This window comes from Mytilus californianus, unplaced genomic scaffold (assembly GCF_021869535.1).
Source record: "Mytilus californianus isolate M0D057914Y unplaced genomic scaffold, xbMytCali1.0.p SCAF_23, whole genome shotgun sequence".
NCBI lineage: Eukaryota > Metazoa > Mollusca > Bivalvia > Mytilida > Mytilidae > Mytilus > Mytilus californianus.
The window spans coordinates 3611011-3683099 of record NW_026262672.1 but is presented as its reverse complement, the minus strand read 5'-3'; positions in this window follow the sequence as shown (position 1 = coordinate 3683099).

Sequence of the window (72089 nt, the reverse complement as noted above, 5' to 3'; positions counted from 1 at the left end):
TAACTTAAAAGATGTTGTACCCCAGGATAAATTTCTGTTTGGACAAAGTTTATCACTACAATATTTTTTACTCCCAATCCAAACTACCTGTGTTTTAGAAAAGTTTATATTTAGCCCTGAAAGTTTTGCATACCAATCTAATTCATTTAAAGTTTCATTTAAGGACTGTTCACTTCCATCTAAAATAAGTGAAGTATCATCTGCAAACTGTGATAACTTATGTTCTATCCTAGTCACAGTTATACCAGTAATATTTCTATTCCCCCGTATTCGAATTGCCAAAATTTCTGCACAAAAAATAAAAAGGTAGGGTGATAAGGGATCCCCTTGTCTACAGCCACGTCCTATTTGAAAAAAAGTCTGAAAGATTTCCCCCCTGAATGACTGCAGATGAGATATTATTATAAAATACTTTAACCCAGTTAATAATAGATCCACCAAAATTGAAAAATTGCAAAACTGACACCAAAAAGTCTCAAGATAGAGAATCAAATGCTTTTTCAAAATCAATTAAAAGCAATAAACCTGGAATGTTATGTTCTTTTGTATACTGTAAAAGATCATAAATCAATCTAATGTTATCCCCAATAAAACGTCCACTGATAAAGCCAGTTTGATCTAAATCAATCAGTTTGTCTAAAACTTTTTTAAATCTACTAGCAATAACCCCTGAACCTATTTTGTATACAGTATTCAGCAAGGAGATAGGTCTCCAATTTTTGAGTAAATGTCTTGGTTTATTGTCTTTTGGTAAGCATGTAATGATTCCCTGCCTTTGAGTCACTGATAAGTGTCCTAAATTTGACCCATAATTTAAAGATTTAACAACAAAAGATTTCAAATCTTTCCAGAAAAACTTATAAAATTCGGTTGAAAAACCATCTGACCCTGGTGATTTATTATTATTCATTTTCTGTAAAGTAATGCTGGCTTCATTTATAGTTATCTCCCCTTCTTAATTTAACTGTTCATCCACTGATAATTTATTAAAATTTAATTCTTTCAAATCTCTTTCTAAATCACTCAGTTTACACCCATTGCCATATTTGTCTCTAGTTTTGTATAAATTTTCATTAAAGTCTTTTGTCTCCTTTAAAATATCAAACTGGTTTGTAATAATTTTACCATCATCCTTTTCTACTTTGGGAATTATTTTGCTTGTAAAATTTTTTGATTCAAGACCACAAAAATACTTTGTAGGTTTTTCACCTTCTTCAATCCACTGAACTCTAGAGCGTATAAATTTACCCCTAATCTTTTCTTTTCTTATACTTTCTAATTCTTGTTTTTTTAATTTCTAAGCTATGTACTAAATTGTCTTCTAGTATAGATTCTAATACTTCAATATCACATAATAAATCTTTTTCTTTTTTATCCCTTTGTTTTTTCTTATAGCTTGAATAAGAGATGGTTTTACCTCTAATTTCTAACAACAAAGTTTAAAGAAACAACTGACTATTTACAGTAAAATGGAGATCATCATTACAAATCTCATGTATATTTTCGAAATTATAAACCAATGCACCATACTGTTTTTTAACATCTAAAATCTTATCTTTAACAATATTTATGTATTCAATATCATAAAGTAATGAATTATTGAATTTCCATAGACCTTTGCCTCGAACAAAAGGATTAAATTCAAATTCTAAAACTACCATCGAATGATCTTAACCATAACTAAGTTCGATTTTACAATTTCTTAAATTTGTCAACATAGTCTGGAATAAGAAAAAAATCAAGACGTGCTTGTTTGAATGGTGATTTTTTTCTCCAAGTGTATCTGTGTAGATCAGGAAACAGTTCTCTGAAAGGGTCCACAAGGGACCAGTGCTCTATAATTTCAAGAACTTTATCTCTGGCATTGGGATTATTAACATGTAAATAATTACAATAACCAATGCATGGATCTAATACTAAATTAAAGTCACCACAAAGTATGTAACTTTCATTTCCAAAATCTTCAATAACATTCATAATCTGATCATAAAAACCAGGACTATCCATATTAGGTCCATATAATGACAAAAGTGTAAGTTTCTGTTTATCTATTATAACATCTAATGCTAAGTAATTGCCATTCAAGTCTTTTTTCTCTTTTAGCACTTTAAATTCAAAATTATTATTAAACATGATTGATACGCCTCTTGAATTAGAGGAAAAAGAAGAGAAAAAAAACACTCAAAACCCCACATGGATCTGACAGAATTCTCAATTTCAGTAGTAAAATGCGTATCTTGTAAGCAGTAAATATTATAATTTTTTGTTTTCAGTAAATTAAACACATCTTTTCTTTTTGCACTATCCCGCAAACCCTGGCAATTTACTGTTAAAAGTTTCAGAGACCCCATAATGAGGTAAATACATTTACACTATACATGTACATACATGTACAAATATTCACAAAATATTGATAACACAAATTCATCAGGCAAACAAACAAATGTTTTTGAAAACTGTTGTCTTTAAATAAATGTTGATAATTTTTTTACATTTTACAAGATTCAACCAATTTTCTTTAGATAATGTTTGATGTAACCTTAAATCGACAATTTTTTTTATAGATAGTTGTATTAGATGTAACCTTCACTCGGCCACTTTCTTTATTGATAATTATTTTTTCATTGTACAAGATTCAACCACTTTTTATAGATGATTGTATTTGATGTAACTTTAAATTGACCATTTTTTAAAATAGATAATTGTATTAGATGTAACTTTAATCGGCCACATTCTTTATGGATAATTTTATCACATGTTACAGTAAATTTGATCACTTTTTATAAATATTTGTATTAGATGAAGCCTTAAATCGACCACATCTTATAGATAAATGTAATAGATGTAGCCTTAAACCGGCCACTGCTTTATTGCTAATTTTACTACATTTCACAGTAAATTCGACCTCTTTTTTGATAATTGTATTAGATTTAACCTTAAATCGGCCACTTTCTTTATTGATATTTTACTACATTTTATAATAAATTTAACCACTTTTTATAGATAGTTGTATTTTATCTATCCTTTAATCGACCGCATATTTTAGATAATTGTATTAGATGTTACCTTAAACCGGAAACTGCTTTATTGATAACTTTACTACACTTTACAGTAAGTTTGACCACTTTTTTAGATTATTGTATAAGATGTAACCTTAAATCAGTCACTTTTTGTAGATAGTTGTATAAGATGTCACCTTAAATCGACCACTTTTTATAGATAATTGTAATAGATGTAACCTTAAACCGGCCACTGCCTTAATGATAATTTTACTACATTTCACAGTAAATTTGACCACTTTTATGATAATTGTATTAGATGTAACCCTAAATCGGTAACTTATTCTAGATAATTGTATTAGATGTAACCTTAAATCGACCACTTTTTAATTGATAATTCTACTACAGTTTACAAGAGTCGACCACCTTTTATACATTATTGTATTCGATGTAACCAAAAATTAACCATCTTTGCATTGATACATTTATTATGATTTAAATTGAATTGGCCACCTTTTATAGATAATTGTATTAGATGTAACCTTAAATCGACCATTTTTCATAGAAAATTGTATAAGATGAAACTTTAAATCGGTCATTATCTTAATTATTTTACTAAATTCGACACTTTTCTTAATTATTGTATAAGATGTTACCTTAAATCGGTAACTGTTTCTTGATAATTGTTTTAGATGTAACCCTCAATCGGTCATTTTCTTAACTCATTATTTTACAATAAATTCGACCACTTTTTCTAGATAAATGTATTAGATGTAACCGTAACGCGGTCATTTTCTTTATTGGTTATATTTTACTATATGTTCTAAAAAATTAGACCACTTTTTATAGATAGTTGTATTATATGTAACTTTAAACCGGCCATTGCTTTATTGATAATTTGACTACATTTTACAGTAAATCTGACCACTTTTTTTTAGATAATTGTATAAGATGTAACCTTAAATCGGCCACTTTCTTGATAATTCTACTACATTTTACAAGATTCGACCACTTCTTATAGATAATGTATTAGATGTTACCTTAAATCGACCACTTTTTATAGATAATTGTATTAGATGTAACCTTAAACTGGCCACTGCTCTATTGATAATTTTACTACATTTTGCAGTAAATTTGACCACTTTTTTTTGATAATTGTATTAGATGTAACCTTAAATCGGTAACTTTCTTGATAATTGTATTAGATGTAACCCTAAATCGGTCACTTTCTTTACTGATTATTTTACAATAAATTCGACCACTTTTTATAGATAGTTGTATCATATGTATTCTAAATCTACTACATATTTTAGATAATTGTATTAGATGTAACCGTAAACGGGCCACTGCTTTATTGATAATTTTACTACATTTTACAGTAAATTTGACCACTTTTTTAGATAATTGTACAATATACAAGAAATCACATTTATGTACAATTAACCTCTGCTATGACCTGCTTTTGAAGCTGTGGAATATCTACAACAATGTGTATGTACACATCTTGATTTCAAGGGTTGCTTGGGAATAGAAATATGGTCACGTCCGTTTTGCTGTTCTGGAGGTAAAAGTATGCAACCATGTCCGAGCAGAATAGGGACATTACATCCAATGCCTCATGTGGAGAGAGTACCATGCTCTCTGCACGCGAAGAACTCTTGTAAAGACTCTTTGGTGAATCCGTAAGGGGGGAAAGGGGGGGGGGGTGGTGTTTTTGCAAAACAAAATATCTGACCCTATCCAATATACTCTCATTTTATAGTGACAGTGCAAATTTCCCCAGACCATTTTCCCGGACGACCTCTTTTACAGGACAAACATGCAATAGTTGTCACTGGACATTAAGGGAACATCAATCTATCAACCATATCATCAAAATATTAGTCGTATCACATTTCAATAAAAAAAAATACCACTGTACGGGACAGACACTGGATGTTGGTACTAGCCAAATCGTAGCGCGGTTGCCAACACTAGTAAGATTTCCAATTTTTATGTATTTGTGATTATTGCACGTGTAGTATATGTTGTGAATTAACCGGTTATCTAAATCGCTTAGGAATTTTAGACAGCGTAAATTAAATCTGAAGATAAAATAAACTACCATCTAGTACCCAAATAAAGCGCATTGATCACTTCAAACCAAGAAAAGTAGCTGGTGTAATACTTTGATGACTCCCTACAAATACATAAGACCATACTTATTATATATAGGGTCTTAAAAGCTTGTGTTAACTCGATGACTGTGTAAAGCAACATACCTTGTCGTGATTTGACTTCGGCATACTGAAATGAAACGGCAACTTGTATTTGTTGATAGCTGAACATGAATTATAAGAGCTTTTACATCCCTTTACTATAATGGTTGTCTTTGACCTGAAGGCTGAAGTAACTGTCATTATAAAATGACTTTTGAAATGACACATCTTAAAGGCAGGCGGCGGAGGAATCCTGAAACTGGTTACATTGAAGGACGAATAACCTACAAACAACTGACAAAGATTGCTAACAATTGGTTGAGGAAAAATGGACATAAAGAAATTAAATCACAAGAACGTTAGATCATGGGCGAAAGCAATGAACAAGAGAACACGTCAAGCAGCACAGCACAGAGGAAGTAATATATCGGCACATTGTCTCATTGGCACTCATACCACATCTTATGTCTACGACAAAAACCTAAGAAAATATTTTTGAGGCACATTTGAACATATATTTTAATAGAGCACATATTAAATATTACACCAGGATGATTTTTGGAATAATGATGAATTCCTAAATGAAAAACTTCAAAAACCACTATAACGGGGTTGTCGTTCAACATTGCTTGACTCCTTGTTTAGACATTTTATCAACTTTAGCGCTAACAATGGGATGTCAAAGACAGCACTGAGCATTTGCCTAAATAAAGACGGTTTTGTCAATTGCCTCCCAGTATCATATACAGATGCATATCAGCTGATTAAACCAATGATAATTGAAACCAGAAGATATGATGCCTGTGTAAATGACTGCTTGTTCTTTTGTAAAACAAGTGACAATGACTGTTCATTCAGATAGTGTATGCAATATGGTAAGACACGATATAAAAAATCAAGTGCACGCAAAACTTTCACATACATGTCAACTGAACCAAGAATTTTTGGCAGGGATATCTGCAAGATACTGTATTCCAGACAAGATATATGTAATGAAAAGTTCACAGACATTGTTGACGGAAGGATAAACAAATCTCGGTTTGAAGATGGAGGTGTTATCATAACATGGAGAAAAGCAGTACAGTTCCTTTGCCATTTTAGATGGGCTTATTCAATGTGTTTTATTAATCCTTACCTTGCTCAATTTGACCGTGAATATAAGATACATTTTAGGACCAATGATAATTGGCATTGTACCTGGCACAAACACTGAATAGCAAAAAAAACCTAGATCCTTACTTGGACATTTTAGAAGATGAATTGTTAGAAATATGCAAAACGTTTAATGCCTACAGTGGAGCTCCTACATCAGTCAGAATCGCACTCATATACCAACATTCAGCAAGATTTTGCATGTTTCAAGCCAGTCTACACTCCGTGATAAAGTATTGCAAAGTATTTCGAACTGAAAAAAGGTGCAAGTTATATACAATGTATGAAAAACTGAGCAAAATAATTCAATTGATTGATTGATTGTTGGTTGCTAAACGTCCAATGGCAAATATTTCATGCATATTCAGGACGAGAACAAATTAATAAATACAATAGGTAGGTTCTGTAATAGGGGTGTCCGGGATTAAGGTCGGCGAAATTTAGACTGCCACGGGAAATGAGGGAATATTGGATAAGGACAGAAATTTAGCTCCTCAAAGAGTTGTTGCAAGGGTTCTTAACGTGCAAAGAGCGTGGTACTCTCTTTACACGAGGCATCGGATTTAACGTCCCCATTCTGACCGGACGTGGCTGCAAATTTGTACATCCCGCACAGCCAAACGGACGCCCCACTTTAGCAAGGGTTTTACTGCCGGTCGGAGGTAGACCAATGGTGACCATACTTCTATTCCCCAGTAACCCTTGGGGGACAAAATAATTCAATATGAGAAGAATATGCCAATGAACGCTGAAAACATTCAAAGCAGGAAGATTATCCGTATGGGAAAAACGACGAGCAGAAAAAAATTTCTTATCGCAAATAAATAAAATCAATTCTTTTAAATTAAACAATATGGTTTGTGACTTTTTCAAACATAGTCCTTGGTTTTTGAAGTGCAGTCGGTCCAAGTTAATAGCATGAGGTTTTAATACAAGGTGGTTTACATTTAACACATGATGCATTGTGATGAATATGGATACACGTTATTGCATTATTGTTCTCATCCACTCTGGTCATATCATATCTGGTCAATTTATGCCTTATCATATATACCATTCTATGTGCAGCCTCCCTTTTTCGTCCCACTGTCGCCATTTCAAAACTTGTATGCCACAACCAGATTTTCCATTTTTTTGTGCCATTCCACTCAATACACTCCTTCCTATTGCCTCTTCCCTGGGTTTTTTTGTTGTTGAATTTGTTTGCAAGTTTCCCCAGAAGTATTCCATACTGATTAAAAATCAATTGAATGTTTGATTCAGAGTTCTAAGAAAATCAACTACCTCGGAAAGAGAAGAGTTCATACTTCTTTATCATGATGGTTTGGTTGACTTGTTGGAGGAGTGTTTATTTTAATTGCACTGAGATTTTGGGGGAAAAAAATTGATATTCCACGAATGGGCCATCCAGTAGCTATTACTACAGAGGAAAAAATCAAGTAACCAAGTGTGCAGAGTATGACTGTTGATGAATTGAAAAAGGAAAAAATGTTCTTGTAGCAGTTGATTACAGATCCACTTCAACATGATTTTCACAATCACTAGTATAAAACTTAAGTTAAAATTCAAGAATAAAGCCTAGCATATTCAATTTCTGCAGCACTGAGATATTTTTGTGTTTCGTGGTTTCCATTATGGTAATTTTGTATGTTCGACAAATTGCCAGAACCTAAGATTGAAGTGTAAGGCTAGGTAAAATCACAATGTTTTTAGTACTTCAGGAAGTTGATTGTTGTTTAAAACAGTTTTTCACGGCTTTGATACGAATATGCAACTGTCAGTTCTGAATGATGATCTGTAATAATGTAGTAAATTTATTGTTAAGAAAGTAAATATAAAATCCTTTGTAAATGAAGCAAGCTAAGAGTATCAGATAATTTTTTTTTCAAATAATATATTTTGTGACTTGCAAATGGAAATGAAACTTGAAAAATTAACACATGTTTCAAGTCCCCCTTTTTTAGCAACCACCATACTCATAAGAACGGAAGATATAAAATTATATAATTGTAAAAAGTAATATTACAAAAATACTATTAACAAATTTAAAAAGTATATAGGTAGATCTTGATTTAGGAAGAATCAATTTTTAAATCACTGAAAAAGATTAAAAATGTACTGCTGAACTGCAATCAATTGGCATTCATTGTATCTAGCATAGTGGAGTATTTAGTGTAGTGGAGGACTGAAGGTTATGATAGTGTATCTATTTATGCCACATTTGCATGATTTTATGTAGATCTAATAGAATCGTTTTGCGCATGTCAAAGCCTGTCTTATAGTTTGTTATCATTTGTTATGTTTGTTATACAATAGCAATCTTTGACTTTGTTTGCCTTTATCTTGTTTATAAGTACTTTGTGACTTCTGATGTAAATATCCATAACGTTTCTGTAATAATACTAAACCAAAATATAGTTTGATTGAATGGTGGTTGCTTCACGCACTTTAGCACAAAGAGGCTATATCACAGAAAAAAAGAGAAAAAAATGATTTTTTTGTTTCTGTGAAAGTGATGAATGTAAATGTTTTAAAAATTCCACGTGACTCAGCCAATAGTATTTTTAAAACATTTAAGTCTTTCATTAGGCAACCATTCATTTTAAGTATGTGCACATGTGGACTGTGGATTTATTTATTTTCGTGGGTACAATTTTTTTTGTGGATTGCGGAAAACTTGTCTTTTCATTGATATGTGATTTCATGGTTTTGTAAAAGTCTGCATACAACCTGATAGAAAATGTGTAATTCCTTTAACTTTTAAATTGTGGTTCACTAGTACCCACAATAACTACGAAAATTGGTTTCCAACGAATAATAATGAATCCACACTATATGGACTTGGATGGAGAGTTGTCTCATTGGCACTCATACCACATCTTCCTATATCTATTAATTGGACGTATTAAAAACTTATATATTAGAGATTTTAATTTGTTGCTATTTTCGCAGTTTCAGATACAACAAACACCGAGGAGGTGCCTAAAGATAATATAGAAGAAGAAAAAATCAGACAACAAAAGTTGATAAAATTATGAAATTGAAACCAGGAGTGACAAAAAACGTGATAACTAAAAGAGAAGCAACTAAATTAACGATTAAAGCTTTACGTAGTTCGAAAAGCAGAATTATCAATAAAATTAAAAAGTCAATGAAAAACTCCATTAAGAGCAAGTGTATGAACCCGTGGAGGGGCTTATTGTCATATGATTCGAAAAAGGACAGCCATTGAACATTGAATATACATGAAATGAAAACATTAAAAAGCATGTAAAACAACATAACATATGCATCTTTACCTTACAATGCCAATCCGAGTAAAAGCATCACATTAACTTTATTGGCCGTATATGTATACTGAGATAGCAGACTACTGCGATACTTGCGAGCGATGCAAAGTTGGAAATTTAGTTACTTCTTTTCAAAACCGTACTTCAAAAGAGACCACTTGAAATAGTAGCCATTGATTTTACCGTATTGGAACGAGGAGTTGGTGGATTAAAAAATGTATTGGTTATAAACGACGTATTCACAAAGTTTACTCAACCGATTCCGACTAGAAATCAGAAGGCAAAAACAGTTGCAAGGATCTTATTGCAGGAAAGAATATTGTGCATTCATAGTTATTCGTTGGATACCAATTTCCGTGGGTACAGGTTAACCACGAATTCAAATGTTCAACGAATTACAAATTTTCTATAGGCTTTGTAAGCAGATATTGGCAAAACCACGAAATCAAATATCGACGAAAATGCAAGTTTTCCTCAATCCACGAAAATTGATACCCACGAAAATAAATGAATCCACAGTAATCCGATTTGGGACTTCACACCGCTCGCATAGTGACCAGGGCAAAAGTTTCGAAAACGAGATTATACACAAACTTTGCAAAATTTATGGTGTGAAGGAAACCAAAACATTGCCGTATATTTTCCAGAGGGAAACGGCGTCTGTGAACGTTTTAATCGAACCATGCATAATTTACTACGAACCACCGACAAGAAAAGCAGATGGTCAGAATTACTTCCAGAGTTAGTGTATGCATATAATTGTACACCCCATTCTACAACTGGTTATTCACCATATTTTTAATTCTTCGGAAGAGAGCCAACAATTCTGTTAGATCAACTTCTAGGAACCGAGCAAGAAGTAAATTTGGAGAAGGAAGAATGGATAACTGAACATTTTAACAACATAAAACAAGCATTTGAATTGGCAGCTGACAGAACTGAGAAGCAGGCATTATCGAGGCAGACAACTTTGAATAAAAATGTCGATAATAAAGAATGTCCGGTTCGAAGCAGAGTTTTCCTCAGAAATAATCCGAAGGGAAGGACCAAAATTCAGGATGCGTGGAACATCAAGCCTTTCCGTATAATTGAGAAACACGAAAACATATTCGAAGTTGAACCTTTAATTGGGCGTGACGAACTGAAGAATGTTCATCGAAGGAGATGTTAAGATGCCAGATATCTAGTCAGGAAAGATAATCCAGTTATAGAACCTCCGCAGGATATTCGTCATGGTACATGTAATGATGAACGTATACGGCGAAGAGGATGATGATGATGAGAAAAACGTGGTCATCACGCAGAGACCTCCAGTAGAAGACCTAGCTAGGGGAAATGTTACAGAAGACGACGGTGAGGTGGAGTTTCAGAAACAGAGAGCCCATTAGTAATAAACAGCAAACTTTAATAATCAGACTGGCATACTTAAGATTCCGAATTATAAAAACGGATTCTCCAAATAGAAAAATGAATGTTCATAACAAGAACGTTATGTTGGGCACCAACTTGCCGTCTATTCGTATTTGATTATTCATTAAAAAAATTAAATTATTGGATTTTTTTGTTTTGTTATTTTTGTTTTTGTTTGGGAAAACTATTGCTACTGCCTCTTTAAATATAACACTTGTATAACAATTGTGATTTTATAAATAAACGATATTTCAGAAACAATCAGAAGAATGCTATGCCAATGCTGTGGCCAAAAAGTACAATTGACTGGCGATAAATTGATGGATATGATCAAAATAAAAAGTTTTGGTGAAAGGGGTAGCAATATGCGACAGCAGTTTGAAGATGCAGCCCAGCAATTTGAAAGTTTTGTTTTTGATTGTCAAGGTAATAAAAAGCTTGAATTGTAATTGACATGCACACCTCTATTTTGCGATTAAAACAATATATGATATACACTAAAGCATTATACGATTTAGAAACTTAACTAGAGGCTCTCAAGAGCCTGTGTCGCTCACCTGTATTTACTGATGCTTTGGAAATCATGTAAAATAAGGTTAAAATCATAATTAATAGTATTAGATATTATAATGATATCTAAGATAATAACAAAAAACTGCAAAATTTTTGTAAAATTACTGACTCAGGGGCAGCTACCCAACAACGGGTTGTCGGATTCGTCTAAAAATTTTCAGGGAAGATTAATCTAAATCTGATGAACATTTTTGCCACCTGTCAGATTTGCTCTATATGCTTTAGTTTCAGAGATATAAACCAAAAACTGCATTTTACCCCTATGTTCTATTTTTAACCAAGTCGGCCATGATGGTTGGAAGGCGGGGTCATCGAACAATATTTTTAAACTAGATACCCTAATAATGATTATGGCCAAGTATGGTTTAATTTGTCTTAGTAGTTTCAGAGGAGAAGATTTTTGTAAAGGATTACAAAAATTTACGAAAAATGGTTAAAAATTGACTATAAAGAGCAATGACTCATTAAGGGGTCAACTGACCATTTTGGTCAAGTTGACTTATTTGTAGAACATCATTGCTGTTTACAGTTTATCTCTATCTATAATAATATTCAAGATAATAACCAAAAACTTCAAAATTTCCTTAAAATTACCAATTCAGGGGCAGCAACCCGACAACAGGTTGTCAGATTTGTCTGAAAATTTCAGGGCAGATAGATCTTGACCTGATAATCAGTTTAACTCTATGTCAGATTTACTCTAAATGCTTTGGTTTTAGATATATCAGCCAAAATATACATTTTACCCCTATGTTCTATTTTTAGCCATGGCGGCCATCTTGGTGGGTTGGCGGGGTCATCGGACACATTTTTTAAACTAGATACCCTAATGATGATTGTGGCCAAGTTTGGTTAAATTTGGCCCAGTGGTTTCAGAGAAGATTTTTGTAAAAAGCTAACGACGACGGACGACGACGACGCCGACGACGGACGCCAAGTGATGAGAAAAGCTCACTTGGCCCTTCGGCCAGGTGAGCTAAAAAAATGATTAAATTCTAATGAGTGATTTAGGAGGAGTTGCGGCTGCAAAATAGGAATACCCCCTTTTATAAGGCAATGGCTTAGTCTATGCATTTGGTAAAAAAAAGTTATAGTTGGACCAATATCTAAATATCCAAATAGAAGGTGCACAGTGGAATTATATGTTTTGGAATCTGAGAAACAAACTTTCATTTCATTCTAATAAGTGGTTAAGGAGGAGTTGCGGATATAAAGTTAACCATATAGAATAAGTCATTATTCTTGAAAACAGTGAACTTCAGACTTCAAATAAAATTAAGAGAAATAGATAGTTTTGTTGTATATTTTATAATTCAAAATTACTATAAATGTTTTTGAAACTTTATTATTATATCTGAACTAACAACACATCTGAATAATTAATATTGGTATTTTACCTTAATATTTAGATTATATTATTTATTAAGTCAGAATGATTAGTTATAATGACTACTGTCTTAGTTTCCAATACTATGGACTGATTCAGCAAATTCTGATTTGCTCTCTGTTAGTTGATCAGGGCACTGTCTTATTTGTGCCAACACTTTGAATTAGCTATCTGTTACATCTTCGTAGAGCCGAAGAGCGTAGTTAGTAGAATGGACTCTCATCCAAGTAAAACTTGGATTATGAAGGATGAGAGTCATTCTAGAAATGGAGCCTGAGCCTCGAGAAGATGTGACAATTTAACCACCCAGTTAAGCGGGTATTGTTTGCCAATTGTTTTTGTTGCACAAACACACTTTGAATCATGATTGGCACAGGTAATAGCCGCAGTATTTATAGCAAGATATATCTACGTCATATCAATAGATCAGGATGTTGACCTCTTTTAACTGAGATGCCTTGTTGCACATCGGGAAATGAATGCTGTATGTTACACAGCATGTTTTTCAAACATAAACTACCAAAAAAGTACTTATAAACCGTTACTCTTTAACTCACCAGAAACTTATAAACTGCACAGGTTGAAGTATCTGTCTGAATATAAGGCCTTTTGTTGAAATGTTCTCAGACAAACTAGACATCGCACCTTATAAATTGCTAAAGATAATAGTTTTTTCTGCTGGTTTGAGTATAGTTCCTCTATCTAACTGTAACATAGTTTATGAAATGATTATTTTTCTTATTACTTGAGCAGTGACCTTTACATTTGTGTAAATATGTAACTTAAAGACAAGCCTGCTCAGTAAGGATCACCTCATATGCAAAGGCTATTGATGAGTCCTATTGCATATGTTTAGATTTTAGGTTGTGTAAACTGGACAAAACTCACAAGGTCGAACAGACTCTTAACTTGCATTTTTGGTATCAGAATGTGGAGAGATTAACTAAAATTTAATTAGTTAAATCTTACTTTTCTGAAGCAAACATTAAATGTTTATACACTGTGTCTTGGATGAAGAGTTGTCTCATACCAAATCTTCTTATTTATATATATTATGTTATTAAGGTTTCATATTGTAACTTTCAACAGCTGGTTTCGATGAAATCTTATGTAAGCTTTTATAAAAGTCTAACTGCCTGACTTTACGGTGGTGGGTATTTTACAATCTAAATTGTGAATTGTATAATTTTTTAATTTCAGACATTACAATTTACTGAATTAGATTTTGGATATACATATGTTGCTGTGATCTGTGCAGGGTTTCTTCCTTGGATAGTTTCTATTTCTTCATAGAATCTATTTTGTTTGACTTGTCAACAACTGCACTGCAATCATTGTACATATGGCAAGTCATTTATGGACAAATTGATTGACGATGACGTTCCAGATATCATTTTACACCTGCTTAATTTAATGGCACAAGGTAGTAAGCAAAAAGAAACATACATATATAAATGTTTGTCCATAGTCCAGAGATTTCCGCTTTACTGAAAATTTGAGACAACCATATTTACATCTTAACTTTATCAAAGAAAATGATACTTAACAAATATTTCCTGATGAATTTGCAAAGCCAATTTGTGATAAATGTCAGAGTGAATGAGGATACATGCTTCAGCCAACATCAAAAATGCTATACCTTTGATCTGTAAAAACGAAATACACAAGACAACAAATAAGATTTTAGTTTAGCTCTCTTTTTCTTTATTTTTCATCAACAATATGATCTATAACAAATAATATATGTCATCTATCCTCTTTGCATTGCATCTTTGAAAATGATACTTGACATGACAAAATAGTACACGGATATGGAAGTAATATGATTTACATATCTAAGGTAAAATTATTGGTAACACAACATAACTGCTGAATTGCCATTTTTGATCTCAGTGTTACAGCTTGCAATGTCCTTGATTATCATCAACTTTAAAACACATTTTATTGCAAATTTGAGAAGAAAAATGTATTTACGGCTTAATGGGCTATGTGTCGATAAGATGTTTGAACTAAAGCAAAGTGATTCGTGGTAGATAAAGTAACCAAACAAATAATGTCAACAATCTTTCAAATAAGTAAATAAGACACAAAACTAATTAGGTTTGTTTCAGATATTAATAAATCGATAAGGTGAAGAAGGTTTATATTCCAGACAGCACAGCAAACAAAAATAATAAAGTAGATATCTGATATAAGAAGACACAAAAAAACCCTCTCATCCAACTTGTATATTTTAACAGTTTTAATGATGTATAGTTATTTTAAGGCCATGTATACTTATTCCATCAATTTGGTATCCAATCTTTTGTCCAGGAATCCTGTTGTGTAATTAATTTTTTAAATGAGTAAAAATTGATTGTGTTATGGTTGACTATTTTACATCAAATAAACAGATATCGAAGATTTAAAAAATGTCTATACATTTTGTGGCACCAGGTGTCAGACAGATAATTTTATACTGAGGAACTGACTCTGAATAGTACATATACACTGTCATTTCCTTCTAGTAATATGTCCTTTTTATTCACAGTCTTTGGCAAGAAATGTCTAAGTTCGACAACCATTTAATATTTGACGGTGGCAGTTCATGCATTCTGAACATGAATTTATTTCTAATACACCAAGAAGTTTAGCGAGATTACATGTGCAAATATGGTCAGCAACACAGAGTAACTTAAATATGCGAATTTAAATACCCTTATTTATATGCAGACTGGTAAATTTTTCACAAGGTGAGCTATCCAGGCACTGATGAAACTTGAGTTCTTACACATTTTGTGAAATACATTTTTAATCAGACTTGCATGGTTTTATTTTTGTTTTGGTAACAGGAAAAAAGCAAGTGGCCGCTCCAGTGGTGCGAAAAAAGAAGGGCACAATAGGCAATATAGCTGTCAAGAAAGACGTAGGTTCGTATCATATTTAAAAGTTAGGTTATGCCAGAGAAGAATATTGGAATACATGGGTAACATACTCTTATACAGATGTTTGATTCAGACATGCTGAATCTTAGTGATCACTTTGGTTTTGGAGATGGTGCAAAATTATAAGTTAAAGACATGTCAAAACAATTACGTGTTTAGGTGACTGTTTATTACACTTGCATCACTTTATCAAACTAGAACCACTAAAAAAAAGAAATGAAAATAACTCGAAGAAATGGGTTTAATCATTAGATTGTTTTTTTTTTCTTCTCTTAGTAAATTCCTCCTTTCTCGGAGCACCCGTGTCACACAAAGACAGAACTCCCACAACTCGAGAGTTTCAAGCGGCAATGCATCTTCCTTTTGCACATTATTTTCAGTCCATTCTGTACTATTTTCTGGTGGTCTGTACGACGTTATAGCATTTGTAGGTGTGAGACTCAAAATAAAATACAAATTCGAGAGGGGTTTTCTTCCTGAAACCAAAAGATACATTTGACAGTCAACTTATCATGGCTGAAACTTTATTCAGTAATTTTGTGGCAGAACACAACTTGCTATCTGTTGTTACTGCTAATTTTACTCAGTTGTGTTGTAAACTTTTTGCTGACAGTAAAATTTTATCCAAATTTACCTGCAAGCCTACCAAGTGCAAACAAATGATAATAGATCAATAGCACCTAGTATTGAGGGCAAAGCTGTACAGATGTCCAAAAAGCAACCGTTTCATATCCTTTGTGATGAAAGTAATAACAGGGGTGCAGAGATTGTTTTGACATTTTGGTTAAAATCTTTGATGAAATTTAAAAAAAAGCCAGAACCTACTTCTTGGACATGCCAATTGTAAACATAGGAACTGGGGAAGACAAATGACTAAAGTAATATTTTTTCGTTAAAGCTATTATATATTTGTTTTGTGTAAATATAAAAGCGTATCTTGTTAATAAATCTTGGTACCATTGGATGTTGCGGAATAAAGATTTGATTTGATTTTTGGTGTTTTAACGCCACTTTTAAGCAACGCTTTTTGGCTATTTCGTGGCGGCCAGTTTTTATTGGTGGAGGAAGCCGGAGCGCCCGGAGAAAACCACCGACCTTCGATAGGAAAACTGACAATTCTAGTCAATTAAGATTGGAGTCGAGTGCACCCGCACGAGTGGGGTTCGAACTCACAACCTCAGTGTTGACTGGCTAGTGATTACAGTAGTAACTACTTAGACCACTCGGCCACCGAGGCCCCTCGGAATAAAGAAAATGAGATCATGAGAAAGTACCACACCAGCTCTGTTACGAGGTTGGCAGCAAGACTGTTATAAGCCTCGAGGCTTTTAGATAAATAACGGTTGGGGAGTCAAAATAAAATATTTTGAATAATTTATAGCCATTAATTCATTATTTTACATGTTGTGTTTGCAAGTAACATATTATATTATTCATATAAATTTAAAGCAATAATTATATGACATTTATACTTTGTTTCAGTTCAAGAAAGATGCAGGTTTTTTAATTTTCACTGCTGAAACTGATTCCTTGACTCTTAGTCTGGTCTTTTCTTATGATCCCAGGAGATCAGGTGAGAACACAACCCGAACGGGAAATTTAAATACTAATTTAAAAAAAAAGGTTTTTCTTTCAATTTAAAGTGTTAAAAGGGGTAACAGTAAGTTGATTTTGTTAGTAATATGTATTCCTACACTTGTAAGTTAAAATAGAGGGGTTTTTCGAAAAATATCAGCAAAAACATTAGATTGAATGATTGTTTTTGCTTAACGTCCAGTGGTAAATATTTCATGCATATTCAGGACGAGAACAAGTTAACAATAAATGCAATAGGTAGGTCTTGTAAAAGAGGCCATGCTGGTCGGGAAAATTTGGACTGCCACTGGAAAATGAGGGTATATTGGGACAGAAATTTTGCCTTGCAACACGCCACCTACGGACCCCTCAAAGAGTTGTTGCAAGGGTTCTTAACGTGCAAAGAGCGTGACACTCTCTTTAAATGAGGCATCGGATTTAACGTCCGCATTCTGACCGGACGTGTCTGCAAATTTGTATATCCCGCAGAACCAAACGGACGCCCCACTTTTTCAAGCGTTTTACTGCCGGTTGGAAGAAGACCAAGTGACCATATTTCTATTCCCAAGTTACCCTTGGGGGTGAAAACATTAGAAAAGAACTACCTGGCAAGAAATAACACATGTCTAATATGGAATCAGGGGACAACAAAAGATGGAAAATATAGGCTTGTTTCCGGGATACTATTTCTGGAACTTGGAAAAGAAGTTGTTCAGATTCAGTTTTATCGTTTTTTTGTAAGTTTTTAATATTAAATAAAACATTGAATAGTCTGTGTGTCAATGCGTCTCACACTTCTTCAGAGCCGCATCACGCAAATAACCAACAGAATTTTTCGTAAACACCGAATCTCTTGCGAGGTGGAATTAATTTTCCAGGTTGCTGCCTGGATTTTTTTGCAAGATATTGAAAGGGTAGGGTTATTGTTTATATAAAGAGTTTTGACTGAATGTACAACAATTTTAGACTTGTTTTTGCATTATTTTCGCGAAAATAAACCTACCGCGAAATTCGTGAAAATAAATACACCGCCAAAAACGTTCATATACAGTATTTTCCCAATCGTTCTAACCAAACCCAACTTTCAAAAGTTGAGGGGTAGAAATCCAGATTCCTCTCTGCCGTTCCATGCAAATCAATCTGTAGATAAAAAAATGAATCAGGTAGAACATGACAAGACTGTCATTGAACTTAAATAAAAAGACGACAGGTAGATGTGGTCATCTGGTAAAGATACAATCCGTATATACGGTTAAGTGGAAAAACAAATTTACAGAAATGTTGATTATGAACATATTTACGAAAATTTGTATAATGTTTCATAAATATAACTATATGTAAAATATTTAAACATTTACCTTGAAACATATCTTTACTGAATTAAATTAATATCTTCCTCACTAACATACCTATAGGATGTTACACCATTTTAAATAATGTAAATACATGTCGTAGGCAGAAGCTACCTGGAAGTACAAACGTATTTCAAACCAAATTCATCCTGAAAACATACCTTATGTTTTCCTTTGCTGTTCCAAATAAAAAAGACACAAGTTAGATCTTCTGCAAATTTATGGAAAACTGCTCTCATGTGGACAATTCTTGCTAGATTTTTATGAAACTTATATCAAACGTTTTTACCAACAATGTCTCGGACAAAATTGAAAATCAGTGCTGATCAACTATTTTTGAAAGAGAAATGCACCTTTGGAAACATTAATTATATGGAAAATTGCATTGTTCGCGCTCTGATGTTTACAATTCTTGCCAGATTTTTATGAAACTCTTGGGTTTGAAATTATATTGTATTTGCTATCAATCCTTCATTTTTCTCAAGATAAATATAAAAAGTTTTAAGCAAAAAGAAAGAGTTTTGCCCTTCCTTGGATCTTGGATAGATAAAATATGTGTAACGTGGGGGACATGGAAACTCTGTTGTTTTAATATTATCTTATATAATATACTGGTATACTATTTACTTGTGTAGTCTAAACTAATCTATGTACTTTCAGAGATAATTCACTGCCAAGATTATTTGATTTTGAAACCTATGAATGTGATTTTGTGCAGCTGGGATTAAAAATGTTCTGTGCAAATGTTGTAGTAAACAAAAAAATTGCAGGAGATGAGTTTATGGAAATGGTCATACTTACCAAGTTTGGTGAAAATAGATCTCATTCAAGGAGGCAGTCAGAGCAACTGGAACAATAAATACCAGTTTTGTAAGATAAAGATCAAATATATTTATGAGATTATGTAATGTTTGTCTGGTATTGACTTATAATTTCTATGAACCTCTCTGTAGTCGCATTCCTCAGCATCACATTTAAAAAAACTTTTAATCTGTATTATATAACCACACTGTTGTACACTTCTTTGAGTGTAGCGTGTTCACATGAATTCTCTATTGACTTTTAGAGAATGAAATACATCTTATCTTTATAGATTTTTACCAAATTTGCATAAGTTTCTTTTAGTTTAAAACAGTACATGTATCCATAACCCCCCAAAAAATCAAAAAAAATCTTTAATTTTCTGTATTTTGACAGATTTGCACTCAAGTTTCTTTTAAAATTCTTTAAATACGCCGAGTCTCAATTGATTCTTAACGCAGAAGCGTCTTGTTAAAAAGATAGCATTCATGGCCATAAATTGTTCAACTTAATCAATGTTAGACCTTAAGTTAAACTTTTGGGACTTCAATACCTGCATCAAATCTAAATGGATTTGATTGATTGATTGATTGATTGTTGGTTGCTTAACGTCCAGTGGCAAATATTTCATGCATATTCAGGACGAGAACAAGTTCACAATAAATACAATAGGTAGGTTCTGTAATAGATTAAGGGATTAGGGTCGGAGAAATTTAGACTGCCACGGGAAATGAAGGTGTATTGGATAGGGACAGAAATTTAGCCTTGCAACAGGTCACCTACGGACCCCTCAAAGAGTTGTTGCAAGGGTTCTTAACGTGCAAAGAGCGTGGCACTCTCTTTACACGAGGCATCGGATTTAACGTCCCCATTCTGACCGGACGTGGCTGCAAATTTGTACATCCCGCACAGCCAAACGGACGCCCCACTTTAGCACGGGTTTTACTGCCGGTCGGAGGAAGACCAATGGTGACCATAATTCTATTCCCCAGTCACCCTTGGGGGTTAAATGGATTTGAAGAGAAGCTTCTTTTAAGTTTTATAGATAGTATCAATAACAAAAAGAAATATCTATTTTTCTTAGTCTTGACTGAACAGGACAATGTGCACAGGCTTATACGGAAACTGATTGTTCTTCCCTACCTGACAAAATCGCACATTCCATAAGCCGTTAAGCCGTGTGCAGCCTTACAACGGGAGTATCGCCTCCTGCGTACTTCAACGCAAATGAAAAGAAAGCACCCATAGCCAGAAATAAGTAGTACTTTTGCTAATTAATATTCATTATATGTAAATGAGAATTGTACCACGTGATAATAGTTTGAACTGGACTGGCTTGATATCATTAAAATCCTAAAAACACGGATATCATTAGTTGCCCGTCACAGAGTCCTTGTTTATAATCACTCTGATATTTCCGTAAAGTTGTCAGGCGGTCAAAATCAAAACAATGAACGCGAATTTAGTGAATTTTTCGTGTTTTCGTGATTTTATTCTTCTTGAAATAGGGGCATTTTAAATTTACGTGGGAACCTAGAGTTCACGACTACACATACAAGGTTTGGACTTGCTTATTCTTTGGACATTCAAGTTTCAAGTTTCATCCCGGCAACCTGTTTTTGTAATGACCTTGTTAGCCAATTTTCAACACGAAGTTTGCAAATTTGACGTTTCAGCCAATTTAGCCTGTATTTTATACTGTAATGTTAAAAGCCTCTCGCTTCGATTTTTAAAATAGCTCAGGAACCTTGATTTTTGCAACGACAGTCATTATGTTTCGTTTAAATGGTGTATATTGTTGTGTATATTTATTTTCTGTCCCGGCAACCTGTCTATCACTTAAATTAAAGTTAAAACAGACATTTTGTTTCAAAATTCCCTATCATTTCAATATAATTTCAGTGACCCGTATCCGATTTCTTTAGTATAATATTCAAATAAGCAAAGTGGCGTTGATTTCTGGATATGCATATTTCCAATCAGCTCATGGAGAAGATGAGGGAATTTAGAGAGAAAAAAAAAAACCAAAGACATGTTCAATAATATAATTTTCGAACAAGGTGGACTTGAGCATGTGAACCTCAATGCCAAGATACAGAATATATAATGTGAACAATAAGAGTTGTAACTTCATTGACCCTGTGGTGGAATGTACAGACTTTGCAAGAGATAAAGACAAACGGCACCGAGTTTAGTATGTTTTGGGATCTGATAGACAACTAATTAAAATAGAAAAATTCTGCATTCAAAATTAAAAAAAAAAGTTGTGTAATAGGAGTAGATACAACTTTTAAGATAGGGAATTATCATGTGACATTACAACTTTTAAGATAGGGAATTATCATGTGACATTATCAGTTTACAGATATCAAATATTACTGAATAAGTTTGACACGCAATCAGTAATTATATGTCCTATGTTGGTTGACAAGAGTCTCCAAAACTTCTTGACTCAAGGTTATTGGAAGAAGAAATTACAATTTATAATGTTTAAGAGGCTTGTAAAGATGTTTCAAGTAGGGTAGACGGGTCTCCAGGTCCAAGAGGAGATTTATAGAGTGTCTCGTATCAAACGATAAATCAGATCTCTTATACAGATGCAAAATGTCTTCCTAGATGCATCAGAAGAAAAAAAAAACATTCTCTTCTAGGGTATCGTTATTAATTCAAATTACAAATTTTCTACGAAAATCATTTTGAAGAGGGAAAATTGTACATTGAATTGAGGAAAAAAACCTGTATTGAAGGCAAAGACCATGGTACATTATGTAACTTTTGTAAAAATGGATGGCGGTCGAAAATCGTATCCAGAATTCCAAGACCTTTTCCTGGACAAAATTATCAATATTTACCAGTCAAGGATACCCCTGTTTATGACGATGTTTGATCCTTTCGGAATTCAAAAGCTCAGATCTGAAAACTGCACAAAAGTGGGCTCCTTTGCTCTCAAGAAAAAGAAAAAGTGGATGAGTTTTGTCGAACGTACGCTGTTGAAACACAGCCCAATACCTCTAACACGGTACCAGTTAACTACTAGGGTAAATATGTAAAGTAACATTGGCACATGTGTACGGTTGAATTCACGACTAGAAACTGAGACAACACAAATGGCATGACATTGTAGATTTCGTAGGTGCTTCAAGCACAGATTTTAATGAAACATTATTGTCACACTCTAACACAGGACAACTTGTATTTAAATCTGGTCCTGCTAAACCTTCACTTGAATCAGTATCCATATGACAGTGGTCTATAGATATAAGAAGATGTGGTATGAGTGCCAATGAGACAACTCTCCATCCAAGTCAAAATTTATAAAAGTAAACCATTATAGGTCAAAGTACGTTCATCAACACGGAGCCTTGGCTAACACCGAACAGCACGCTATAAAGGCCCCAAAAATTACTCTTGAAAAACCATTCAAACGGGAAAACCAACGGTCTAATCTATATAAAAAACGAGAAACACTTATGAACCACATCCACAAACGACAACTACTGAACATCAGATTCTTGCCTTAAGACATGCGCAAACAATTGCAGCGGGTTTAAACGTTTTAATGGTACCAAACCTTCACCCTTATCTCAAACAATAGTGTAACATCACAACATAGAAAGCCACACTATAAAATATCAATTGAAATGGCTTAACTCAATCAAAAGACCTATTAACAACAGTGAACATACACTGAACAAATAAATTTGATCTATGATATAATGTAAATACAAAATAAATAAACTAAGGGAAGAATAATTAAAGTAACATGTTATATCGCTGAAAAATGTTAAACAATTTAAGAAAAAGAATATGCTTGAACAAAAATATCAGTCATTTGCAATTTCTTTAAACACAGGTAAATGAAAATAATTTTGTTGTTAAGTATACGTGTACAGTTCAAATGGAGAAAGGAAATATTTTTACAAAATAAATAATTTTGATGTTTATAGTACGAAGAAGTGAAAATTTATAGTAATACCAAACACTTATCAAAGCCAGTTTGTATAAAATGTTAGATGAGGGTAGTTTAAGTCAGGATATTATTATGGATTACTTATCTTGTACAACTCGCATTTATCAATTAATTACTACCCATGATATGATTTCTGTTTTGCTTTATGATAGAGATTACAGGCGCCCCACGGGAAACATAGGTTCAGATGGGGTACAAACATCCCTCATATCCAAACGGTGTTTTTAAAACCAAAGGTGACCTACCCTCCCAAATCCAACACACAAAGGGGTGCTCTATTGCATTCAAAAGCTAATATTCACACTTCATCTGGTAAAGAAATATGCTGTTAATTCATTCACGCCATCGTTGCACTTTAACCGCATGCAAATTTGAGCACGTTTGCAACATACCCGGTTGTGGTAAGTTTTACTCTGCGTCCACTCATTCCGCTGCACATCCAAAGAACCAAGCAACTTGGTGAAACCTATGCTTGCTCTTAACCTGACAGCTTGGAAAGAAGAGCTTGTAAACGATTTACACTTAGATAAAGAGTCCCCAAGGGTGACTGGGGAATAGAAGTATGGTCACCATTGGTCTTCCTCCGACCGGCGGTAAAACCCTCGTCAAAGTGGGGCGTCCGTTTGGCTGTGCGGGATGTACAAATTTGCAGCAACGTCCGGTCAGAATGGGGACGTTAAATCCGATGCCTCGTGTAAAGAGAGTGCCACGCTCTTTGCACGTTAAGAACCCTTGCAACAACTCTTTGAGGGGTCCGTAGGTGGCCTGTTGCAAGGCTAAATTTCTGTCCCTATCCAATATACCCTCATTTCCCGTGGCAGTCTAAATTAAGCAGTTTAATATGGGGATAATTTTGACAGAGTTCCCCGCTAGGTTTACAGTATATCATGTATATTGACCGTTATTATGAAGTAAAGTGATTCGTAAAACTACGGGTATTGAAAACAACCTTGTATGCATGAATGATTTCACACCTAACTAATTAAAAAAAATTAAAAAGTTTTTATTTAGATAATATTGAAAATTGTTAACTGTTAATACATTTAAAGATACATTTGGTTACAAATATATTGGGTAACCTTTTTCGATTTATCTGTAAATAGTTTTAAATGCGAATAAAACCGTCCTGTGTGAAATTGCAGGTATCTAGTGCTGGTTCCGATTTTGTTCGATGAGATGAGAGGCGAGGGAGTGTTAAATAATTATATAGATTTAGCACATTCACTACATAAGCAGGGAATACCAAAATGTTCAGCGGCAAATATTTCAAAATACTATTTATTTTAAAAATCAATTTCTATCTAAAATTAATGTATTAAATGGGTGTGATAGTTGTGTCTCTTTGTCACAACCTTATATTGCACACGGTAAAATTGTTTTACAAATAATTTAACCTATCCCTGACTGTCAGAAATTTTGTATCCGTGACTTGTAAGTCTTAATGACGATCAATGTTTGGAAGCTGCTACACTTATAAATTAGCTATGACTATGTAATGGTTGTAGCAATCATATTTTTACTGTTAAAACCTTTTCAGCGTTTAAACAGTTTATCTATGACTGTTTCGACGTTTTCCGTGTTGGGACAGTTATTAAATAACTGTTACAACTTTCAAATGGTTGCAGCAGTCTTATTATGACTGTGACAACCTTTTAGGCGTTTATTCAGTTTATTTATGACTATTGCAACGTTTTTCGAGTTGGGACAGTTGTTTACAACTGTTACAACTTTGAAATAGTTGTATCAGTCCTTTAATGACTGTGGCAGTTATTTCTAGCGTTGTTGCAGTCGATTTATGTTATAGACAAACACTTTTAAAGTTGGGACAGTTACAAAATAACTGCAGCAGTGAAATTTAACAACTGTTACAACTTTAACAAACATTATCAGTCTTAGAACAACTGTTACTGGTATGGACAGTTGCTTTTTCGTCCAGTAGTGCTGGTTGGTCTTGTGTGGACGAGGCGCACGTCTGGCGTATTGAATTTTAAGCCTAGTACCTTTTGTTAGCTATTATTCGTGTGTTTCTTTGTCCTATATGTTCTCCCATTTATTTGTATAGTGGTCCTGTCATGTGATGTTGTCGTTTGGTGTTGTGTTTGACGTTGCCATAAAAGCGGGAGGTTTGGCATGCCACAAAACCAGGTTCAACCCACCATTTTTTTCTTAAAATGTCCTGTACCAAGTCAGGAAAATGGCCATTGTTATATTATAGTTCGTTTCTGTGTGTGTTACATTTTAAGTTGTGTTTTTGTTGTGTCGTTGTTCTCCTCTTATATTTGATGCGTTTCCCTCAGTTTTAGTTTGTAACCTGGATTTGTTTTTATCTCTATCCATTTATGAGTTTCGAACAGCGGTATACTACTGTTGCCTTTATTTATATTATGACACACGACTAAAAATGCCTTCTGTTTATTTTTTGTTTGATCATTACAAACTACTCGACATCAGGGATTTCTTTACTAACTAGAAAGTCCCTGTTGACATGTTAACTTAATTAAAACGTAAAAATAGGGAAACCAACATGTATTGGAATGGTCTGTTGACTTTAGTCCTTTGTACTAGTTCATCACCAAATTGTTTATCTCCACTTTCTGGAAGTTCAATTTTGACTTTAGACCTTTGTGCAAGATCATCATTAAATTGTGCATGTCCACATTTTGGTAGCTCAGTGTTGACTTAAGACCATTTTACAAGTTCATCACTAAAATGTGCAGGGGCGGATCCAGTCATTTTTAAAAAGGGGGGGGGGGGGGGTCAAGGTCAAAATATGTCCCCATTCAAATGCATTGATCGTCCAAAAAAGGGCGGTTCCAACCCCCCGAACCCCTGGATCCGCCACTGATGTGTATCCCCACTTTCTGGAAGCTTAGTGTTGACTTTAGACCATTGTACAAATTCATCACTAAATTGTGTATAACGTTGGTTTCAGTCTTTTTTCCAAAAACCCGTTATATCTTTGACAAAATTTGAGCTTAAAGTATAGAACCACTAATCCAGGCCCGGTCGGAAAGAACATACAAGAAAGTAGTATATATTTTAAACAAAATAGTTCATACGCAAAGCTGTATCTTTGTCAACAGGTGATATATTTTGGGTAGATTTGGTATCAAATGAAAGTTTTGGGATCACTGTAGAACGTTTCTTTTAAATAATAAAGCTGTATATAAAATTATAAAAGGAGGACACATTTGCCCTGTTGTTTAGATCAGAAGTACTGGTTTTGTACTATCAAACTTCCAGGAACCAGTACACTCTAATATGCAATTTTAGACGATAAATTTTCACTTCTGTTCTCGTACTATGAACAACAAACACCAAATTCATTTATTTTGTTAAAAAAATATTTTCGTTCTCCATGTACTCCTTACAACAAAATTATTTTGATTTACCTGTGTTTGTTATTTTATTTAACAGCATTTTGTTCCAAGGTCATAGTTGTCTTTCTGGATTTGTTTTACATCTCGCACCCTTTTTTTATTTATTAATTTTGTATTTACATTGTGGCAAAGACCGAATTTATTCGTTCAGTGTATGCGTTTGTCAACATGTCTTTGGATTGAGTTAAGCCATTTCAATTGATATTTTCTAGTGTGTCTTTCTATGTTGTGATGTTACACTATTGTTTCAGGGTAAGGAGCTACCATTTGATTTTTATATGGTTAGGGGTTAGGATGAAATTTAAAAAAAAAGGCAGGACAGGGTATAAACTAATTAAAAAAAAGGAAGGACAGAGATTACAACTAAAAACAATGCAGGACAATTTTTTTTCATCCTAGCACCAAAAGTGGAAAAATATTCTAAAGTAAGAAAAATCTCCGACCTTAGTCTTTATCCTTGTTCCCCTGTAGACAGCAATCAAAAAAGACCATTGAACTACGAACTCCTGACTTGGGATATGTACACATTTAAATGCTCCGCAGGACACAGCTTGATACGAACACAGAAGTTGAACCCTGAACAGGTGGGGCAAGTATGGACACCACATTCAAGCTTGATACAGCTCTGAATTTGGATTGTGATTAGTATTTGACACATCATATGTTTCTGACGCAGAATGAATGTGGTATAAGAAACCGAAAGATTTTAAATTTTACATTTACCTATTATAGTCAGATATCCAAAATTTAAATACATGGTTACATTCGGCATATTAAAGAACCCCAAGAATTCAATTGTTGATGAAATCAAACAAATGAAAATCAAAGAGCTGGGGAGCTCCAAGGGAAAAGACATTGTTTCTATATTTTGGGGGTATATTTTGATAGTCTTGATAGCCACCAGGTAGTATGTAAATGAGCACTGAAGGTCTCTAATTCTGCATTGAGCTCTTCAAGGAAAACATTGACATTGTCTTTCTTACAACTCAGAATTGTATATAGACTTTCTTTCATTCCCATACATATATGTCTGCGTTTCCGTATTTATACCTTTGTGTAATTTCCTTATTGTATAAATTTAACTGGCATTCCATTTTGTAGTATCTGGATCCCTCTAATTTTTGGCATACAGTTTGTGCTCATAAGTCATATCTGCTTTTTATTCCTTTTACATTCAGTGCCTTCACTTTGTATTCACTATTGGTGCAATATTCACACAGACAGTTATGGAAAATGGTTTCCCTATAGTCTGAAAAGATTTTTGTCTTAGTGCAGTGAACTTAGAAAAACAGTTCATTATTGGTTCTCTTGTAATTATCTTTTAAACTGCTGTCAGGAGTCTCTAAAGTTCTTCCGATTTCAATGATGCCTGGTTTTTTTTATCTGGCAGACATAGTGTCAAAATCTTTGTACAATGTGTCTATCTTGTCAATTCTATCTGTTGTCAGTGTTGCAGTATCCTCTTTCCATACATCTTTAATTTGGAACATTTAGCTGCAACTTTAGAAGCAGAATTGATTAACAAGACAAGATTTACAAATTATTCAATATGCTTGAAATTTTCTGACGACCGCTTATTGTACTCGTTACCCTTTACACTTAGCATGTACCCAAAATTTGTCTGCCTTTGAGGAGCAGCCTATCCACATGGCTCTAGAATCTAGCTGTCCTTCTCCACAAACGCGGCAATTGTCCTTGTTGACATCGTAGTTCTTTAACAAAAATACTGGTTGTTTGTGTAGTCTTCTGAACAGGAGAAAATGTGACTCTAGTCGTGCTTGGACTTGCTTGCTGATTAAATATAAAAAAAAATTGTTTAGATGTACAATTATATACTATAAAGCAAGATTTTTGTATTCTCTTATCACAATTATATATTTTTTTTATCATATTACATGTTGTTAGGATTGTTTTGCATATGCTGTAAACTATTACTTGACATTTTCAACTCTTTATGCATTTGAATCCTTATTCAAGTTGTTCAAGTTGTGATATCATTTTTTTGAAAATTAGCCGAAAAGTCAGACAGGGGACATACATTTCACCAGTTTTACCAGTTTCCCCATAATATACAAACGAAAACATTTTATATGACTGGAAGTAAACAAGACAATGCTAAATACACTTAAATTAATTCTGTTGCAATTTCTTTGAGGTTTAAGTAGCTTTTAAGAAATGTTCCTTGATTAAAATACTGCTATGAGTTTGCATTTTAGGTGGAAGGTACGGGAAAGTGCAGCCCCCTTATGTAGAGGACTAATTGAACAAGTAAAGGAAATGTACATGTCAACGATCTACTATGCACCATAGTCTGTGTTCATGGATGTTAAATTACACACAAAAATTAAAATTGAAGCATTTACAGATAAGTGTTATTCCAGAAATATATGTATGGGGGCCGAATTTCGCTACATATTGGGATCCGTAGGTGACCTGTTGCAAGGCTAAATTTCTGTCCCTATCCAGTATACCCTCCTTTCCCGTGGTAGTCTAAATTTCTCCGACCTTAATCCCGGTCGCCCCTATTACAGAACCTACCTATTGTATTTATTGTTAATTTGTTCTCGTCCTGAATATGCATGAACTATTTGCCACTAGACGTTAAGCAACCAACAATCAATCAATCAATCAATCGCTACATATTGCATGATTCTGTAATGTTATTCGTAATTCTTCTAATACGGTTCAAATTATTTATAATTGAAATTTACCATTTACCATTCCTTTCATGTTTACATCAACAATTTCAGGTCAGTTAGGCAAATATCCTAATAACTATTATACTAAATACCTTGAGATGAATTTCTAGACTGCATGCAATATCATACATATTATACAATTGATCCTTGTCATCACTTCTTTCTTCCTCTAATAACTTTTGAAGCAAGTAAACTGCATACCCTAGTCTAAAAGGTTAATAGTGCAAATGTCTGATCAATTTTATATTGGAAGTAGAAAGACAAATAACAAAATTATTTTATTAATTGAAAAAGCTACATCTAAGTGTAGGAACTACTTTGTTTAGAGTATGTTCTACTTTCTTGTAGGTTCTTTTTTTTTAAAAGAACAGAAATAAAAACTACTTTTCCTTTGTTTTTCGTTTCATATGAGTGTATTGATTTTTTGAAAAGCTGTAAACCAGGTATGAAGTAATTCTGTTTTGATGAAGTTTTCTATCTTATCATTCGTAATTTGTAATGGTGTTGTCAGTTTTTCTTCAACTTAAAAAATGAATATCTCTTTAATGTTGAATCCAGCTGTGACATCAATATACAGGTCATTCAACATATTGGAAACTCTATAAAAGTATTGACAAATAGGCTTTGTCAGTAGAACCTGAGAAAAGAGTGACCTCAATATTATATTCATTCAATTAATAGGAAAGGCAAATGCAATAAACACCAACTCCTGAGGTAGTGGTTTAATAATACATCTACAGTCAAACATGCTGTAAACGTCATCTCCATTCAGTGAAAAACCTGTTTTGTTAGGTCAACCTTTTCCTCTACCAGTGGTATAAATACCTATTCAGTTTTAACCTGAATTCAAGGGTCAAGTTTTTTCTGTTCCCAATGTGACTTTTATTCGCAGGTTTGACCATTTCAAACAAATAATGGTTTCCAATAAACTGAATTAATTACAAAACGAAATAATTGTTTATTACCTTTCACCATGTTTCAGGCTAAAGAAATACTTTGGAAAATCATGTCTGCATGTAGACCCAAAAACAACTGTTTCTGATAACTTCTTATTCTTATTCTTTGATCTTAAATGATTTCCTGCTCCTGCCTGAAAGTCATTACACTCCTAGAAAAAAATTGTAATATAGAATAGTGTTCTATTATAAATAATGGTCCCATGTCCCTATAGAATAAGATATGGGGTAGGAGAAATATCTCCCGAGAAGACTACAAAGCCATGAGAACTAAACAGTCGGGGAATCTGGCAAAGTAATAGGTTATCTGTATTTAAAGTGTGCAGACACTCAAACAGCGATCATATCATCATTGAATTCCACAAATAGATTCCTTGGTATACTTTTTCTGTATTTGAAAAATATTTACTATTTATTTCTCAAAAACTAAAACTAAATTATTTACAGATGAGTGTTATTCCAGAAATATATGTATGGGAGGCCGAATTTGCTACATATTGCATAGTTCTGTAATGTAATTCTTAACTCTTCCAATTAGGTTCAAATTATTTATTGGTTAGATTGCCAGGCTATGTTAACTGGCAAACATTCTTGGAAATTTGTCATTTACCAGTTCTTTCACGTTAACATCAACAATTTCTGATCAGTTATACAAATATCCTATTAACTATAATAAGGACATTGAGATGACTTTCTAGACTGCATGCAATGTCATACATAATATACAATTGATCCTTGTCATCACTTCTTTCTTCCTCTAATAACCTTTGAAGCAAGTAAACTGCATACCCTAGTCTAAAAGGTTAATAGTGCAAATGTCTGATCAATTTTACATTGGAAGTACAAAGACAGATAACAAAATTATTTTATTCAGTTGAAAAGCTACAACTAAGTGTAAGAACTACTTTGTTTAGAATATGTACTACATTCTTGTAGGTTTTTTTTTTTAAAGAAAAGAAATACAAACTGCTCTTCCTTTGTTTTTGTTAAGTGTGTAGTGATTTTGTGAAAAGCTGAAGACCAGATATGAAGTAGTTCTGTTTTGATGAAGTTTTCTATCTTATAATTTGTAATTTGTAATGGCGTTGTCAGTTTGTCTTCAACTTAAAAAATGAATATCTCTTTAATGTTGAATCTAGCTGTGACATCAATATACAGGTCATTCAACATATTGGAAACTCTATAAAAGTATTGACAAATAGGCTTTGTCAGAAGAACCTGAGAAAAGAGTGACCACAATATTATATTCATTCAATTAATAGGAAAGGCAAATGCAATAAACACCCACTCCTGAGGTAGTGGTTTAATAATATATCTACAGTCAAACATGCTGTAAACGTCACCTCCATTCAGTGAAAAACCTGTTTTGTTAGGTCAACCTTTTCCTCTACCAGTGGTATAAATACCTATTCAGTTTTAACCTGAATTCAAAGGTCAAGTTTTTCTGTTCCCAATTTGACTTTTATTCGCAGGTTTGACCATTTCAAACAAATAATGACTAAATAAGTACAATTAAATTGCATTTTTTCTCTTTTATTTATTTATTTATTTTTTGTTTTTGTTTTTATTATTAGTTATTTTTTGGTGTTTTTTCTGTTTTGTCTTTGTTGGTTGTTTTTGTTGTTTTTTTCTTCTCTCGCACATACCTACATAAATATTCGCCCGTGAAGCTGTTACTCTCCTTATTACATAAATATTATATATTTCCTCTATAGATATGTTTCCCCTGCCTGTGAGCGAACTGACGGAGTACTAGGGATATCTTATCTTTATAAAGCACATGTGATTATCATTTAGAATAGTGTTCTATTATAAATGATGGTCCCATGTCCCTATAGAGATAAGATATGGGGTAGGAGAAATATCTCCTCTCGAACTAGAAACGTGATACGAAAAACAAATCCTCCTCAACTTCCATACACAAACAAACACAAATTCCCGACACTGTCAATACTTAGACCCCAAGGGCGACTGGGGTATAGAAGTATGGTCACCATTGGTCTTCCTCCGACCGGCAGTAAAACCCTTGCTAAAGTGGGGCGTCCGTTTGGCTGTGCGGGATGTACAAATTTGCAGCCACGTCCGGTCAGAATGGGGACGTTAAATCCGATGCCTCGTGTAAAGAGAGTGCCACGCTCTTTGCACGTTAAGAACCCTTGCAACAACTCTTTGAGGGGTCCGTAGGTGACCTGTTGCAAGGCTAAATTTCTGTTCCTATCCAATATACCCTCATTTCCCGTGGCAGTCTAAATTTCTCCGACCTTAATCCCTTAATCTATTACAGATCCTACCTATTGTATTTATTGTGAACTTGTTCTCGTCCTGAATATGCATGAAATATTTGCCACTGGACGTTAAGCAACCAACAATGAATCAATCACTGTCAATACTTAATTCATTTTCCTAAAACATAAAACGATGACTTCCTTTTCATTCACATTCGAAAACATTTAGTTTTGTATAATAAGGGTAAAACAAAATTTAATGAACATCAAAGCAAAAAGTATGGAGTGAAAACACAAAGAATCACCAACAATCTGACACGTAGTATCTTAATCTTATGCAAAAAAAAATCCGTGACGCAATAATTATAACTTGGCTCGCTTGTGCTGAAACTACAGGAAACCAAGGTTGAACATGTTTAAAATCCGGAAAGAACAGCTAAGTCTTTCTTGTAAAATAAAATTTACTACAGTGGGAATCAAACAAAAAGGAGGAAATGCGTAATATCTTTCTCATAAGAATTGAATCAATTTAAATGGTCGTTGAGTTCATTACAGCTTTAGAAATAGCCCTAGCCCTATTACATACTGAAGTGTAAAGTTTTGCACCTGTGATTGCAAAAGACAACGATATATACATACCAGTAAATTTTTGAATCAATGCAACCGAACATGAATTACAGCTTAAAATGTTTTTCCTCAACACTGCAAATTCATGTTTCCTCTGCACTGTGATGAAAAATGACATACAAACAGTATCAATAATCATGCCTAAAAATGTTAAAGACTGCTTCGGCAGGAAACTAGATTTATCTATATTCAAAAAATACCTAAACTTATAAAAAGTCTAACAGCATATCTTACTGCAATATGTGACCTAATTATGGGGTTATCTAGATCATTAGGAAGATTACCATGAAACTTTTCAATTAATCAGTCATCAATGTATAATAAACATGAAATAGTCTAGCTTCGAAGGAATGAAATGCCCTGTAAATTTAATGTATGGTATATGAAAACTGAATTTTTCCATCCAAATGGAAGGGTATTACAGCAGAAAAAGTACCCTTCCCACTCAAAATCTAGTAAATGTCTTGATGATTTAGTAACAAATACATTGTCGTAACCAGATTTATCATCTAACTTTGTCAAAAATGAGCCCTTTCGAACAGTTTTTTAACATCAACCAATGTATCCAGATTCAAAGGTGTATCTTTCATAAACGAGTTAAGGTACATCAAGTTAATACACAAACGAGGCGTGGTAGGTTCTATAGTAATTGGTGATACAATATGTAGCGGTTGCACTTCTCCAACTTTCCCCAATAAAATTACAGCCCCAGATTGTAAGCGAGAAGTTCATTCATCATTAATAAAATCAATATGTTCTTGACAACTTGCTGCATTGTTGAACTGCCGGGATGGTGGGTAAACGTCATCTTATTGTACACCCCAAAACATGCCTTTAAATGGCTGCATAAAGTCATGGACATCAACGTAATTGTTAACCCACTTTAACACTTCACTATTACTTTCCTCGATTATTTTAACCCAAACATGTTTATTATTATAAATACTGCCAGCAATGAAATTACACGGATCGGGAAAAACCATTTCCTTATCTAGATCGAAGTCTAAAACAAATCTTTCAGGATCAAACACCACATCATCATATTTAACCGTTTCCTTATTCCTCTTTATATTCTGCATACCACTACACCGCTTCACAACTTCGTTCGGTTTGAAGGAGTCACAGAATTCCCATACAAGTGGCATCTGAGACCTACTAAAGTTATACAACTGTTGTTTTCTTGGGCAGTCTACTCTAAAATGAGCTACATCTCCACACTTAGAACAACCAGAGTAGTTTTGCGGTATCTTTCTAGTAGCAGTTAACCTCCTGAAATTAAAAAAAGGCAACATTAGTATACCGCTGTTCGAAACATTAATATTTTTGACTGGCGGAGGATTCTGAGCCGGGCGTGCAGGTTGGAAAAAGGATTGTGCTACTTGCATCATATTGACGAACTGCTGCAGGTCATTCTCTGATTTCTGATTTGATGCATTTTTTGGGCTTTCATCCGAAACTTTTTGTTTGTCACACCCATGAACTTTAAGAACTTTTGCTCCTTTTCAAATATCTTTGTTTAAGCGGGAGAAGACAGTTAAGAGGTGACCAGAATACCATTTTTTCTATGATTCTTATGGCACAAGAATCTTTGTAATACCATGGAATACAATTCTCTATTACTGTCATTTACTCTTCGAGCTACTTCGTCCAAATGCGTGAGATTAAGTTTCATGGTATCAACGTTAATCTCTGAAGAACGTGCCGCGTACTCTTTGACCTCCCTTAGGGCTTGGGCGACAACATCAACATTCAACCTTGTTTTCAGGATTTCTATCTCTAACAACAGATCTTGATTCTGTAATTTAATAAAAATTATTCAATCAGTCAACAATTTTCCTAAGATTTTGAATTTGTTCTATATTTGCAAACACATTAGCTGGAATAACCTCACTCGTTTTAGATAATGACTTTGCAGACTTTATTCTATCACATAAAACGTTTGGGGTAATGTAATGTTTTAACATGTCATCCGATTTTCAGCCTACATGTGACTTAATTATTTCATTGCTAATTCCTAACCAAGGTAATGTTAAAACACGCCCACTTCTGGTACAATGGGGAGTTTCACCATCCCACAAATCAAGATCCTTTAAGTACAATTTTAATCTCGCATTAGCGGCTGATGATGAAAACGGTGCATCTAGAATCTCATTCTGAGATGATGCTAAAGGACGGAAAAAATATCCACCTGTTAATGCAATATCATATTTTTTACAAAATTTTACATAATTTTCCATCTCATAGTATGAACATATTGCAACATTACTCGACGGGAATCGAATATCTATAGTTTTCCCGGTTACAAGACGCAAAAGGATTCCTTCATTATTTGGAAGCCATTTAATTTGATCTGTTACGACTGAACCAGGATCTCCTGCGCGATCGCCAGTAAAAGCAATCACTTTTAAGAAAACTATGTCACGCATTAAAATGTATTGCTGAAAGGTTGTTAATCTCTTATCCAATAACTTACATGAAATGTACCGTGACAAAAGTATAAGCATATTAAAAAACAGAGGGACTGCTCTTTTCGGAGATGTCGCAGCTAAAGATTGTTCTAACCTAACAGCGGACAAATATCGTTTTATCATCGGTGCACCGGCTGGATTGCCAAGTCCTAATACTTCGTTGCAATCACCCCTCTACCATTATCCCTAAAAAATGCACGAATTTGACCAATTAGACTATCAACCGAACCAGCAGAGAGTCTACACGGACATCCACATGTAAACTTTCCCTTTCTCCCTTTATTTTATCATTGTTTTATATGAATTTGTGTTTTTCCACTTCAATTTTTTACCACTAAAAACCTACGAACATCCGATGGTAAAGCATCATCTAATGTCCTCTTTGGATCTAAGTGGTTCAGAAAACTCGCAAGACTTTCACGTAAACTATCTTTTTCGCTTTTTAGTATTTTGTACTTTGAAGAAGAGATTCCAATTCCGATATCCTATCATTTATCGTATCTTTATTCTCTAAAAGCGAATCGTCACATCTAGACTGAAAAATTATAAATTATTGTGAACTTAACTTAATTTTATCAGTATAATTAAAACTATATTATAAACAGTATTTTCTTTATTCCGTAATTAAGCAACACGCGATCATAAACTTCTAAAAAATGTTGACATTTACCGATAAATAAATTTCCCAAAAGATTGTTATAATAAATCAAATACTCATGTGTCCAAAATTCCATAAGTGTATTTGTTTTTCAACTTGATTTATAACACTTTTTCATTTTCCTTTTCACCAATTCTTTATAATTGATTGATTGTTGGTTGCTTAACGTCCAATGGCAAATATTTAATGCATATTCAGGACGAGAACAAGTTAACAATAAATACAATAGCTAGGTTCTGTAATAGGGGCTTCCGGGATTAAGGTCGGAGAAATTTAGAATGCCACGGGAAATGAGGGTATATTGGATAGGGACAGAAATTTAGCCTTGCAACAGGTCACCTACGGACCCCTAAAAGAGTTGTTGCAAGGGTTCTTAACGTTCAAAGAGCGTGGCACTCTCTTGACACGAGGCATCGGATTTAACGTCTCCATTCTGACCGGACGTGGTTGCAAATTTGTACATCCCGCACAGCCAAACGGACGCCCCACTTTAGCAAGGGTTTTACTGCCGGTCGGAGGAAAACCAATGGTGACCATACTTCTATTCCCCAGTCACCCTTGGGGGCCAATTCTTTATAAAAAAAATTAGGTTAAACGGGGGCAATATATAATATATAGAAATTAGGTATATATACACGGCCTAGCCACAATCAGATGTACATTTTGTGTTTCACATGAAGTCAAAAATGAAGATCACATCAGGAAAAAAACCTTTTGATATTTTGGTAATGGTTTAAATTATGAAAAATAGCCGTCATAAGGCTAACACTTGAAGCATTTATATAATTACACCAGTTTTTTTGAAGAAATATTGAATTTTTTATTAAATACCAGGTGTTTTAAAACTGTCTACTTTTCTTAATGGTTGCCTTCAAGACATGGTCACCAGTTTCAGATTTTTGGCCAATGACAAAGACAACAAAATATGTTTAGAATTATTGAATATCAAACATTTTAATCGAAAAAAAATAATGACAAGAACATGTTTAACTCACAATTATTTCAAACATTTCTAGCTTTCTTTGACCATTACTTTCATCTGATTAAACTACATCGAAACTAATCTACAAAAATAACAAAACTTAAAAAAAACCCTTTCTTTTGGTGTAAAGAACATTCAAATAACTTGATGCATATTCTTACAATAAACAATCAAACTTAGCAATACAATTAATATGTTTTGTCTACGGACAAGACATTTTATTGATATTCAATTTAATGCATTAAAAACATAATTGTTAAAGTAAAGATTAAAAGTTACCCATTAAATTTTAAACTGTGTTTTTTAAATTTTTGGAACCCCCAAGGGTGACTGGGGAATAGAAGTATGGTCACCATTGGTCTTCCTCCGACCGGCAGTAAAACCCTTGCTAAAGTGGGGCGTCCGTTTGGCTGTGCGGGATGTACAAATTTGCAGCCACGTCCGGTCAGAATTGGGACGTTAAATCCGATGCCTCGTGTAAAGAGAGTGCCACGCTCTTTGCACGTTAAGAACCCTTGCAACAACACTTTGAGGGGTCCGTAGGTGACCTGTTGCAAGGCTAAATTTCTGTCCCTATCAAGTATACCCTTATTTCCCGTGGCAGTCTAAATTTCCCCGACCTTAATCCAGGACACCTCTATTACAGAACCTACCTATTGTATTTATTGTTAATTTGTTCTCGTCCTGAATATGCATGAAATATTTGCCACTGGACGTTAAGCAACCAACAATCAATCAATCAATTTTTAATTTTTGAAAAATATAAAAATGTATCCATGATTCTTTACATATCTCAAAATGGTATTGATTAAGCAAAAATGAAGACACATTCTTTCAACTGAAATCCATAAATCTGACTGCTTTACAATTAAACTATTATTAAAACTCAATTTTGTCATAGTTGAATGTGTTCTCTTGAAAAAGTAACATACATTTTACCTATCAAATGAGGCTGAACTCGAGGAAATTGGAAACAAATACATTGTGGTTATGTCTACGGACAAGACAATTTCAGTTGAAGAAACAATCTGTTAGAAATTTTTAAATATCTTGATGGAAATAAGAATACCATTCAATGTAATGAATATTGCTGGTTACAGTTTTGTTTATCATTATTTATGGTGAGAAAAATATGCAAACATTACTTCTTACTACAAACTTTTACAAGTTATTCCATTTTAAAAAAAAATTGTGATCAAGTTAACATACATTTACAGGAATCGGAACAAAGATTATATAAATTTGTTATGAACACAAATTCATCTAGAAATAGATTTAGTTATAAAGTAAGAAAATTGTTCAGAAATATAATGGAATAAACAGATGTGTACATGAATGGCAGTGTATACGGACAAGTCAAATTGAACAGGTTCGTATTTGATACAAAAACAACAACAGGAGATTTAGTTATATCACAAAAAATGTCTAAAACATGAAAAGATCTAAAGGAGACTATATACAAGTTTTCTGTTTTTTGCTTCAGTGTTGGGATCGCTCATTTCGCAGGAGGTGGCAGATTTCTGTAGCCATGAATCATCAGTCTGATCTGGAAATACATGATAGTTCTTTTCCCCCAATTCGTTTTGGTTCCATAAAATGCACAAAACATTCGTTGTTCTCTTCGTTGAGTACGTAGGCCATACTCCTTGAAATTGTCCTTTGCGTTTGCCCTTGCCAAACAACTTGACACGAATATATTTTCCAACCATTGTCTGTTCTTCTCTGTACTGAATTAAATGGTAGCAATAAGTATATGAATTGGTAGAGATTATAAATTATATCTAAGTTTATACAGTGTACATGTATGGTCATATTGGTGTTAGTGTTTATGTATAAATGCATGCATATATATGTCATAAATGCTAGTACATGTAGTAAGTGTGGATATAAAATTACCTTGACATATGATTAGTGTTTGGCATTAAAAGTACACATGAGCAGGCTATCCTGTTTCTAATAATTTTATCATTACTAAGTATATAACAGTATGAAGCATGCAACTAACTAACTAACCTGCTACTAAAAGCTTCAGGAAGGACTATAAGTACATATAAAAGTGTACAAGCAGCATCTTCAGATGGAGTTTTATTCAAGTTAGATGTAGATGGGATAGCTAGACAAGTTAAGGTTACACACCATGCTTTTAATGTTTTAGTAAATGAGAAAGACAGAGTAAGCATGGACAAGCTACGAGATAATACATATCTACAGGAATGGATACATGGACTGTTTGAATGATCATCATACAGTGCAACTTGTGGTGCAGCTAGTGTTATTTGTGTTTCTACTTCACTACTTTGGACTACAGTTAAATATATAATTTTCAAGTGATTATATAAACAATTATTGGTTGATTGTTAGGTTATATCAACTCCAGATCCAAATTTTGAATGGAGACAGGGCAAGTTTCAAAATGAACTAACAGGATTAAAATAATAAATTCTGTAATCCACAAATACCTGTGGCAAACACATTTTCTCTTATGATGAAAGCACAAAAATTTGTACATGGCTCCTTTACCTATATCAGTCATGTCAGTGGTTCCTTTAAAATATGTGCGGTACTTTAATATTAGTGACCATCATGCATATGCCTTCTTCTATTTGTGTCTTTTGTTTGTAATCTAACTGAAGAATGGAATCTTGAACCAATTTACTTGATAAACAGTGCTGTGAAAATGATTGTCTGATGATCAGTGTAGCAGTTCCAAAGATCTTTGCAAGTTGATTGCATACACTCATTCCTACTTCTACTGAAGAAATTGTCATCAGCAATGACAAACAATTGTAAAGTCCTAAGTTACACCATTAATGTCCATTAGGAGTGATGTTACTGCAGCAGTCCCACAATATCAAATATGTTCTCTATAACTACTCATCAAATTGGAAACATACCACCAGTGGTCCCGTGATAACCTGCTTGCCTTGAGTGTAAGAGGTTATGAAATTGGTTTCATCTCTTGTAAAACCAAATACTTGAAATTAAAAATTGGTAATTTTTGCTACTCAAATAAGAATATGATCATTGGATGTCCCTCTGGTATCTTTCGCCCCGCTTTTATGATGTGAATAATTATAAATAATTTGATTGATTGATTGATTGTTGGTTGCTTAACGTCCAGTGGCAAATATTTCATGCATATTCAGGACGAGAACAAATTAACAATAAATACAATAGGTAGATTCTGTAATAGAGGCGTCCGGGATTAAGGTCGGAGAAATTTGGACTGCCACGGGAAATGAGGGAATATTGAATAGGGACAGAAATTTAGCCTTTCAACAGGTCACCTACGGACCCCTCAAAGAGTTGTTGCAAGGGTTCTTAACGTGCAAAGAGCGTGGCACTCTCTTTACTCGAGGCATCGGATTTAACGTCCCCATTCTGACCGGACGTGGCTGCAAATTTGTACATCCCGCACAGTCAAACGGACGCCCCACTTTAGCAAGGGTTTTACTGCCGGTCTGAGGAAGACCAATGGTGACCATACTTCTATACCGCAGTCACCCTTGGGGGTATAAATAATTTGAGTACTGTGACACCGTATTTATTTTGTAGAGAGAAACTTTCAGTTTGAACTTGCAATTATACTACATCGACAACATGAACAATTCTCGTACTTGTGCGATAAAATTATGCTACTTTTACCTGTGTTAAAAGTAAAATCACAAACATTCTGAACTCCGAGGAAAATTCAAAACGGAAAGTCCCTAATCAAATGGCAAAGTCAAATGCTCAAACACATCAAACGAATGGATAACAACTGTCATAATCCTGACTTGGTACAGGCATTTTCGTATGTAGAAAATGGTGGATTAAACCTGGTTGTATAGCCAGCTAAACCTCTCACTTGTATGACAGTCGTCTCAAATTCCATTATCCCCCAAGGGTGACTGGGGAATAGAAGTATGGTCACCATTGGTCTTCCTCCGACCGGCAGTAAAACCCTTGCTAAAGTGGGGCGTCCGTTTGGCTGTGCGGGATGTACAAATTCGCAGCCACGTCCGGTCAGAATGGGGACGTTAAATCCGATGCCTCGTGTAAAGAGAGTGCCACGCTCTTTGCACGTTAAGAACCCTTGCAACAACTCTTTGAGGGGTCCGTAGGTGACCTGTTGCAAGGCTAAATCTCTGTCCCTATCCAATATACCCTCATTTCCAGTGGCAGTTTAAATTTCTCCGATCTTACTCCCGGACGCCCCTATTATAGAACCTACCTATTGTATTTATTGTAAATTTGTTCTCGTCCTGAATATGCATGAAATATTTGCCACTGGACGTTAAGCAACTAACAATCAATCAATCAATCAAATTCCATTATATTGACAACGATGTGTGAACAAAACGATGTGTGTGATAAAATCGTCAATGCACAGATAAACCATGTCTGCCTTCCCGACAGTTCATACGACTTCTCCCAAAAACTCTTTACGGATGATTTTAACGGAAATAGGTGTTTCCCCCTTGAAACAAATTTGTTATCATAGGCAACTAATCTGAGACCAGTTACGAAAAACGTAGCACTGTGTGTCTACTAATCTAATGACATGGTATGATTCGATCATGTAAGACGTAAGGCCCCCAAGGGTGACTGGGGAATAGAAGTATGGTCACCATTGGTCTTCCTCCGACCGGCAGTAAAACCCTTGCTAAAGTGGGACGTCCGTTTGGCTGTGCGGGATGTACAAATTTGCAGCCACGTCCGGTCAGAATTGGGACGTTAAATCCGATGCCTCGTATAAAGAGAGTGTCACGTTCTTTGCACGTTAAGAACCCTTGCAACAACTCTTTGAGGGGTCCGTAGGTGACCTGTTGCAAGGCTAAATTTCTGTCCCTATCCAATATACCCTCATTTCCCGTGGCAGTCTAAATTTCTCCGATCTTAATCCCGGAAGCCTCTATTACAGAACCTACCTATTGTATTTATTGTTAATTTGTTCTCGTCCTGAATATGCATGAAATATTTGCCATTGGACGTTAAGCAACCAACAATCAATCAATGTAAGACGTAAGGGAACAATAATTAAATGTGTGGTGTGGTCCCTTTTGAATGATTAAAGATCAGTTCGATGATACTAGTATTATTTTCAAATGAAATATTGTTATAGAATCGCCCAGAACAGTTGTGAATTTTGAGATTTCGTTAAACTCTATGAAATTCAAGATTATTGCTAAATCATATATCGGCGGGTTTGCAATTAAATACACGTTCTAATAATGTATTCTTAACAATTAAAATTGATTACGGGAATATAAAAATTTACCACACAAGGAACCAAACCACAACTCTCTCATCCCTAAAGGGTGATTGGAAAATAAAAATATGGTCACTTCAGGTTTTCTTCCGACCGGCAGTAAAACCCTCGTCGAAGCGGTGCGTCCGTTTGTCTGTGCGGGATGTACCCAGTATTCAGCCTCAACCGATCAGAATGGGAACGTTAAATCCGATGCCTTGTATAGAGATAGTGTCACGCTTTCTGCACGTTAAGAACCCCTGCAACAACTCCTATAGGGGTCCATAGGTGGCCTGTTGCAAGGCTAGATTTATCTCCCTATCCAATATATCCTCATTTCTAGTGGCAGTCTAAATTTTTCCGACCTTAATCCCAAACGGATCTATTACAGAACCTACCTATTGTATTTATTTATAATTGTTTCTCGTCCTGAATATACACGATATATTAACCAATGGACGTTAAGCAACCAATAAGTAATCAATCTATAAAATATTCCCTCGTGTGTTTTAACCACTGGACTGATACCAACTTGTTCTACATGACATTTTGTGACCTGTAGATGCCCATCCTCAGCAGCCAGATGTAAAGCTGTTCTTCCATCTTTTTAAAATTCCAATTGACATATTAATATTATGATTGATTGATTGATTGTTGGTTGCTTAACGTCCAGTGGAAAATATTTCATGCATATTCAGGACGAGAACAAGTTCACAATAAATACAATAGGTAGGTTCTGTAATAGATTAAGGGGTTAAGGTCGGAGAAATTTAGACTGCCACGGGAAATGAGGGTATATTGGATAGGGACAGAAATTTAGCCTTGCAACAGGTCACCTACGGACCCCTCAAAGAGTTGTTGCAAGGGTTTTTAACGTGCAAAGAGCGTGGCACTCTCTTTACACGAGGCATCGGATTTAACGTCCCCATTCTGACCGGACGTGGCTGCAAATTTGTACATCCCGCACAGCCAAACGGACGCCCCACTTTAGCACGGGTTTTACTGCCGGTCGGAGGAAGACCAATGGTGACCATATTTCTATTCCCCAGTCACCCTTGGGGGGTATTAATATTATGTGGAGAATACTTTGATATAAACATCAATAATATGAAACTTATCCTACAAATTACATTGAAACTTGTCTGATCAACTGGTCAATGGTGTTTAAGAAATACGAACAAAATATAAAGCAATAAATAAATCAATGGTCAAAACGGAATAAAATTACCAGTCAAAATCAAACAGGTCCCATTCTCTCTAATCTGGAATGTCTTCTCTCTTGATTTTTCGCCTTTGATTTTTAAGTGGCCAGTAGCATTTCTCCTACTAAAGTAATTAATGAATTATTAATAAAATGTGATATAGAAAAATAATTATATTTTATCATGGCAAGGGAGTAGTCTTAGTACTTCATGTCCTTTCTTATTGAGGAATTCATCTACCGTATACACAGTTATCGATCGGTTTTAAGAATAGATTGAACCACTTCATACTGCAAACATATAATTTTCGGTAATTTTCAAAGTTTGGCAGCATTGTTTTGTCCTGGTAAACCAATTTGAAATATTTGCCACTGGACGTTAAGCAACCAACAATCAATCAATCAACTACGAATGATTTTCTACATTTTCCCCCCATTTTGACCGGACGTGGTTGCGTATTATAACAGTAAAACTGACGTTTCAGAGAATGTTTAAAGTATACTGTTCATGGTCAAATTCATTGTTTATTTTATCTTCTTTTCAAGATCACTTACACTGCCATGCCTGTTCCCTTGGGCAATTTCCGAGTATGGAGTATATGACTGATTATTAATTATGATATTAAAATCTGATTAAGATTAAAGATTATAAAAAACTGAACAAAGTACAGGTATACGAACCCGTGGAGGGCTTATTGTTGTATGACATTAAAAGAAAACTTTACAAATACTTTAGCAATGGGGACATTGTCACCAGATTTGAAGGACAGCCATTGACCACAGGAAATGAATTGAATATATTAAAAAAATTACGGTATTTCTCAAATGTCAGTCAAGAAAAAAATGAAAAAGACTTATAGTTTACGCCAATGAAATATTAACTACCATTTCTAGGAGGTCAAAACCTGGCAATGTTAAAGACGCAAATTGTTTATCTGTTATCAAAGATGGTGCTGCCGACAAGGCCATTCAGTCCCAAGAAATTGTGTATGCAAGATATGGAACAAATGGAAAAGTTCACAGTGTACAGTAGCATTGAAAATGTACACACATCTGATTCCTCTGTATGATATACACACTCAGTCGGACAGTCAGCCAGAGAATAGTAATATCGCCAATGATCCTGGAGAAATAAATAATGATCATTTTTTTGGTTTAGCCGTTACATGAGGATTCTGTGAAAATTGGGGTTCATAGAGGAAATCCAATGATAGAAATGATGAAAATATTTTCAGATACAACAATAATGTATGCTACATTTTTTTTTATATCAGTAAAATATAACCAACTGGAAAAGAAGATTCTGCAAAAGTGGCAATTCCGTTAATTGACAGTGATTTCAATATTTGGAATACCTAATAAATTAAAAGAGGATATTAAGTGAAGCCCTTGGCCATGATAAGATTTTTGAGACCTAGCAACTTATATGAGATTTACATACAGGAAAATAACACCACTAGGGACTAAAAGCAATGCAGAGTTCGAGACAATTATACTTAGCATTGGAGAATTTGTAAAAGTAGCACATGCACAACATAACAGTTGAAGACCGGAAAAAACTACAATTTAATGAAGCTATACAAATTAATTCAGCATGCATATACTTTGTATATATGTAACACTCTCAAACGTGTCCGTTTTTTGGGCACAATTAACCGAACTTAAAAATGGAACAGAGTTGAAAGAAGAAAATTTAAAATTTATTAACACTAGTTTGTTCAACGCAAATTGTTTTTATTTAGCATAATTGAAAAATTTATTAGCAACATGTAAAACAATCATGACTGTTGCTTGCTTAATGTCTTGTGGCAAGTATTTTATGCATATTTAGAGGGAACGTAAAAAAATAGTTTAGTACTGTTAAATTAATCGTTTACTAAGTAAATTATTTCGTACTAATAAACTGCGGTGATTCCTTACTATATTAATCATGTATGAGGATATTGCACGGCCGGCTTTCTGCATACCATCGACGGCGCCCTGAAAGAGTTGTTACAATGATTTTAATGTGAAAATTGGGCATTCTCCCTATAGCTGAGGTATCTGAATCAATATCCACATTATTATCTAACATTGCTGCGTACTTTTACACCCCGCACAACCGAACGGAGGCCCCACTTTGGCACGGGTTATACTGTTAGTTTGATAAAGACATAAAGGACTATATTTCAGTTTGCAATGAAATAGTATAAAGGAATATACGTCAGTGAAAAAACAATAACCAAATAACGGGGGACACGTTTGAGCTTTCAGAGCAAAGAATAAGTTAGGCTTCATATGGGCGTTTTTATAAAAATGGACACGGTTAGGGGTTAATAAAAATGACATGCTTTAGTGCCCTTTTACAACTAGACATGTTTTGGAGTTCACTGACGTTATATGGACACGTTTTGGAGAATCGGACACGTTTGAGGGTATGGACAGGTTTCTGAGTGTTGCATATATACTCAAGCAGGTTAATGCGCTTTAAAAACATATTGGCGTTGATTTCCGATGATTGCATCGAAATGTAAATCTGACGACATTTTCAAAATTATGCGACCAGTGATTGGCTAGAACCCTTTGTTCAAAATCTATGAAAAAAGAAGGAGAAAAATGCATTTTTAGAAATACTAAACCTTTTATGTCGGTTATCTATCGGTGTTCTAATATTTTAAGATACGTGTACTATGTAAAATCTGTTAATCACCAAATTCTTTGCAAGACAGTCCATCTCGGATAAACCCCTCAAACCAATTGGTTGGATATCTCAGTTGTATGTGTAACATATGTCATAACTAATTTGACATCACAGTTAAAACATGTGCCTTCAATTCATACATGTTTTAACTTTTTCTTATCTTTTTCAGGTAATCACATAACTTTTTTAAAAGTTTACGCCGCCGCTGTCGGAAAAGCAATGTATTTCTCCGCGACTTCTGTCGCAGGCGAGACAAAAACGCAATTCACGATGAATTGGAAATAAGGTCATGCAAAAACATGTCTGGCTCAAATGAACGTCACATACCAGAGCTTATAACTGCATGCATCTGACGGGTCATCAAATAAATAAACGATGAAAACATTGCACAAAAATAACCCTTTACCAACCCATAAATCAGATTTTTTTATTATTTATTATAGTTTTTTTTTTCAAATAAATATTTTGGCGTCATAAGAAATAGTTGAAAGTTTTGGAGATACAGTATAGATTGGTATGCATTAATCTGCAGGAGACATCAAGGAACAGTGAGTGCTCTGGGACATACATACTATTGATTGTGATAAGACAGTCACAGCAAGACAAGTTATTATAAGTGATCTGCCCTCTATAGATTAACCATTTAGAACTAATTTTATTTTGAAAATTCAAGCTTGCTGATGGTCAAACAGCAGAGGAGATAACGTAATCTAAAAAAATCTGAAACCCTTTTGTATTTTCAATTGTAAGAAACAGAATGAGATTGGAAGAAACAGTATACTTATTATACGATTGATTTTAGTAATTGAGCCTGATTAAACTTAACCTTTTAATATCTAGAGATATCAATTCCGTTTAAATATCGCCAATGATTGTTAGTGGAGGTGCTATTAAACATTTTTTTGATTAATTGTATTGACTTTGCTGATATCAACGTCAATAATATTTTCATGTATGATTTATTTTGAAAGTGTTACAATTACAAATATTGTTTCATTTTTAAAAAAAAGTTGAAATATATTATAAAATATAAAAATATTGTAAAATTTAAAATGATTTTAATTTTTATCACTTTATCTTAGTGTTGATATTTTATTTGTAAATAAGCAATTTTGCTTTAGACTTGAGTCATAGTATATTGCAGGATTGTAAAAATATTTGGAGATGTATTGAACGAGCAAGAAAATGAAATCGATGAAATCCTAGATGATGTAGACAGGTAAGCAAATCAACAGAGTGGACAGAAAAAGCATCATTGTTTGCACAAGATGTGGAACGGAAAATGCAAAAAGAAAGCAGATTTGCGAACGTTGCCAGGAAAAAGACGGGATCAACGAGTAAAAACAAAATGCTGAAAGTGGCATCCAACACCAATCTATCATTTGATTTTGGTCAATTTAAAAAATCTAAACAATAAATCATACTTTTTAATTAAAAAATGCTCATAAAATAATAATAACCTTGCAATTGTGTCCAGGTGAAACGGATTGATTGATTGTTGGTTGCTTAACGTCCAGTGGCAAATATTTCATGCATATTCAGGACGAGAACAAGTTCACAATAAATACAATAGGTAGGTTCTGTAATAGATTAAGGGATTAAGGTCGGAGAAATTTAGACTGCCACGGGAAATGAGGGTATTTTGGATAGGGACAGAAATTTAGCCTTGCAACAGGTCACCTACGGACCCCTCAAAGAGTTGTTGCAAGGGTTCTTAACGTGCAAAGAGCGTGGCACTATCTTTACACGAGGCATCGGATTTAACGTCCCCATTCTGACCGGACTAGGCTGCAAAATTGTACATCCCGCACAGCCAAACGGATGCCCCACTTTAGCACGGGTTTTACTGCCGGTCGGAGGAAGACCAATGGTGACCATACTTCTATTCCCCAGTCACCCTGGGGGGGGGAACGGATAGAGGACGTTAGTATGTGTGATGACTTGTATGAAACGCCCCGAAATAGTTAAAGCAAGGGAATTAAATGTACCTCCTTCTAGAGTGTGTGATAGGGCTGATGATAATCCAGATCCAGCCGATTTTGACACTTCATTTGATCCTGCATTAGGGATTTCAGATGGCTCCTCTTTGTGATATTAATGTATCAGTATCTTAGCCTGTTGTTGAACAGGTTAAACAGTTTGATATTGATTGGGAAATCCCACAATTAAAAAAGAAAAAAATATTCTGGCCTTTCTCAGGCTGTAAATGCTGCCATGTCGGTAAAATCAAATCCGGATAGTATCAAGTTGATAGAGGAAAAATATTATCGCCTTGAAAATTATGAGAATTTTTGTGTGCTTGAGAGTAAATAAGGAGATTTGGACCGCACCGCCTAGACAGACTCACAGTGTGGACTCAAAAATGCAGGAAACACAGAGATCCTTTACCAAGGGATTGACCCCTATTGTTCATTTATTTTAAAAGATATTCATGTGTTATTCTAGCATGACTTTTAGAAATAACGGGGCCTCGGTGGCCGAGTGGTCTAAGTAGTTTCTTCTGTAATCACTAGCCAGTCAACACTGAGGTTGTGAGTTCGAACCCCGCTCGTGCGGGTGCACTCGACTCCATTCTTAATCGACTAGGATTGTGTTTTCCTATCGAAGGTCGGTGGTTTTCTCCGGGCACTCCGGCTTCCTCCACCAATAAAACCTGGCCGCCACGAAATAGCCCAAAAGCGGTGCTTAAAAGTGGCGTTAAAACACCAAAAAATCAAAATCAAATCTAGAAATAACACACTGATCTTTCCTGCTTATATTTTTTTTTTAAGGTTTTGCATACGGGAACAGAAGTTTTTTTATTCTTTTAATCGCTAGGTTGTTGTCTCGCTGATTTTCCCCCGCATCTTCTTTATGGTTTTGGGTAATTGGTGGAATATTTGGAATTAAACTGAAAAAAGAGCGTGTGTTTGATAGGGACAGAAACGAAGCCTTGCAAATAGAGACCCTTAAAAGTGTTGCTGCAAGAGCGTTACGATAGATAGGATTAAACGTCACCATACCGACGACCCAATGCTGCTAGACTTTACTGGACAATAAGCCATGCCCATCTTGTTTCAGAATAGCAACATCTCGAAGAAATTGTTTTTGAAGAAAAGTTATTCAGAGGCTGTCAGTGGAATATCGGACGGAAAAAAGGTAACTTTTTTTTATTTTTTTGTAATGGTTATATTATGGTATTGGTTCGTCATTGTCTTCCATATTGTGGGATTTCGTAATTTGTAGTTACGGTAGTTTTGCAACAGATAGGGAGTGCAAACAATATAATTAATAAAAAATTATTGTCGATCTGCAACAATTTACTCAATAAATAAATCAGCTATAATAAAACAAATGGCACATTTAGAGGCAACGAAGACAAAAAACAAGTACACAGAACAGCAAACTAATATTATGATACAAAAACCAAGCCATTGTTCCATTACTTAACCGTCGATTCTACTTACTAGTTCACTATTAAGGGAGCTACCATTTGATTTTTATGTGGGGGCTAGGATGAAAAATTTTGTCCTGCCTTTTTATGTTTCCCTCTATTCGGTCCTTCCTTTTTATTTTTCGCTCTATTCGGTCCTGCCTTTTTTTTTACAAATATTGTCACTATTAAACCTTGTAAGTAATTGTTTAAATAAGGAGTTTGAAAATGGTGGAATTAATTACTTTTGGAGTGTAAAAAAATCGTTGAAAATATTTGATAAATCGCATGCTCATATTGGTGATTTCGAAACTGTTGAAAGTGTTTATTTGTCTACCCTTTAAACAACTTTGTCTCATAGAAAAATCACATACATAAGTAAAAGGGTAATAACAAGTCAGAATGCGAATACATATGAAGAAACTCCTGTAGAGTCAACAACATAAAAAAGAATTGTCAATTGTACCTGCACTTGCAATTTTACTATGTTGCTATGAAGTTTAAAACTTTGCCCAAAGATGTAGAAAGCAAGAATGGGAGCAAGCAGGTTCCTCAGGGAATAACACCAGTTGTCAAATTTGACTGAGATAAACCAGAAATGGATTAAGTAAAGGCAAATATAAGCAACACAAAAGACCTTTTGCAAGATGAGACCACGAACTGGTTGGCTGACCCTTCAGCCTTTAGAAATGAGTCAGAAGAATTATGAATCATGGAGAGGCTTTCGTCGAGGATTCAAATCCCGTGGGAATCCCGTTCAGGTATTGTCATGATAAATACACAAAGAAGCGCGCTTCTCACAAAATTGTCATCATGCTTGAAATAAAATAAGACTTTTATCGGTCATCAACTTCTTTTTACCGTTATAATAATATTTCAAGTAAAACGTTTACATTATTACTATAGTAAAATGCTCCCTTCTTTTGAAACACAAATGCCAAACGTCAAGGAAAACTCAAAACGGTATTTAAAGTCCCTTGTCGAATGGCAAAATCAATACCTCAGCCACATCAAACGAATGAAAAACTTGCGTCTCTTCGTGTTTATTATAAGCATTAATGGATGTATATTTGGATTCCGAGGAGCGGATCGCTTTAGTCTGATGGCTTGACTGTGTTAAGGAATGCTCCTGGAGCAGCGTTTGGGTGACAACTTTTCGGAGAGAGAAACTGGTTATTATCAGGTTTTTTGTAACAACTATTTTTGTAACACCCATTAATGTGATAAAGTTACATTCTTAGGCATTTAAATAATAAGTAACTGTATCAGTTTATTTTCAAACTGATCCTCGCCTAGATAGATTGAATTTTAATTGTTGCTATTTTTAGACAAATGTTGATTCGACAAAGAGAAGTACTTTTTTTAGATATAAGGATAAGCGATCAAAAAACTATTTTGTCATTCCTTGTCTGTTGGTGAGAAAATGCATCAATGTTCATTAGGCAATTAATACATGTACCATAGCAGTCCGCTTCTCTTCGACAAACTACTAGAATACGGTCCACTTACTCGTCAAAGAAAAGATCGTTCTCAAAGTTTGCATCCATGAACGCAAAATCATGCAGTGTATTTTGAAGTTTATCCATTTATATAGCTCACCTGCAGCATTTGGGGGTTCACGTTGCAACGCCGATTGTACTGAAAATGTGGTAATAAATATATACTAGTATATCGAAACTTTCAGTTTTTGTCGAACCACATCATGACCAAAAGAAATTGCAGTATTTCATTGTAAGGTTTAGTTACTGTCTAAATGTGTTACATGAAACAATTTCTTTAATCTGAAAGTCATTAAAAAATTGTAATACTAGTGGTAAAGTAGTTATTCAGATTTTTATCAATATTTTGAATAAGTCTTCATTGCAAGGGTGAAATTTGGGTTTCATGGCTAACAATTGTTTAATATTTTCAGGATTTTGTTTTCGTTGTCGTGTTGAATGATGAAGGATTCAACGTCTAACATGAAATATTCCAGATGGTCAGGATCTTCGAATAGTGACACTAGGTTCTGACGTTTGAGGAAGTCTTGTAGTTCTGTTTCATCCAGTATGAATGTGGTGTTGTTTCTGGTCTGTTAAAGTGCTGTCATAGATGTGGTAAAGTTGAACACCTTATGTTTCATGTTGCAGTGAGGGCATCACATTGTTTGATCTGGGGTGTCCAAATTTATGATTTTCAAACAGTTCATACGTGAGCATTTCTTTGCTTTAGACACTGCTATTTGTGAATGTTCGCATTTACGGTTGTGATTATCGAGTAATGGGGACTCTATTTCGCAAGGAAACGATCTTCAATACTTGCATCCATCTTCAGTTTTGTCAACTATCATGAAGTCATCTAAAATATGCACCATGTTTGGAATCAGTATTTTATTTTTGGCAATCCATTCAAACGCTGTGCTAATATTCTCAAAAAATTGACAACTGGAACTACAACCCATTTGCAGATTTTTATCGTAATAGTATTTCCCATCCAACCTGAAACCAAACAGTTTATATTGTGATTCTTTTATGTTTATGATTCTTAATGCACTGGATATGTCAGTTTTTGCACAAAAACTTTTCTTCCTACGGTCTTAATCAGTTCTATTGCATCTTGAATGGAAGCATTCTGAACGCTGCATTTGTGTTGTGGTATGTTGTCATTGATCGATGACCCTTCAGGGAAAGATAACTGGTGGATCATTCTATATGTCCCAGGCAGTTTCTGTTCTGCTATGCCAAGAGGGGAAAATTGCATTTCTGTAAAAGTTTTGAATCAAAAGGGCCAACAAATCTATTTGCACTAATTTCATTTTGAATTTATTGTCTAACAATATCGGGTTTAGTCTTTGCTGATGATAAGTTATCAATTGTATTATGATGAACAGAACCTCTGAATCCCACGTCGAACCCCTTAACTAAATAATTGTACATTTTAATATTATATCCTTTTAACCAATATGCAAGCCTGTCAGTCAACCTTAACTGCTGTATTGCCACCATCAAGGGTGACTGGGAAAGAGAAGTATGGTCACCAGTGGTCTTCCTCCGACCGGCAGTAAAACCCTCGCCAAAGTGGGGCGTCCGTTTGGCTGTGCGGGATGTACAAATTTGCAGCCACGTCCGGTCAGAATGGGGACGTTAAATCCGATGCCTCGTGTACAGAGTGCCACGCTCTTTTCACTTTAAGAACCCTTGCAACAATTCATCAAGGGGTCCGTAGGACGTGACCTGATGCAAGGCTAAATTTCTGTCCCTATCCAATATACCCTCCTTTCCCGTGGCATTCTAAATTTCTCCAACCTTAATCCCGGACGCCTCTTTTACAGAACCTACCTATTATATTTATTGTTAAATTTGTTCCTGTCCTGAATATGCATGAAATATTTGCCACTGGACGTTGAGCACCCAACAATCAATCAATCAATGGTGTATTGCCATTAGAATTATAGTTAACCATTTATTCATTTTCTGGTGGGGGCAGTTTTTTGTCCTTGGGAAAGAGGTGTCGTCTATTGTTACTAGATAGGGAGGGTTTTCTGTTTTCACCTCGAAAGGGCTGGTTGTAACAAAATTGAAATAATTTTAATACCTCAGGCTGACTCGTATAACACAATTATTCAACAGAATCAAACAAAACTGACCATATTTGCACTTTATTATGTAAATATATATAGCCGCATTATAATGCAATAATATTTTGATGTTAGGATGGCTTATATTTAAATACATACTGACATATGACAGAAATATTGGACAACAATGACTACAAAATCTTGTCCGCTTTAATTTAGAGTGCCAGCATTTCATCTCCCTATTCGTAATATAAAACTGTCACTAAAGTCAGTATCAATACCTATATTTCCCACTTCTGAATATGGATGGGTACGTCACAGATTCCTTTTGGGCTATTGTGTTATGGGTTGGTCTGCGCATAAATTAGTTGTGCTTGCTGAGGTGTGATGATTTAAACTCAGTAGTTCAGGATGGTTTATATAATAAAACTACTCCACCACATCATCCAACACTGTGACTGACATGACAGATTTCATTTGTACTTTATAATGAAAAGTATGAGAAGTTCTCTTCTAGGAAAAGTATACTGTTAGTATATTATGTCGGTTGGTTGATTTTGTTGGTGGCTAAATATCAAGTGGCAAATATTTCATTCCTGTTCACATATTAAGTATATTTGTTTCGGACGTTCAAGATACCATTTATAATCCGTAAAAACAAATCTAACGAAATAGACGAGATTGTTCATAATTATACAACACCTTATGTGTAATAACACTGTACAATTTTCCTTTGAACATTTTGTGGATCACAGAATCGTAAATCCAAGACAAACAAAGGTGAATTACGATGAAATATTTATAAGGAAACTGTTAAAAATGGGGAACGAAGGAACGTTAAAAAAAAATGTTGATAACCCATGATATAAAAATATTGTTCCGATGCGTGGATAACCTTTCTATCCGCCATCTAGTTTAAAAAACTCCTTTCTTTTATGATAACTGCATGTGATCACAAGTGTGTAAGTTTATAGCCATTGTAAATAAGAATATGAAAAAAAATATTTTTTGATATGTGTATAATATCTTTAACATAGTGTCTAACGAGTAAAGTAATTTGCTTTACTTGGAAAAAAGAACAATAAGATTATTATTATTGTTTATGTTTACAATCCGAAAAATTAAAATAAAATGAACTTCGGTTTCAACCAATAAAATGTCGTACACCATTCATTCACACCATTCCCGATCGCACCTTACACAATCACTACACCATTCCTCATACACCATTACACCATTCCCCTTACACCATACACCATAGCATCATACACCTTCTACCATTGCACCATATACCATACACCATTATACCATACACGTTTTTTTGGGAAGTTTACACCATCGAAGGGCTGTATGATTGAATGTTATTTTTATGAATTTTAGATTCTTATCATATGTAATCAACCATTGTGAATTTATGGGTATTTAAGTTCATCAAATCTTATATCTTCAAAGGATTATAGTTACATCATATATAGTGTAAAGATTATGCTTTTATATATTCTTTTAGTTTGTTGTAATAAAGAATCAGTACTTGCAGATCCAGTTGTGCAAGTGGAACAATTTGAAAACACAGGTAGATGAAGTAGTCAACATGAGATAATATTTCAATCAAATGTTTGTTACATCAGAAAAAAGCAATATATGATATCAAATTAAACAATATGAATGAAATTTTGTTTCCAAGGTATGGGACTCGACTTGCACTTTTTCTGTCAAAATACAAAGGTGGTAGCATTTGTAAGGGTACATAGTTGTTTTAACTGTTTCCGGTTAAATGACCATATTTTTACTAATAGTTACCTATAATGACAACAAATTAACTCGATTTTGTTCCACTTATTGAAAACGACTAAAATTATTATAGGAATAGGTCAACCATTTAGCTCAAACAACAATAGTATCATATTGCTTTTAATGAATCCAATACTATTACAGTCATTCTCATGTAAAATAATTGTAACGAATCATCTGATATTTTTCTTTGTTTTATCATTTTACAGTAATTCAAAGAAATATGTCTATCAGTGTAGTTGGCTATAAAATAAACAGACGGAGTTTCACCGATTTGGATAACATGCTTCCAGATGAAGTAAGTTGAGTTGAAGGGCTGCTATAAACTATGCAAAGATGTTTTATGTATTATGCAAAGATGTTTTATGTATGAAAATCGCAGTTATACTGTCACAGATATTTGGATTCCATCTCTTAACATAATGCAATCACTGTTGATTATTTGCTGCATAATGTATAGTTCCCTCATAGTATTAGTTCTGTTAGATGTGTAAGAATGTTTAAAGATGCATCATGATGGCATTAGGTTTCAGATCAATCAAACACATCATTTTTCATGTTTGCTAAAACACACTGTTACTTTTGTGCATAACAAATTAATAGAATGACAAATTTGTATCAAATGCACTTGAACTCAATTGATGTCTATTTCTATTGCAGGTAATAAATGCTTACATTTCCTTGAAATGCAAAGAATATCAGGTATTTTTTTCTATGTTTTATTTTAAATCATTTATTTTCAGCTATTTATTTGACGTGTTTTTAGACGATTGAAAATTTACAATTAACACTTTTGTCTACTGTTTGAAACCCTGATTCTAAAATGATTTACTTGAAATATGGAATAGAATTCATAAATCCATCAAGATATCATAAAATCCTTTATCTTGGTTTCTCCTGTCTACAAAATTTGGGTTAATGTTTTATAAATTTCATCTTTGTTTATGGTTCAAATAGTTTTTTTATTTTTAATTTTTAGAGTAGACCTGTACATTTCCTGTCTTGTGAAGTAATGACATCAATATGTTGTGGTTTAAATCTAGATGACCCATTTCCGTTGCACTGTTTTCTCCAAGGGGTAAGCATATTACCAATATGTGGTATACTGTCAATTATTTCTCAAATGCATGAGTCATCCACATACTTGCATTTAGTGTAAACCAATAATGATTTTAATTCTTAGTAATGGATAATTTCTAATCAAATTCTCTGGGTTGATCTGCCTTCTTCAACCAATACACAAACCAAACATAAAATGAATTGTTACTAATTGTGGATTTTTCTGTGGAACTATTGCCAGGAAGTTTGATTTTCTTACATCACTGGCTATGCCATGTAAACAACTAATACAGGATTACATTGGTAGGTAAAACAATTTTTTAAACTATTTGACTTCGACTTCATAGGATACAGCCTAGTTTGGTTCTTGGGTTAAAGAAAGAAGCTGTTAATTGTCCTCAGTCGCATTCAATAATCAATTAGACATGTATGATTATTAAGAGGAATTTTATATTTTGAGCATTGTCCCCACACATGCTTATTTTATCCTGAGCTAATGTATTCCCTTAAAATAATTCTGTGTATTGCAGGTTGATATTGAGGAATATGACATCATAATTGGAGCTTTACACGAGCCAGGATGTCATTGGTCTCTAATGGTCATCTTTCCAAACAAATTAGAACTGATTTACCTCAATCCTATGGGTGAATGCAGAGAAATAAAAGACATTTATTTGCAAAAGTGGTTGTAAGTATTACTGTTCATCGAATATACACTGAAAAATTAAAAATAATCACAAATAAAACTATAAATAATCACAATATTTCCATAATCCTTTCTATTGACAAATTAGAAATGTATAAAAAGAATTCCAGTCAAAATTGCATTTTTTTATTTCATGTTATATAGACAATTTTTGAGTGACAGATACATCAAAGGAATCGGCACCTCTATCAGTGAAGAATGGACCATCACATCAAAACGACATCACAAACAGATGGACTCCAACTCTTGAGGAGTTTTGTATTAAAGGTATACATTAGTGTTGTCGAATTTTTCCTTTTTACCCAATCAGGCCCTTACTTCAAAAATGTTTATATCAATAAAAAAATATATGTTAACCAGTATGAAAGTAAATGCCAGTCAAAGATAATTTGCAGGATTCTTTTACGAAAGCATGGTTACCATATATGATATGACAATATGTGGAAATATGGTATGATGTATTAAAGTTTAATGTCAAATACTTTTTCATATCATTCTGTATTGTTCAGTTATATGTTCTTCATTATGATTGTAAAAGCTATGACTATGTTATTTAAATTGCAAAATAGTATGAGCAGGCAAAATGATTGTCCATTAACCATCACTATATGAAAAAAGCAATTATCAGTTTGCAGAGCTGATACTGAAAGGGGTAGAGGACTTCCGCTTCAACTCTACAAAGAAACAACTGAAGACTTTGCCGATAGAGATAGGCCAATACCTAGTTGGATGCAGTGATAAGGATCAGATAAATTAGTGTTGTCTGCAGTAGATTATTTTTTTAACCTGCATTAATCTTGAAAGGTTAATTTCTTATTTTAGTTTATTGAAGCTAAGTAATTCTAAACTCATTTTCAAGGAAACCTCTTTTGAAACATCAGTTTTTGTACTGTCCATGGCTGTATATGGAAATTAATTTAATTCAATTAAAACAACACATGTAGTGGGTTAATGACATATATTTATCATTCTTTCATTAATAACGTGTTTTGTGTGTTTGAGTTTAGTATCTGTATTATTTTACTGTAGATAACATGCAAGAGGTTGCAATAACACAAGAAGTAGGTCCGTCTCAACATAATGATAACGATGATGTGTTAGATGGTCACTATGTAGATGACATACTAGATGATAGAAAGATGTCAGTGGAGTCATGTCAGGTTCATGTATGTAGTTTTTGTCAACAAATTATGTACAATTGACAATATTGCAGATGTTCCTTGTGAAGAAAAATATCAAATGACAAGCCCTCGGTACATAGTATATAATACTATGTTTTATACGGATTGACCCAGTTTACTAGTATATGACATTAGCTTTTTATAAGATGATAAAATGAAACTTTCCAGCACACCTGACCTAAGGCTCAAGTGAGCAACTGTCGTCACATGGTGCTTATCATTGTCTTTAATCAAAAGAGATAGAGTAAAACTTTCAATTGCAATAATGATCAGCAGAAACAAGTTCTACAAGTAGACTTTCATCTATCTAATATCCCAATATATATGTTTACTTTATGAACCTTATTTATCAGTTTTGTTTTCGTCATTTGAGATCTTCAATAATTCTATTGAGATGACAATGGCAGTCCCAATTGATATTCTTTCTGATGTAGTCAGTATCAAAAACAAAAATGACATTATTCTTTATGTATGAAATTAACATCAATTGTCAACAGCCAGGAGAACGTACATACCAATATTTTTCTTTAAGAGTAATCAATTGTCCTTTTCTTTTAGGTTATACATGTTGCATTTGTAGCAAGCTGTGCTTCATGGAACAGTCTTGGGATTTATGGTAGTGAAATCTTTCAATACATGCACTATTTCTTTTCTTTTAGTGACCTTGCAGACCATGTAAGACACCACGAGTTTATTGCCAATCCACTGAAAGTGCACAACAGGGAAAGAGTGACAGTTGATTTTGGAATGAGTGTGATAAAGCTTAAGTTTGTGAAATTTTACGTTATATACTATGGTATTCTGTACATTATTTTTATACATTTTGATTGTACACTTACTACAGAAATAGATATAGATGGCAGGATGTTATGATATACATGTATTGAACCATTATGAATAAACATGATCAAATAAGGCATACAAACTGACTGCAAGAGAAACTTAAAGGCTTATCTAAATACTCTTATGTTTACAATTTCATCATGAGAAGTCTTCATTTTGCTCCTTGACTTTCTTTTGGTTAGTATTAACTTTTGATTTATTGCTCTACACATAAAACAAATAAGTATTTAATGTTATAGTAATGAACTGTCATTTTTCATTCCAAGTGTACAACTCAGAAAATTTGCATTATTAAAACCTTTGCTTAATTAAATTTTAAACCCATCCTATATGTTTAATCATATGCTGTATGTATGATCTAGGCCATGGAGTTTGTGCATGAAAAGTTGTCTGCAGATCTCTTATACATTACAGGACGGGATCCAAAGTAAGTTAAATAATCGAAAGAAACTTTTATTCAAGATATATATATTTCTTTGACTTCTAATAGATTGTAGACACAACAGACATTTTGGGTTTGTGATGGTTCTTTTATAGTAACTGTCTTTTATCTATGTCGAGTTTATTTAATCAAATACACTAGTTTATAGGATACACTAGTTTATATGACATATTATGGCATACTGTTGTCAATATATCTGTCCGTCCATCCATCTATCCATCCGTCATCAACATATTAGACAATAACTCAAAAACTATTAAATCAACTTGCATGAAACTTTAGTGATTTTATTTATATCTTTTGACTTACTGTCCCTTTTGATCTGAATAAATTTTAGATTTTACGTTTTCAAGGTATGAAATTTTTTTCACAAAACTACCAAAGATACATTTGAATAATGTTTAAACTTTAAAGATAAATGTAGCAGGTTCATATAATCCAGATTGATAACCTGTAACAAACAAATAATTTTTTTAATTAACAAAATATTTACTTTGTAAATTGGCAATTACAAGGAAATTCATCTTGATCAAGCACATTTTTTTTTATGTAGACATCCATACACAAATCGAGGAACTAAGATGATATTTGGGATGACGAATGACCAATTAGAAAAACGATTTAAAATCGTACAGGTAAAACATAACATACTAACCTAATAGAAGTATTTTATAAATCGAGTTTTTGTTACTTTTTTGTTTGTTTTAAGGAATTACTTAAATTCACCGATATAAATTATTCAATAGTTCTTCCATTTGGATTTTGTTTCTTTAAAACAAATTTTGTGTTATCAATTCCTGCATGCCTGAATACCTTGCAAAAATATAGTTCATACAGAATAGAAAAATATTTGAGAAATTTCTTGAATTGCTTTTCAAATGGGGATATTAAAAAAAGTACCTTCACCATATTGTGTATAGCTTATTATGATTGTCAACATGCCTATCACAACTAAAAGGAAGTATTGAACTTTGTTCTCTAATTTTTAACTTCAAAAGGATTGAATGATTATTCTTCAAAAAGAAATTTAAAAGTAAAAAAAATAATGAAAGAACTTTCTTTCCAGATTGGCTCCTCAATATCTTCTGCATGTACTGGTCAAGGAAATGATAGTGATGATTTATATTGCCACACATAATTCAAGCTATGACATGACAAATGAATTGTGCCAAGCAACTGAAACGAATATCACAACAGAATGTAGGAAGCTGAAAAAACAGAAAAAAAACTTTTAAGTGAACAGAAATTTTAAACTGACATTTTACATTACTCAAATTTGGATGTGATCTTTTGAATAGAGGTATAACCCCCAAGGGTGACTGGGGAATAGAAGTATGGTCACCATTGGTCTTCCTCCGACCGGCAGTAAAACCCGTGCTAAAGTGGGGCGTCCGTTTGGCTGTGCGGGATGTACAAATTTGCAGCCACGTCCGGTCAGAATGGGGACGTTAAATCCGATGCCTCGTGTACAGGGAGTGCCACGCTCTTTGCACGTTAAGAACCCTTGCAACAACTCTTTGAGGGGTCCGTAGGTGACCTGTTTCAAGGCTAAATTTCTGTCCCTATCCAATATACCCTCCTTTCCCGTGGCAGTCTAAATTTCTCCGACCTTAATCCCGGAAGCCCCTATGACAGAACCTACCTATTGTATTTATTGTTAACTTGTTCTCGTCCTGAATATGCATGAAATATTTGCCACTGGACGTTAAGCAACCAACAATCAATCAATGAACAGAGGTATTTGTATAGAGTAAGCTTCCTGTTCAATGGATAATGAAGAAAGGCGTATGATGTAAAGTGTATGGATTAAAGTGAATAGCGTATACAGTAATACAAATAGAAAGGTTATGGAGTATGGTTTATTTGGTGTGGATTATGGTGAATAGTTTATAGATTATGGGGTGTGGAGTTTTATATATTGTTTATGGTGTATGGGATGTAGAGTATAATGAATAGTTTATGAAGTATGAAGTATGGAGTATGATGAATAGTTTATGGAGTTTGATGAAAAGTTTGTGCTGTATGGGGTGTATAGTAGGGTGGATAGTTTATGATTGATTGATTGTTGGTTGCTTAACGTCCAGTGGCAAATATTTCATGCATATTCAGGACGAGAACAAATTAACAATAAATACAATAGGTAGGTTCTGTAATAGGGGCATCCGGGATTAAGGTCGGAGAAATTTAGACTGCCACGGGAAATGAGGGTATATTGGATAGGGACAGAAATTTAGCCTTGCAACAGGTCACCTACGGACCCCTCAAAGAGTTGTTGCAAGGGTTCTTAACGTGCAAAGAGCGTGGCACTCTCTTTACACGAGGCATCGGATTTAACGTCCCCATTCTGACCGGACGTGACTGCAAATTTGTACATCCCGCACAGCCAAACGGACGCCCCACTTTAGCAAGGGTTTTACTGCCGGTCGGAGGAAGACCAATGGTGACCATACTTCTATTCCCCAGTCACCCTTGGGGACTGGATAGTTTATGGAGTATGATGTATAATGTGTGGAGCGAATGAGAAATTTGTTATTTCACTCTAAAGAAGTATATAACAAGGTCTGTTTCTGGACTCGTTGTAGCCGGTGAGACATATTTCAGTACAGTCTTAAGAAGTATATAACATTGTCTATATCTGACCTCATTGTAGCCGGTGAGACAAATGCCAGTACAGTCTCAAGAGGTATATAACATGGTCTATATCTGACCTCATTGTAGCTGGTGAGACAAATTTCAGTGCAGTCTATAGAGGTATATAACATGGTCTGAATCTGACTTCATTGTAGACGGTGAGACATATGTCAGGACAGTCTTAAGGGGAATATAACATGGTCTATATGTGACTTCATTCTAGCCGTTGAGACAATTGTCAGTACAGTCTCAAGAGGTATATAACATGGTCTATATATAACCTCATTCTGGCCTGTGAGACTTATGTCAGTACAGTCTTAAGGGGTATATAACATAGTCTATATCTGACCTAATTGTAGCCGGTGAGACATATGTCAGTACAATCTTAAGAGGTCTATACTTAACCTCAATGTAGCCGGTGGGACAAATGTCAGGACGGTCTAAAGAGGTATATTACATGGTACATATCTGACCTCATTGTAGCCGGTGAGACAACTGTCAGCACAGTCTCAAGAGGTATATAACATGGTCTATATCTGACCTCATTGTAGCCGGTGAGACAAATGTCAGTACAGTTTTTAGAGGTATAAAACATGGTCTATATTAAACCTCATTGTAGCTGGTGAGGAATTTGTCAGTACAGTCTATAGAGGTATATAACATGGTCTATATCTGACCTCATTGTAGCTGGTGAGACAAATGTCAGTACAGTCTCAAGAGGTTTATAACATGGTCTATATCTGACCTCATTGTAGCTGGTGAGACAAATGTCAGTACAGTCTATAGAGGTATATAACATGGTCTGTATCTGACCTCATTGTAGACGGTGAGACAATTGTCAGTACAGTCTCAAGAGGTATATAACATGGTATATAGACCTCATTGTAGTTGGTGAGACAAAAGTAAGGACATTTTAAGGGGAATATAACATGGTCGATATCTGACCTCATTGTAGCCGGTGAGACAATTGTCAGTACAGTCTCAAGAGGTATGACATGGTACATATCTGACCTCATTGTAGCTGGTGAGACAAATGTCAGGACAGATTTAAGGGGAATATAACATGGTCCATATCTGACCTCATTGTAGCCGGTGAAACAATTGTCAGTACTGTCTCAAGAGGTATATAACATGGTCTGTATCTAACCTCATTCTAGCCGGTGAGACATATCTCATACAAATTTTTATATAAAGCAAGTAAAAGTATAAACTACACCTGTTTTTTTTCAAACATATCAAACAGACATACCTATAATCAAGCTCAAGTTATCAGTCCAGTAATGGAAGGTTCAAATGGAAATTTAGTTGATCATTTGGCACAAACTTTACCAAGTGATGTGTAAGACACATTACAACAACTTTCTAAAGAAGACTTTGCCAAGGTTCTACACTAAGCTGAAGAATAGTGAAGGCCTCTCATGTACATTATGTGGTAAAAGATTTTCGATAAAATGTAACCTACTTCGTCACAAAGCAGAGCACACAACTCAGTACAAGTGTACCCCATGTTACTCTGTAACAAGCAGAAAAGACAACTGGATCCGACACACGAAGATGAAGAGACATTTGAAACTTGCACCAGTGAGAACAATAAGTCGACAGAAACACCATCGAAGAAAAGGAAGAAAAGTGTAGGAGCTGACAATTTTACGATGAACGGAGAACCATTAGCAGGACCGAGCAGCGATGCGTCACGAAATGACGGTGTGGAAGCTATCATGAACAACAAGGGAGGCGCTACACGAAGCAGGTGGGCGCTAAATGACAACGTGGAAGTGGTTGAACTACAACCTTCCACACAAGATGAACGTTATGATCTTATTCATTTCATGAGAGAAAAGCGGGAAAAAATCATGTCGCTTCTAGAGGATCGACGAAAAGAGGCCAACATAAAATGTTTTCTCAACGTGCAAGTGAGAATGATTAAATATGCTGTGGATGGGACATACGAAGAGCAGGTACCATTCTTTCGGAGTAATGTAAAAACTGTAATGGAGAGTGGGAATGAAGAAGGAGGCACATTAGAACACACCTTAAATGAGAGTTTACAGAAAATTTTCACTAGCATGGAAGACTTTCTTTAAAACGGAAGCGGACATCAAATGGAAGAAGTACTCCAACTACAAGTAAGCATCATAAAATATAAACCTTTGTGTGCAGGTAGTTATATTCAATTACCAAAAACGTTCAATAAGGCGAACTGTCTGTTGAATGTGATGAATCAAGATGATCGCTGTTTCATGTGGAGTGTGTTAGCCAGTCTTCACCCACCAAACGACGGAGAGATGCAACCAGAACAAGTACACCACTATCAAACATACACCGATAGGATTGATGTAACGGGGATACAATTTCCGACACCAGTATCACAGATTGCAAAGTTTGAGCGACAGAACGCAACGATTTCAATAAATGTGTTCGGTTACGAAGAGAAGAATGATAAAATTTATCCATTGTCCATAACCAAGAAGACTAACGGTCATCATATAAATTTGTTGTACACGAGGAAATTGATTGATTGATTGTTGGTTGCTTAACGTCCAGTGGCAAATATTTCATGCATATTCAGGACGAGAACAAGTTCACAATAAATACAATAGGTAGGTTCTGTAATGGATTAAGGTCGGAGAAATTTAGACTGCCACGGGAAATGAGGGTATATTGGATAGGGACAGAAATTGAGCCTTGCAACAGGTCACCTACGGACCCCTCAACGAGTTGTTGCAAGGGTTCTTAACGTGCAAAGAGCGTGGCACTCTCTTTACACGAGGCATCGGATTTAACGTCCTCATTCTGACCGGACGTGGCTGCAAATTTGTACATCCCGCACAGCCAAACGGACGCCCCACTTTAGAACGGGTTTTACTGCCGGTCGGAGGAAGACCAATAGTGACCATACTTCTATTCCCCAGTCACCCTTGGGGGCTACACGAGGAAAGACGATAATCAATCACATTATGTGTTGATAACAAATTTCAACAGGTTTCTATCTAGAGTTAAAAAACACAATGGTGAGACTTTTTCTGTTATCTTTGTCTCCAAGGATTTACAGAAAACACACTTATGATGAAACATCAAGAGGAGTGTAAACAGGTAGATTTTCAAAAGATTGATTGATTGATTGTTGGTTGCTTAACGTCCAGTGGCAAATATTTCATGCATATTCAGGACGAGATCAAGTTCACAATAAATACAATAGGTAGGTTCTGTAATAGATTATGGGATTAAGGTCGGAGAAATTTAGACTGCCACGGGAAATGAGGGTATATTGGATAGGGACAGAAATTTAGCCTTGTAACAGGTCACCTACGGACCCCTCAAAGAGTTGTTGCAAGGGTTCTTAACGTGCAAAGAGCGTGGCACTCTCTTTACACGAGGCATCGGATTTAACGTCCCCATTCTGACCGGACGTGGCTGCAAATTTGTACATCCCGCACAGCCAAACGGACGCCCCACTTTCGCACGGGTTTTACTGCCGGTCGGAGGAAGACCAATGGTGACCATACTTCTATTCCCCAGTCACCCTTGGGGGGGATTTTCAAAAGATCTCACTTCCGAAAGAGGGGGAGGTGTTAAAATTTAAAGAATATTAGAAGACGGAGAGACACCCGTTTGTCATTTGCGCTGACTTTGAATGTTTGACTAGAAAAGTAGATACATGTGAGCAGAATCCAGAGGTTTCCAGCACCAAAAGATACCAACAAATGGAGGCTTACAGTTTCGGATACCAGAGAGTTTCCATCGACGAGCGGTACGAGAAACCACCAGTAATTTATCGTGGACCTGACGTGATTGAAACTTTCATTGATACCTTATTGGAAGAGGAAAAAGATATTATGGGTATCATTTTTAATTTTTCATTTTTGTAGAAGTTGCATCTGGAACAAAATCAGATAAAATGAATATACCAGCACCTAGGCCATACTCAATAAGTGCACAAGGAACATTACAGACATATGTCATTTCGATTACAGAGGACACCGCAGTTTAATAAAAAAAAAAGACCGTGAAAAGCTTTAAACCAATTTAGCCGCGAGATGTCAGTCCGAGTTAACTCTGGCGATAGAAATATATGGCCATGACTTTGGCAAAGTCCAGAATAAAATATCTTTCACCGCTTATGCCATACCCGTATGTTCCACTGGCAATTATGAACTTTGCCGCAGACATTATTTTGTTTCCAAGGGTGGAAAAAAGTATGTCTCAAAATATTCGAGACAAGAAAAGACAATTGCATTCGGCATAAAGCAAAATTTAATGACTGTAAGCGATTCTCATCCAGTATTGATTGATTGTTGGTTGCTTAACGTCCAGTGGCAAATATCTCATGCATATTCAGGACGAGAACAATATAACAATAAATACAATAGGTAGGTTCTGTAAAGGGGGCTGCCGGGATTAAGGTCGGAGAAATTTAGACTGCCACGGGAAATGAGGGTATATTGGATAGGGACAAAAATTTAGCCTTGCAACAGGTCACCTACGGACCCCTCAAAGAGTTGTTGCAAAAGTTCTTAATGTGCATAGAGCGTGGCACTCTCTTTACACGAGGCATCGGATTTAACGTCCCCATTCTGACCGGCCGTGGCTGCAAATTTGTACATCCCGCACAGCCAAACGGACGCCCCACTTTAGCAAGGGTTTTACTGCTAATCGGAGGAAGACCAATGGTGACCATACTTCTATTCCCCAGTCACCCTTGGGGGACCTCATCCAGTAGACGCATCTTCTAAATTAGTACAATAAGACAAAATGCAACCGGCCACGACATACAAATTGAAGTTTCTATTGCCCTAAGTGATCCTTTGTACACCACGCCCCTGTCGAAAGACAATAAAATACCCAAAGAAGCAACAGATATGTACACATAATACAATAAACTCTTCTCTAGAGGATGGATAAGAAGTCATATGAAAATACACGAAAAGTCAGGAGGGAGAAATAACAAAGACAAACCATCATTACACCATCCACGAAAAAGGGAATATATGCAGCAGTCGTTTATATAAAAGGACTACGCCAACCGATTTATGCCCAGAAAACAATCCAAGACAGTAATGAGAGTAACTGTAAGAATATCTCGTCACTTTTATAAGACTTTTATATTTCATATAATTTACTCACAGAAAGTCTATTCAACAGAATACAATAGGAAGCTAACAGTTAATTTAATAGCAGCCAACACTTGATTGATTGATTGATTGATTGTTGGTTGCTTAACGTCCAGTGGCAAATATTTCATGCATATTCAGGACGAGAACAATATAACAATAAATACAATAGATAGGTTCTGTAATAGGGGCGTCCGGGATTAAAGTCGGAGAAATTTAGACTGCCACGGGAAATGAGGGTATATTGGATAGGGACAGAAATTTAGCCTTGTAACAGGTCACCTACGGACCCCTCAAAGAGTTGTTGCAAGGGTTCTTAACGTGCAAAGAACGTGGCACTTTCTTTACACGAGGCATCGGATTTAACGTCCCCATTCTGACCGGACGTGGCTGCAAATTTGTACATCCCGCACAGCCAAACGGACGCCCCACTTTAGCACGGGTTTTACTGCCGGTCGGAGGAAGACCAATGGTGACCATACTTCTATTCCCCAGTCACCCTTGGGGGGCCAACACTTGATGTCCTAAATCAAATTGTAAAGCTTTATTTGGACGAGGCAGTTCTCATTATCCTAGAATCTGCAGGAATAAGTCTGAGGACATCTGCAACATCCAAAGCTTACTATACCTAAAGCGTTGGTTGACTAATTTTCGAGAAATGACTGCAAAAAACTCATCTTAGACCAGTTTTGGTAAGGTGCAGAACAAAGTGGTTTAGAGACTCACTTAAAATCTTGCTTATCTCATTTTATTTCTTCATTGTCAGTTTGTACGTTTTCTCTCAAGTAGACATTATGTGTAGTTGGGTGTGCAATTTATTTTGAAATACTTTTTTAATGAAAGCAATTGTTATATCTGATTGCAGAATATATTTACTATACAGAACACTCACTTAGAAAACAACTGTTGCTGATAGACGAGAGGTTAAAAGATGATATGCTTTCATACTGCATTTCATAAATAAAGGTTATGGTCAGTTTAATGGAATTAAATAACGATTCATTATTCTTCAATGTTTTGACCGTCAAAAAATAATAATAAAAGTTACAGTACTGGTACGTTTTGCTTAGCCATAAAGGAAGGTCCTTTTTCATTATTATATTTTCCCTATACAACTTGGCGTGGCATTATAAAAGTTCAATTGTAAATAAGAATAAAACAGAACATTTTTTCTTTCATTTCACAAGGTAAATGTCGGTACACAGACGGGATATAACAACTTGATTGATTGATTGTTGGTTGCTTAACGTCCAGTGGCAAATATTTCATGCATATTCAGGACGAGAACAAATTAACGATAAATACAATAGGTAGGTTCTGTAATAGAGGCGTCTGGGAGTGAGGTCGGAGAAATTTAGACTGCCACGGGAAATGAGGGAATATTGGATAGGGACAGAAATTTAGCCTTGCAACAGGTCACCTACGGACCCCTCAAAGAGTTGTTGGAAGGGTTCTTAACGTGCAAAGAGCGTGGCACTCTCTTTACACGAGGCATCGGATTTAACGTCCCCATTCTGACCGGACGTGGCTGCAAATTTGTACATCCCGCACAGCCAAACGGACGCCCCACTTTAGCAAGGGTTTTACTGCCGGTCGGAGGAAGACCAATGGTGACCATACTTCTATTCCCCAGTCACCCTTGGGGGTTCCAAAAATTAAAAAGTTTAAAATTTACTTGCATCTTAGACCTAACATTGTCTGACATAAATACTGAAGTTTTTATTTTTGTATCGTGTGGAGCTGGTATTTGTCTCATTCTCAGTTGCAGTATCGTTAGCTATTGTTTACACAAACCAAAATTTAGAAATAAACCAAAATATAGATGTAGATAACCTCGGAGCTTACGTAGACCGTAACGTTGAAATGAGCCACAATATTTCAACAGGAAGGGGAATTTGTCACGAAAATGCAGAGATCGACGAGCTGAAATGTCAAATTTCATTTTATCACCACCCGAACAACGAGATCTTACTAATGCCGACAGCGCAAGTGATTCCTCAGATGGGTTTCTGCTACGAAGTGATGGCTTTTGAATCCATAACAGTCATTGATACCTACATTACAGCAGTGTGGAAACATTCAGGAGGATTCTGATGAAAATGATAATGCCTCTGAAGGGAACTTGGCGTATACACATCTGTTTTGACCTCTTCGATCAAATAGACAGGACGATTTAAGACTTTATTCAAGAAATCTGGTCTTAAATCGTCCTATAAATATCTTCAATCAAATACACAGAACGAATTAAGACTTTATTCATGAAATCTGTATCAATATCTTCAATCAAATAGACAAGACGAATCAATTTATTAAAAAAATGCGAACCTCTCATTAATAGGTGTCAGTCGATCCCGGCCTTTCTCTACAGCGACAGCAATGTCTTATACCATCCTAGGTATTGCAATCAGCTAGTCTCCCCATAATGGAAAGGTTTAGTTTCTACTCTCACAGAAGTTGCTCTTCTGTTGAGAGTAAGAGATAGGAGCACAAAAATAGACCATGCTCATTACACAGACATCAACACCATTTTATAGTAATACAAATATGAACCATGTTATACTGATAAGAACTTAGTTATAATATTTATAACAATATTACTAAAAGTCCCACAGGATATCTTCCCCTCTGTAGTTAATGCGTCCGTACTGGCATGCTTTATTATATACTATTTCTTAAATTTTCATTTCTTAAATGTAGGAATTATTTTGACACTAAAATTATGAGGGACAATATATATTTTTGTTATCATTTTCAATTTTTTTAGTATCCCAGTTTCTTTTTCATATTTGTGCCTATGGCTTCAACGTTAACGTTAAAAATATTAGAGAATACCATTTCATGGGGATGAAAAACAAACTCGTAATTTCCTTACCCAGGTATTATGTTATGCGTTATTAAAAATCTTCCTCAGAGAAATTGAAAATGAACAGCTAAAAAGATTTATTATGTTCCTACTTTTTGAAGGCTGAAATTTGAATTCAGAAGAAATAGAACCTTCAATGTCGTATCGCCCGTTCAACTAGGATGCGTGAGGCACCCACGGACAGTGGGGACAAGACTGTTGTCAGGACAGTTATGAAAAGATTTAGGATGATTTCATTTCAGCGTTATATTTATTTAAAACTTCTTGTATAATGGGTTTCTGCAATCAAATTATCTTCAATTACGTTTACAATGTATGAACGTACATAATTTCAAATAAAAGTTAGTGTGTGTTCAATTGTCCCTGGTTGTCAAACGTCAGTGTGTACTTGTACACCGCGCACATACAAACGGACAGGCCTTTACTGCCGATCGGAAGAAATACAACGTTCCCATATTGTTAATCCCCCTGGGCAAATCAATCTTCCCACGAATATGATTTGTTTGAAACATGGTTTAAGGGTACAATTGATTGATTGTTAGCGGCTAATCATTCAATGGCAAATATTTCATGCATGATCAGCACGAGACAAAATTAACAATAAATACAAAAAAGGTGTTCTGAAATAAAAGGTGTCCGGGATCAAGGTCGGGGACATTTCGTCTACCACTGGAAAAAATGAGTAAATTGGATACGGACATTCATTTTGCCTTGCAACAGGCCAACTACGGACCCTTCAAACGGGTTTATCGTCCCAATCCTTGGACAATACAAACGACAAAATTATTTTCATGTGAGGTTGACCGGCATATTTTCTGTTTTACCCGCATCAAAACCTAAATTATAACGTTCATAAATACAAAACCAGGAAGATGTGTGAAGCATTCAAGTAATGCTAAACAATTATAATTCAATATTTACACAAAACCCTTATCAAAGTGTTATGAATTTTAAATATTTGATTAACGATTAACGACGGGAATAGTTACCCTGTTCGGAGAGTAGTAAACACATTGTGCCGTTACAGTATATAATCTAAATAATTATGGCCTTCTGTATTAATTGGGCGGTATCCGATATTCTGTTTGGAGAGAGCCGGATGCGGGTTATATTGATAGTGACACAGGTAATTATAAAGTTATTTTGTCTTTGGTAGTAAGTTTACAGGACAGAAAGTCTCAAATAATTTTGTAGGTCATGCTATTCAAAGCATGTCTTTGTTTACAAGTTTATCTGTGGCATTCTTGTATCGATTTTACCAGTATTTAAATAATGAGCTACAAACTGACAAAAGAAACACCAAAGGTAACATATCAGGTCAGTTTAGACGTTGTCTTAAACAAATGTACAAATAAAATGACCGATGAGACAACTCTACATCCAACACACAATGTAGTTTGTCTAAAGTTTTTTTTTATGTATGAAATTTTATTTAAAGTAGAATTGTATCTTTTTGCAGTTTCAAACATATAGGTAATTAATGTGTTTTTAAAATTCATATTCATACATTTACGATTCAATGCTTCTATTAAAAAAATTACACAAAATGTAGCTATTTTGCTTTCTAAAATACAAGTTTACTTTTTAGGAGAGGGACTTAGTGATGCTTTTGATGATATACAGGAGCTGACCAGGGAAGAAGTAAAAACAAGGAAATCTAAAGCAATTGAAAATAATTCTTAGACTATAAGTGCGACTAAGAATTGATGACGAAAGGGTGAGAGAGACAGAGATATGAAAAAAAAAGTAAATGGAAA